Source organism: Pseudorasbora parva, chromosome 24, assembly GCF_024679245.1.
Source record: "Pseudorasbora parva isolate DD20220531a chromosome 24, ASM2467924v1, whole genome shotgun sequence".
Taxonomy (NCBI): domain Eukaryota; kingdom Metazoa; phylum Chordata; class Actinopteri; order Cypriniformes; family Gobionidae; genus Pseudorasbora; species Pseudorasbora parva.
Genome location: NC_090195.1, coordinates 26,180,473 through 26,252,561, shown reverse-complemented (window position 1 = coordinate 26,252,561; position 72,089 = coordinate 26,180,473). Strand labels below are relative to the sequence as shown.

The 72,089-nt window shown below is 36.2% G+C and overlaps 1 protein-coding gene across 1 annotated transcript; it reads right to left on the bottom strand.

Annotated features, from left to right (window-relative positions):
• Positions 1-24,759: 24,759 nt before the first annotated feature.
• slc35b3 (solute carrier family 35 member B3) lies at positions 24,760-39,453 on the bottom strand. The gene is made up of 10 exons (XM_067434640.1): positions 38,949-39,453; positions 34,831-35,058; positions 34,627-34,748; positions 30,122-30,276; positions 27,573-27,680; positions 27,331-27,428; positions 27,151-27,243; positions 25,719-25,830; positions 25,540-25,609; positions 24,760-25,419 (listed from the first exon to the last, which is right to left on the bottom strand). Exons 2-10 carry the CDS (start codon positions 35,041-35,043, stop codon positions 25,269-25,271), a joined length of 1,122 nt encoding a protein of 373 aa, XP_067290741.1. The 5' UTR covers positions 35,044-35,058; positions 38,949-39,453; the 3' UTR covers positions 24,760-25,268.
• Positions 39,454-72,089: the final 32,636 nt, after the last annotated feature.

Below are 72,089 nucleotides of genomic sequence, written 5' to 3'. Positions count from 1 at the left end.
GGTTAAATAGGGTGGTTTTGTGTGTTTTTTCTAGGCTTGGTTGTGTTTATAGGGTGCAGTATAACGTCTTAATACTTCTTTTTTTTTTTTTCTTATATTTTACCTTTATTCCACAGCAATGTCTTCACTGTACTATGAAACCCATCCCTCCGAAAAACGCAATGGATTAGATTGGGCAAATGTAGTTTCATGTATTTTTATTGGCTGAAGTGCCAAGCACAGGTTGTCAGGAAACGCCATGTGGGCAGAAGGCACATCTGCGGTGACTAGCAAGGGTTTATGATGTCACTAACCCAGGAAGAAGCTTGTTGTAGTCCGAACCGGCCATTTTTGTAGGCAATAAACTTCCACAACTTTAAAAGACAATATCTCCGTTTGCATTGAACTTTCAGCGATTTAAAGATACTTTGCAGATACTGTTTATGCTCAAGCAGCAACATTAAAGACCGTTTAGGTCCCACTTTATATTAAGTGGCCCTAATACCTGTGCACTTACATGGTAACTACATGTGTACATAGTATGTAACTACAGTGTAAGTACACACTGGTACATAGTATCTACAGGTGTAATATTTGTGTACTTACACATACGTAACAACTCACGGAATGGTATGCGTAAGTACAAATGTGTAACAGTACCCTGGTAACAACACTTTTTTTACTTCAGTAAGTACACATGTAACAGGAACTATGTAACTACATGTGGTAACAACAATATGTATTTAATCAAGTTGTTCCAATTCCAAATGAAATTCAATACTGCAGTTACCAGTTTGGAATACACTGAACCTATATGTAAACCAGGATGATTCCTATATTTATAACATGTATTCATGACTGGCAGGACTAATGTTGAATTACAGTGTACTTACATGGTAACTCCTCAGCAACGGTAAACAATATAAAGTCTACAAAGGTCATTCTTACCTTATTATTTAAAACACTGTATTTACAGCGTACTTACATGGTAACTCCTGAGGAACTGTCCACTTAATATAAAGTGTAAAACGTTCATAATAACTGTGTAATATGCAAAACCCAAACCTCTGTGAAACACTGTATTTACAGTGTACTTACATGGTAACTCCTGAGGAACTGTCCACTTAATATAAAGTGTAAAACGTTCATAATAACTGTGTAATATGCAAAACCCAAACCTCTGTGAAACACTGTATTTACAGTGTACTTACATGGTAACTCCTGAGGATCTGTCCACTTAATATAAAGTGTAAAACAGTCATCCCTTACTGTGTAATATGCAAAACCCAAACCTCTGTGAAACACTGTATTAACAGTGTACTTACATGGTAACTCCTGAGGATCTGTCCACTTAATATAAAGTGTAAAACGTTCATAATTACTGTGTAATATGCAAAACCCAAACCTCTGTAAAACACTGTATTTACAGTGTACTTACATGGTAACTCCTGAGGATCTGTCCACTTAATATAAAGTGTAAAACATTCATAATTACTGTGTAATATGCAAAACCCAAACGTCTGTGAAACACTGTATTAACAGTGTACTTACATGGTAACTCCTGAGGAACTGTCCACTTAATATAAAGTGTAAAACATTCATAATTACTGTGTAATATGCAAAACCCAAACCTCTGTGAAACACTGTATTTACAGTGTACTTACATGGTAACTCCTGAGGAACTGTCCACTTAATATAAAGTGTAAAACATTCATAATTACTGTGTAATATGCAAAACCCAAACCTCTGTGAAACACTGTATTAACAGTGTACTTACATGGTAACTACAACATGTAGTTACATAGTTCCTGTTACATGTGTACTTACTGAAGTAAAAAAAGTGTTGTTACCAGGGTACTGTTACACATTTGTACTTACGCATACCATTCCGTGAGTTGTTACGTATGTGTAAGTACACAAATATTACACCTGTAGATACTATGTACCAGTATGTACTTACACTGTAGTTACATACTATGTACACATGTAGTTACCATGTAAGTGCACAGGTATTAGGGCCACTTAATATAAAGTGGGACCAAAGTTTAAAAAGTGAAATCAAATACAACCACCCCTTTATGAGATCAAAAGGCTTTTTTTCATGAGACACTATGTTCTATTCTATTTTAATGGTCTGTTCAATTTGTCCTCGAATATGGGAAATTCCTAGGCCCCAGTATGAACTATTAACTGAATGCCCCCTTGGGTTTTGCAATTGGGTAACTTGGTGTGAGCACAACTACCCTGGCATCAGAATCCAATATGGCTGCTCAGCACTGTAATAAATCATTAGTAAAATGTTGTTTGTTAGCACTTCTGTTTGTCTGTTTCTTAATAAACTCAGTGCACCACTGTACTATCCAGCTTCTACTTGTCGACTTGATACTTCTGCACTATTCCAAAAGAGGAAATGCAACAAAAAAAAGAGAAAAGAATTACCTGGACGTGTCCATTACTTCTCTGACCAAGGTAAATGGAAAGCAAAGCTTCCAGCCTTTCACACCGATTGTGTGTAGTATGAATGTAATCTGGATGTAGTACTTTTGACATGTCATCATTAGTTACATCGCTTCACTGCCATTCATAAATCCTATCCAGTGGCCTCATGGGATAGTAAAGTGTCCATTGTATGCATACTTCAGAATCTCGCCAGAAGAAGTAGATCATCCGGTTACTCTTTGCCAACTCTTTTATGAGTTCTGTGAATTTGGGCATACTTCTTTTGTCATATACCGTTTTTCGCCTACCATACAGTAGAGAAGTATGCGATTTCGGATTTCAGCCATAAAGTGGTGCAGGTATGACGTCAGAACACGGACAACTAATTTGCCGCTGGTTCCTTTGAGGTTTGTATTATCGGGTTTTACGTTTTTCAATTTATGAGTAAAATAAAGCCTGTGGTAAACATAACTTGATGATACCCTAGGAAATGCCCTTAACACCCAAGCAACCACCTGGCAATATCTTAGCAACCACACAGAACATCATAGTAACTGCATACCAGCCACCTTGCAACATCCTAGCAACCAACTGGAACACCCTAGCATACCTATAGCAACACCATAACAACCACAGGAAACACCCTAGAAAATACATAGCAACCTTCCTTGTAAAAACAAAACAAAAACAAAAACACTTATGGTATGTTTTGAAGCATGGCAGCTGGTTTTTGCTGGTCCTTAGTTGGTCATTTGAATTGCAGACCTTTTGCAAACATTTCCACATCATCATGATCAGATGCTTTCTTAACTGCTGTTTTCTCACCTCTGTATTTTGTGTGTGTGTGTGTGTTTATGTTATTATTGAGAGTAAAGAACGCAGCAGACATTCATCTAAACATCGCTCTCAGAAGTGAGGATGGCATCTGGATGTTTGGTAACAGTAGATATATCGCTGCAAAGGTATTTTTTACTTCTAATTGAAGAATTAAAAGAACGTCGCTGCAAGTAGTGTTGTAGTCAAGACCACCTAAACCGAGACCAAGACAAGACCAAGACTTTGAAGGGCCGAGACCGAGTCAAGACCAAGACTTTGAAGGGCCGAGACCAAGACAAGACCAAGACCAAGACAGGCCGAGACCGAGTCAAGACCGAGACCAATGCATGTCCCCACACTTATGATAAAATGTGGAATATGCATATGATTGGCACTTCTCTCGTATGTGTGGGTGTGTAAGTGTACCATAAGAGAAGTTTTGATAAAATAATCAAAAGGCATTGCAGCTTTGTGGGAATTAATCTTTTTCTTCTATAAGCAAATAACACTTAACTTTTCGTCAATGGGAGGCACTGAAGACGACGTGTCCATATTGTTTACAGTCTATGGTGGACACAAACACCAAACTGACACTAACAGAGTTTTGTGTTTTGTTTTGTGAAAAGCACTCAATCCCATTTTAAAACTCAAAGTTCCCTAAAAATGCTAATCTGGATGAGGTATTAATCTCAGACACAGTCCATTATGTCTTAAGTGAATGTGAATAACAAGAGGTGGAATATGTATCATACAGATATGCATTAGTATGCTGCTTAAGCAAATTATTTTACATATGTACATATTTTTCATTTACAAATTGAAAATGTTATTGTGCAACAACAAGGAAAAGAAACCCTGTACTTGCATTTTTTGATTAACTACAGTTTGATTTAACAAATATCTCACATGTGCAGGGTTTTTCCTGGGTCAAAAATGGTCTTTGGTGGTGGCTGACAGACCTACACACACACCTTTTTTTTTTTTTAAATGCAACTAAACAATCATTTTTTATTATCTTATGTTATATCTCATATTATGTATGATCTCTTATCTTGATGTTTCTTTTGTTCCAACAGGTTGAATTGTTTTGGTATATAATCATATCAATATTAGAAATAGCATTAACAGTAAACAAATAGCCACATTTTCTGCCATATACAATTTAATAAAATGATCCGCTAGCTAACAAACAACTTTGTTCTGTTTTGACCTCTAAATGATTTTAGACTGTTTATTTTACTACACATTCAACATACATAAGCTGAAATACTGTGGATAGTTAAAACTAATAAATCTTACTCTCCACTCTTGCTAAATTGGGTAAGCACACTTGCGTTCTCATTTCTGAGGTGTTCTGAGTAAATGATTAAACTGATTCGTTCAGTTCATTCATTGTTGAACAGATCAGTTCTTATTACCGTCGTTAAAATGATTCGGTTCAAATGAGTCATTTGGTCGTGAATCGGACATTAGCAGACCCGTTGTGTGTGAATCACGGCTGTCAGAACATCGCGGAAGGTTTGTCACACAGAAAACACTTCATAACTGGATAGAAATTGTTTCCTGTTTATTTAATGTATGATTTATGTCAGCTGTTTAGCTGGTCAAACGTTTTTTGAGCGCAATTCACACCAAGCGGTACTTCAAAACAGTTGTCCGAAGTCCGAACGCGCAACGTTCAACATGGATTCGGTTTTCTGAACTTTTGATTTAGCTTAATATGTGAAGTGTCAGAGAGAGCTTATGTGCTTATTTTGAAGACAGAGAAAGTGCGCGCAGGGTGGAGTTCTCTGCTCTTTATATGCCTTCAGCTGTGGTCTTGACCGGTCTTGAGACAAAATCCCGAGTCATCTTCGCCCGAGACCGAGACGAGACCGAGTAAAAATGCGGTCGATACCGAGACGAGACCAAGACCTTTAAAAAGTGGTCTCGAGACCGGTCTCGAGACCAAGACCGATCTCGAGTACTACAACACTAGCTGCAAGTATATCAGGGCATTGAATCACGTTCAGACGCTTGTGCGTTATCAGTGCACGAGTGCAAGCTCAAACAATAAGTTGCTACTGCAGTTTACTTAATGGCCACTGCTAATGACAAAGGTTGACAAATGACAAAATGACAAATCTCGACATATAGCCCCTTTAAGGTTTGTCTTTAAAATCTTTATTATATAATTTTTATATTGTATGCTATTTCATATTTTAAATGTTTATTTTTAAATATCTACATCTCCTTAAATGGGTATTTCAACGATGGAAAGATGAAAGTGTATTTAAACTGGGTCATTTATGTAGTAGAAATGTTTAATGTGGTGCCTTCAAGACTGAGAAAAGCCAGAAAATGTATTTTTGGCTCATGTGGATGAAAGACAAAAACTCCCAGAATGCATTAGCTTCGCTGCCCTACAAGGCCACTCCCAAAGCCACCGCGACTGGATCACTTGCCGACCGTGGCAACGCCCCTACCGTTGTTTTCATTATTTATATAATTTGTTCACAAAGAGAACAGACACTACAATAAAAAAATGGAATGTGTCTGTTCAGTATAATGAGAGTGAGCTGAGCTAATGCAGAAGGAGTCAGATTACATTCCACACAAGATATAGCTGAGCAGAGCTGAGGTAAGCGGGTCGCGGCATACACTCACTTTGCTCCGCAACGCTCCATTTACATAAATGCCTGCAGCTGCCCGAGCCGAGCGCTGTGAGTGTGATCCCACTCCCCCATGGACGGGTTGAAAACATGTGGAAATAGTTCCTTCTACTGGCTGTACTGTCCTCAGATGAATCTGATAAATCTAAAACTCTTGATCAGAAGGATAATAAATGACAACTGTAATGCAACCATTTCTTCTTTACCCACAGATCATTGCTTTGTTGGACCACATATAAACAGATGTGAACACAAATGGGAGCTAACTGTGAAAAATGCAACATATTTTCATGTCACACTCACCACTCAAAAAACGGCAAAAAAATGTCCCTAAATTACGTTGGGCACTGCATTAGACGTGCCCTGTGGGTAGCATTACAATGAGAGCTCGTGGGATAATGTTCACTGGATATGAAACAAAGCCACACATCATGGCATGCCATTTTGACCAAACATTCCTTAATCGCTTTTAAATTTCCCAGCAGCCCCTTCTATGACTGACATATTGCCCAGCTCTATTGGCTGTCATGCTCTGTGGCCTGTGCTTTAAGTATAATTTTACCATTAAAAATAGACTCTCTCTCTGTTTTCTATGCATGCCAGAGCAATACTGTCTGAAATATCGAATGCTCATGGTCTGACTGAATGAAAGTCTTATTCAGTGTCCAAATATGTTTTTCAAAGTATCTCAGAGGACTTCAGAACTACAGGTCAGTAGTGTTTATATGAAAATAGCGCTAAATGTAAATAAAGGCCCAGGTATACTTAATTTTATGCATTCCACTCAATCTCGCAAACAGTCGTGTTTGCACAGCTTTCAAAGTATACTCGCCCGCGGATGAACACTGATGGATGAGTTTGACACATGAGCTGTACAAGTGCTTTTCTATAAACTACCAGATGTCAGAGGGCAGCACTAAGTGTATTTTACAAAATATTCGCTCAGAAGGATAGAAGAAAAGTAGCTGATCGGGCATTGCATACAAAGTTTAGAACAATACCTATAAAATCAATGGAGAAGAGTATGCTGTGTTTTTTACTGTTTGTATCTCTCTTTCCACATTCTTGGAAAGAACTGCTGCACAGTACATCACAATTTTGCATATTGCCTCCTGGTTGACTCTTCTGTCTCAACATTCACTTTGTGCATACTCTGTGGCCCTCCTGATGACAAAAATTACATCATGTGGACAGTGCGTTGGCCAGAGTACTTTGGTCTTAATGAATGCAACTACCATAATTATTAGTATTTAAACAAAATAAATGGGTTTATCAACACCATTCAATTAACATCTATGGAGTTTTGGTACAAATTCATCTGATGCATAAGCATTCTAAAACTGGTAGATGCCAACATGGCTTTGGGATGTCCTCTTATATGACACAGACCACATTAAATCACATTAAACTCAGTGGCCAAGGCCACTGCTATAGGCAACTTATGCCTGATTAAAATTGATCTGACTCATATAAAATCATATTGCAGTGACAAAAACACAAAGTTAGGTGGCCTAAAATATCCCCAGAGTGTTTGTGAAGTTTTAGCTCAAATACTCAACAGATCATTTTTTTACAGCGTGCTTTTTGGGAGTGAGCAAAAAAACATGCCATTTTTTGTTTTTCTTCAAATGCAAATAAGCTGGTGTTCCTAGCCTTTTTCAAGAAGAGTGCGCTGCTTTAAGAGCTTGTGCTCCAGTGTCAGGACAATCTCATCTCATGGAATGTAAATGTCAGAACACAAACTCAAAGTAGCATTGTTCATTCGTACCAGAGTCGGACAATAATGCTTGCAGAGCCAGATAATATATACTGTATGGAGATAGAACAGGTATAGTTTGGTTTAATTACAGTTAAAACTTATTTGTCATCTTGCTTTTATCCACTATTAGTTCAAGCCTGTTGTAGAGGACCCTGTCCATGATGGCCAAAACTTTGCTAATGAAGTTTATTGTACTTCACACAAAAGTTGAAGCATCCAGATAATTAATGTAAGATCTGAATAACAATACAAGAAGTGCACAAGTGCACATTAAAGTCTTATCCATAATCTCTCAACATACACAGAGGATTACACAAAAACACCCATTGTTTCATTCTTGCATCCAACAACACTTCCATCGCTTAGGAGACATTCTTGTCTACACCTGCTCCGGGGTCGAAACAATGGCGGACCTTGTACAGCTCACTCAGGGTGAGCCTATGCTAAAACGGCAGTGTCTGCCAATAGTCGTGGAAGGGGCATGTACAAAGTGACACCACTTTGCCCAGAATCTGCAATAATTTGTTCTGAGACAGTGCTTATGATTTATGGGAATTAAAAAAAAAAGCACTGGGTGGATTTTTTATCATTATAGGGTGGTTCACATACTGTACATAAACACACATTTATGTTCAAACACCATTTATGAGTAATTATTGCATGATAGGTCCCCTATAAAACAAGAGCTTTGCTGCAAATGCAGTTTTTTTCCCTGTTGCAAATGTATTTTTCGATTGGTTGAAGCTTGCTAGCTTGAAGCTTGCAGTATGCCAACATGGTCAGGTTGGGGTACACTCTCTTATATGACCCAGACCGCATTTACCTGAGTTATGTTCAGTTCTGTGTTTTTCTGGTGTCCAATGCCAAGGCTTTAGACGACACTGATTAAAACTTTCTCATACTCATATGAAGTCATTTTGCAGTGATGAAAACCCAAAATTAAGAGGCTTAAAATGTGGTAAACACACAATTAGAGAAAACTTGCCATCTTAAAACAAGTGCTTCACTGCAAATGCATTTTACAAATGTTTAATTAGGCCATATTAATTAAAAGAATCACTCTTTATCTCACGCTCCATCTTTTTCCCCCTCTTTTTCCAGTGGATCTGCAGCGTGACCTCTAGTTAATTGAAACCCTGGAGAATCCTCTTGCATAAAATCAGAATCTCTCTTCTTAAAAGGATTCTGGTAAAAATAGTCCAGGCGCAGTGGCTGGGAAGCGAAGGCCTGCAGCTATGCAGCCGAGTCTCGCGGTGGCCCTTTGCCCTCCTTCCATCGCCGTCCTGGAACAAGTGCTACCGCTAACTAGCTGGGGATGCATTAATTAATTGCAGGAAAACACAGACATAATGTCTATAGGGCAGATTATTTCCCAAAAGAGAAAGAGAGAGGGAGGAAAAGAAAGAGAAAAGAAAAGGGAAGAAAAATTGAGTGTGTGCACCCTACGACCCCAAGGAGCCTCATTGTGAGGTTTCCTCTAGACAATAAAGTTATGATCACAGATAACACTAATGTGTATCACATAAGCCATATGTATACCTTAACATGACACCCATATTTGAGAACAAGCGGTAGCAAAAAAATATTTAATAAGAAGATAAAAATCTGCAAATGGAAAATTGAGAATATTGGAAGTGTTTATATATATATATATATATATATATATATATATATATATATATAGGGAGTCACTATTGTTGTTAGTTAGTTAGTTAGTTAGTTAGTTAGTTAGTTAGTTAGTTAGTTAGTTAGTTAGTTAGTCATTTATGAGCTTGTCAGCCCCAGTTCCCAATCAAAAAGCGACCAGGAAAATAAAAAATATTTTATGAAGGCAAAAACTGATTGAGTGTAAGTACTATAAAAGATGACATAATTTTCATTTTTGGAAGTACTTGAGTCTTCTCCTTATCATATTCAAAATTCTGAGAGCTCAATATGAACTCATCAAAATCTCATAAAACTAAATTATCTGAGCTATGCTATCCATGTTCATTATATAAGTCTTTACATGCTGCACTGTGTGTAAACTTCTGCCTGTTTTAGAATAAATATCTGAAAAACAAAGTTCATACTAAATGGGAGAATTCCAGAAGGTCTCATGAGCTATGAAAGAGCAATATCCGATTATCTGAATATCTGAAAACATTTATACTTATATGATATGTATACATTTTCTATCCTAAGCTGAATATTTATTCTCATCATTCATAAGCAATGTTTCAGTTGCTTATCAGTTCACCTTATATACATGGATTATTTGTTGAGAAGAGGAAAAAAAATAAAAATAAAAAAAAATTGGAAACTCATTGGATAGCCTATGATGAAACATGTATTGTCCAAAAAAATAATTATATTCTGGTCCCCATCATCTGAGAAAACATATTAATATTTAGGATTGGTGTCAAAAAGTCTTTCTGTTCATTAAATAACTAAAAATGGAATTCTGGTTTCTGTTGTTCGACAAAATTATAAGCCTGATGATGTAATGGTGATGATGTAGGGGAAATAAAGGCAGTCCGATGGTACGAGCACCTCCTCTCTCAGATAAAGGTATTGAGAAAGAAGGGGGGGGGGGGGGGGGGGTCACAATCTTTGTAACCAATTACTGTATACACATATTTCACATTCAGTCGCAGGCGCTGCGTGCAAACCAGCCTGCGGGCAACCATTATTGATGCTATGCCCTAAGGACAGACCATATGGGCCCCTATCTCAGAGCCTTTTATTAATTCACCATAATATACCTCTCCCATGCTAGCATTTACATTGTGGAGAAATGGCTCTATAATTAAAAAAAAGACTGTGCGTGCACATTGCTTGTTTGCAGTCGGAATGATACATAAAGCAGCCGTGTTGTCCCTCGAATCCCTGCTCCCAGAGTCCCCTCTCCATCTCTACGCAAATTAATAGCCAACCGCCACTGATGCGTTAAATTGCTTTCCGTTCGCCGCTGAAGACAACCAGATTATTTGTTATTTCTTATTAAAGCGATTCCTTGGCTCTATTATACCAAGGTGGTTTCCTTTGTTATATTGCAGAACTTATAAGGAAAGATTCTTATAACACGTTTATATTCGTGGATAATAAATCAGCGATATATATATGACATTTGTTGTTTATTTGACTGATCTAGAATTCTAGATACATGCCGTTGCTGCAAAGGAAAACAGTTCAAATTATCTTGTGTGATGTCACTGACCAAACACCATTGATTCTTGCATGTCTTGAGAACAAATGCAAAAAGAAGAATGTGGATATGCGTTTAATGATTTGAGAATTTAAAGCTATTGTGATTTTGTGACGGAGGGAAAAAAATTCTTAAATTAAACACCAAGTGCAATGCAATCTTCATAATGTTTGAAAAATAACATGCAAGTCATATAGACTACTTTTATTATACAAGTTTATTTGTATTTTCTGTAAATTTTGAAGCTTGACAGCTTCAGTAATCATTCATTTTCTTATATTCGAGTTTAACAAGAAAGGTTTAAAACAATATTATGGTAAATAAATAACTTAATGTTTTGTTTTTGGGTAAACTAACTAATTCTATTAACTAACTAATCTATTAATATAAAAAGTGTTAAACTAGAGATGGGCGAACTCGGTTTTGGAGGGCCACTGTCCTGCAGAGATTGGCTCCAAACCTGATCAATGTCACCTGGCTGTAGCCTTCTAAGTCATCATAAAGACAGCTAATTCATGTGTGTTTGATTTGGGTTGGAGCTAAACTCTTCAGAACAGTGGCCTTCCAGAACTGAGTTTGCTCATCCTTGGTTTAAACTGTCCAGTAAAGGCTCTGTCATTTGTATGGTTTTTATCAGTATACTGTAGTGTCTTTCGGCTTCACAGCGCCTCCGCTTTGTTTACATGCACTGTCAGGGCAAATCTGTGCCAACAGTAAACTCTGTGCACACCAGCGCTGCTGTTTCCAGTTGTTTACCACCATTTCTTCTGCTTCTCTAACAACATGCATCTTTACGTTCCTCAGTGCCTGCCTTACTGTTTCTGTTTTTAACGCGCTGGAGCACCTTCCCCTGCGTGCTGTCTGATGAACTCGGCCTCAATGCTGCCACGGCAAGCGTTGACCCTGCTGCGGCACATATGCGTGTCAGGCCGTGTCAGGCGAGAGGTGAGTGTTGACGTTATGGGCTCTGATAGCAACATGTTCAGCGTTGATGGCGGCTTTTTCCGTGCTCAGGTATCAGGCTTGCTTAAACGCACTTCTGCAGTGATCTGCCCAGGAGAAGACTTTACTCCACACACCATCAGGAACACCACAATGCAAGATGGCAGCTGAGCTTGTGAGGATCAACAAAGCTTGCGATTCGGTTTTTCCACTTGTGCTTCCTCTGGTTCTCTTTTACACATTAGTAATACAACTTTTGTTGTATTCCTAGTGTAATCTGAGGTTTCATTCCTTAAAATAATTTTTAGAAGAAAGAAAATTCTGTCATCATTTACTGACCCTCATGTCATTTCAAAACCACATGCAATTCCTATTTTCTGTGAAATACAAAATAAGCATTTTTTAAAGGTTTATGAAATAAACAACAAACAACCCCAATGTAAATATATAATACAAATATATACACACCGATAATGCATAACATTATGACCTAATATTGTGTTGGTCCCCCTTTTGCCAGAATAGCACTGACCGGTTGAGGCATGGACCCCTGAAGCTGTGCTGTAGTATCTGCCACCAAGTTGTTAGCTGCAGATCCTTTAAGTCCTTTAAGTTGCGAGGTGGGGCCTCCATGGATTGAACTTGTTTGTTCAGCACATCACACAGATGCTCGAATGGATTGAGATCTGGGGAATTTGGAGGCCAAGTCAACGCCTCAACCTAATTGTTGTGCTCCTCAAACCATTTCTAAACCATTTTTGCTTTGTGGCAGAGTGCATTATCCTGCTGAAAGAGGCCACAGCCACCAGAGAGTACCATGTCCATGAAAGGGTGTACATGATCTGCAACAATGTTTAGGTAGATTGTATGTGTTAGAGTAACATCCACATGGATGAGAGGTGCCAATGTTTCCCAGCAGAACATTTCCCAAACCATCACACTGCCTCCACTGGCTTGCCTTCTTCCCATGGTGCATCCTGGTGCCATGTGTTCCCCAGGTAAGTGACACATGCGCCCGGCCATCCATGTGATGTAAAATAAAATGTGATTGATCAGACCAGGTCAACTATTTTCATTGATCCGTGGACCAGTTCTGATGCTCATGTGCGCACAACACTTGATTGCCACTTTCGGCAGTGGACAGCGGTCAAAATGGGCACCCTGACTGGTTTGCAGCTATGCAGCCCCATACGCAACAAACTGCGATGCACTGGGTACTCTGACACCTTTCTATCAGGATGAGCATTAACTTATTTTGAGCAATTTGAGCTACAGTAGCTTGTCTGTTTGATTAGACCACATGGGCCAGCCTACGCTTCCCATGTGAGCTTTGGCCACCCATGACCCTGGTGCCGGTACCACTTTTGCCAGATACTGACCACTGAAGACCAGGAACACCCCACATGAGCTGCAGTTTTAGAGATGCTCTGACCCAGTCATCTAGCCATCACAATGTGGCCCTTGTCATATCACTGATCTGCCCACATTTTCGCTATATGATAAATTAAAATGAGTTGATGACATCACCGTTTTCTGCAGAGCGGCTATACAGCCAAATCCAATTTTGTTGCATTGTTTTCCTGTTTAACACTGTGAAGCTGCTTTGAAACAATTGTCATTTTAAAAGCGATATATAAATAAAGTTGACTTGACTTGTCAAACTTGGCAAAAAAATAAATAAATTCTGCTTCTTACACATCAACTTTGAAAAGTTGCTTTTAAAGGGGCTCTATAAAATAAAGTTTATTATCTTTAATGTAGCATGTGTGTTTTATATAATGTAGTTCCATCCACCATGATAATGAAGAGCCATGCTTGGGTTCATCTGTGGTTACCATTTTCCAGTCACAAATACCACACTTAAAACTATATATATTATACAAGAATGACCCCTCCAGTAAATTGACTTTATGATCAGAAATAAGTACTTTGATTTTTTTTTCAGTTGCGGTTGCTGTTTTGCTTTTGTTCCCTTTATTTATCAATTGGTGACTGTACCTCAATAATTTAGAGAATGATAAAAATGCAACTATTTTCAAGGAGAAAATCTTGAATTTTCAGAATTGTCATATAATGAGCTGTTAATAAGCTTTTTAAAGATATTCATTGATTTATATTTGTATCCCAAATAAATGTTTTACTGTCAAATTTGTGGCTCTACATGGGGCTTTATTAGAAATGACACTTTCATATATATTAATACTTACATGATTATTATACCCTTTATATCTGTTTCTATGAATTATAGTAGTTTAGGATCAGTTTTATCTACATAGTTGAGACAGTTTTAATAATGGAGTTTGGACTCTTTAAAACATGTAACTAAATATGAAACCTGTACAGTACGAAACTTTAGAAATGTAGCTGTGACACTGCCCTTTTTCTGACATTGTAAAGCTTTACCACACATCTGTGATTCCAGTGAGAGAATATTAGATGCATCACGTTTCATTAGAGAGAATTGAAGTGTTATGAAGGATTTTCCAGCCAGGTTGAGTGTCAGCCGCCCCACGTACGACAGAGGGCTGTTTAAAATTCTGGATTTGTCAGTCAGTCTGTCATAATTTATTGGAACTCATCTGTAACAAGGGCCCGGCTCAGATTTACACACTGATTTGAAAAATAAATAAGAGCAATACAGACCTGCACTGCTTTAATGACAGACTGTACTGACATGAAGGAGTGGAGATATGAAACAGAGAGAGGAAATTAGATATTATGCCCCCAAGACAACTGCAGCCACTGGTCCATTCATTATTAGTGTGATATTTATTATTAAGAATTCCTCTCAGTGAGAGAGCACAGAATATTCTCCCGGCTCCAGCACTTTGAGTCCTGTCAGGAGTGAAGTGTGTGCAGATCATTCCTGTAACGCTGCTGCTGACACGGCAAATCTGCAAGATACATCATGTGAATATTGTCTTGCCCACACACACACACACACACACACACACACACACACACACACACACACACACACACACACACACACACACACACACACGCAAGCATTCATGCGGAAGCAGGCGGTTTACACAGCCCAAACATTCATGAGATGAATATTTACAGTTTTTTTGATGAGAACCAGATTCTATAGATACGTCTCTAATGTACGCTGAATTTAAAGAAATAATTTGTTATCTAAAACCATTGGGAGAGACATTGGCAGGTGTTGGCAGGTGTATGCCATAGATATGGCGTTGAAAAATAATCTTTATTTTCATAAACATAAAACTTTTACGAAAGCTTCTCATTTTATAGAGAACATTTTTAGTCCAACTCAGTGGTATCATATGAAGCTTGACAGCTGCAGTAATCATTCATTTTCTTATATAGAAAAAAGAACAGCGATAATAGATTTGATATAATGGTTATATATATATATATATATATATATATATATATATATATATATATATATATATATATATATATATATATATATATATATATATATATATATATACATATACATATACACACAAAATAATGAGCAAATGCCATAGATATTTGAATAAATAATAAATATATATTTTACATTTAGTGTATTTTAATATACACAAATATACACCTCAAAATATTTTAACATGTAATTGATTAAATTTCATTTATCTGTTGGCAGTCTTCAGTGTCATATGATCCTTCAGAAATCATTCTAATATGCTGATTTTTAGTGCTTATTTTGCTTATAGTTTTTTTTCTGTCACAATATTGTCAAAAACGATCTCTGTTCATACGGATGTGCAAAAACAACTAAAACGTTGGATTATTCATGCCAGGCCAGTAGATGGCAATCCCTTTGTAAAGATAAAGAAACACTACACGTCTAAAGAATGAACATGTATTATGAATGCGCATGATGTCACTGTTTTCACAAATTCACGTTTTTGTAGTTTACATGGAGACGATAACAGTATTGTTTTTTTAAAAACATGCACTTTTTGAAATTCATTTTCAGAAGTTTGCATTTTTAGGCCCCAAAAGCGGTGTTGTCTTGTAAATGAACAGCCAAAACGCACATTTTTTCAGTTTCTAATTGAAATCGGTGTCGCAATGGGCCACATTTTCTTTTTATTATCAACATTGAAAACAGTTGTCCAACTTAAAGGGTTAGTTCACCCAAAAATGAAAATTATGTCAATAATTACTAACCCTAATGTTGTTTGACACCCGTACCGATTCAAGATTCATATCGCCAATGTCACGTGATTTCAGCAGTTTGACACGCGATCTGAATCATGAATACGCTGGTTCATTACGGTTTGAAACTTTGTTTTGAAATCGGCCCATCACTATACAAGTTGTTTGTTTTGCGCACAAAAACTTCTCATCACTTCATAAAATTATTGTAGAAACACTGTAGTGAGATGGGCTTTGTAACGACGTCTTTAGTGCCTTTTATGGGTCTCGAGAGAGAGGAAATGACATTGGTGTCAATGAAGGCCTTTCTGAGCCATCGGATTTCAACAAAAATATCTTCATTTGTGTTCTGAAGATGAACAAAGGTCTTACGGGTGTCGAACGACATTAGGGTAACTAAATTAATAACAGAACTTTAATTTTTGGGTGAACTAACCCTTTAATAAATAAAAGAAAAACATTTAGGAACATTTGTATACAATGTGACAATTATATTAATAGTAGCAATAATACCACTAAGTAGTTACATATTTCTGCACCAATCACACTGATTTGAAATTACGGGTCTATCCAGCATCAATAAAAACCGACTCATCTCTATCTGTCAGGTTTGATGTACTTTAACCCACCACCCTCCCTTCTTCTACCCACTGGTATCCCATTTACTTTCACTTCTGAAGCAGGCCTGTGACCTACTTTTGTCCATTTCCACCCCACCACCCCCTTCATTTCCCCCTTTATCCTTTTTTACAAGCTCATAGCCTCTCTCTCTCTCTCTCACCCGGCTGGCCCAGTCCGGCCCCGGCCCAAGGACGATACAGCCGTGGCCCTTTGGTAATGGATGGGCTGCCAGTGGGACCTGCTGGGCTATTGGAGTGGCTGGGGCCGTTATATGGAGTTATACGGCAGCCTATTTACTGAGGTGATGAGCTGCAGACGTCCCCCATTATTTATGAAGGGAGGCCAGCAGAGGGGGGGCAGAGGTCACTGAACCCAGGTAGACCCGAAACATTAATAAGAGCTGGGCGGACGTCTCAGTTTATGCGAGAGCAAAAGAGCAACAGAAGATAGAAAGTAGAGAGAATACACTTGTATACAGGCAAGACTATATATACACACACCCAATGCAGGCTGGGTGACATTAATATGCTAATTTTGTTGGTATTTGCAGGTCCTGTTCTGACAGGGACAGCAGGGGAGAAAAACTATATGCTAAATACAAATAATAGAGTGCAATATAACTCTGTAAGTGTTTTGTTGGCAAGTCACACTCCAATTTAACACAACTGTTCATGTTGCATATCATTGAGCCTATGTTGTTCAAATATAAATCCATTAAATGTTTGATTTTCAAGACTTAAAAAAAAGAAAAGTTTTTTATGATAAACAATTTTGCCAAAATTGAGCCTGAAGCAAAAAACAGTTTAAACACATTACACACAATCGTTTTGCATACGATATCCTTAATGGTTTAATTCAAGCCTCAATTCTATGTTAAGCATCAGATCGGACAGTTTTGTATTGTGTGTGTTCTGAGTGTGTATAGGGTCAAAGACTTTGTTTGATGAATGAAACACTCACACTTCAAATGGGTTTTAAGGTTTCATTGTTCAATGTGCTAGTGTTTCTCTTCACAAGATAAATGGTTCTTTTAGCTGCGGTCAGCTGGGGCTTTCAGTGTACTATGATCTAAAATGGACCTTTAGGCACAATTTATCTCGACTGCATTTAAAATGGGTTTGATTTAAAAGAGGTAACATCTCCAGTTCACAACTTAGAGTTGAATATTTCCCTTTGATATAAAGGTTTGCTGTATTTAGCATCTAGTTTATGCTGATAAGAATATTGGGTGAAATATGTATATAAAATAAGTGTATTTGAATCGGTTTTTCATTTTCACCGGTACAGAATTTATTCATTTCGTACAACGCAAAATAAATAAAAAAAAAAAGGTATAATAATTTATAAAATTATTAACTTTTTTGAAATAAATTAAATTGTCAGTGAATTTATCCGTTTGCCATAAAAAATAATAATAAAAAAAAGAAAAAAATTATATATATATATATATATATATATATATATATATATATATATATATATATATATATATGGCAAATGGATAAATATATTTATCTTCCATCACACAGTGGTTCAGTTCTAATGCTCACGTGCCTACTTTTGGTGCTTTTGGCAGAAGACAGTGGTCACAATGGGCACCCTGACTGGTCTGCAGCTATACAGCCCCATCCCTAGCAAGTATGTATTCTGACACATTTCTATCAGAACCAGAAATTACTTATTGAGCAATCTGAGCTACAGTCGTGTGTCTGTTTGACCGGACTACATGGGCCAACCTTCCCCACATGCAACAATGAGCCTTTGACCCTGTCTCCAGTTCACCACTGTTCCTTCCTTGTACCACTTTCGATAGATACTGACAACTGTAGATCAGGAAAACCCTACAAGAGCTGCAGTTTTGTAGTTGCTCTGACCCAATTATCTAGACCTTGTCTGGCCAGTCAAACTTGCTCAAATCCTTACACTTGCCCTTTTTTCCTGCTTCTAACACATCAACTTTGAGGACAAAATGTTCACATGCTGCCTAATATATCCCACCCACTAACAGATGCTGTGATGAAGAGATAATCAGTGTTTCTCAAGACAGCTGTCATAATATTATGCCTGGTCAGTGTCAATATTGCCAAAAGTTTTGGGATGCCTGTCTTAACTTGCACATGCTCAGTGAATTCAAGCATGCTGATAGGTTGACACCTATGTAATAAGTCCATGTGTTACATTTTCTCACTACTAAATATTAAACTGTTAGTGGTATTTAACAAAGAGGAAGCAATTGGGAACAACAGCAACTAAGTTACAAAGTGGTAGGTCATTTAAAATCACAGAGCCAGTGCATGCTGAGGCGCACAGTGCGCAGATGTTGCCAACTTGCAAAGTCAATAGCTACAGACCTCCAAACTTTGTGTGGCCTTCAAATTATCTAAAAAACAGTATGTAGAGAGCTTCATGGAATGGGTTTCCATGGCTGTGCAGCTGCATCCAAGCCTTACATCATCAAGTGCAATGCAAAGTATGGCATCCAGTGATGTAAAGTATATATATATATATATTATATATATATATATATATATATATATATATATATATATATATATATATATATATATATATATATATACACACAGTGAGGAAAATAAGTATTTGAACACCCTGCTATTCTCCCACTTAGAAATCATGTAATTGTCATCGTAGGTGCATGTCCACTGTGAGAGACATAATCGAAAAAAAGAAAGAAAAAATCCAGAAATCACAATGTATGATTTTTTTTACACTATTTCTTTGTATGATACAGCTGCAAATAAGTATTTGAACACCTGAGAAAATCAATGTTAATATTTGGTACAGTAGCCTTTGTTTGCAATTACAGAGGTCAAACATTTCCTCTAGTTTTTCACCAGGTTTGCACACACTGCAGTAAGGATTTTGGCCCACTCCTCCACACAGATCTTCTCTAGATCAGTCATGCTTCAGGATTGTCGTTGAGAAACACGGAGTTTGAGCTCCTTCTAAAGATTCTCTCTTGGGTTTAGGTCTGGAGACTGGCTAGGCCACGCCAGAACCTTGATATGCTTCTTACAGAGCCACTTCTTGGTTATCCTGGCTGGGTGCTTCGGGTCATTGTCATGTTGGAAGACCCAGTTTCGACCCATCTTCAATGCTATAACTGAAGGAAGGGGGTTGTTTCCCAAAACCTCACAATACATGGCCCCAGTCATCCTCTCCTTAATACAGTGCAGTCGCCCTGTCCCATGTGCAGAAAAACAGCCCCAAAGCATGATGCTACCACCCCCATGCTTCACAGTAGGGATGGTGTTCTTTGGATGGTACTCATCATTCTTCTTCCTCCAAACATGTTTAGTGGAATTATGACCAAAAAGTTATATTTTGGTCTCATCTGACCACATGACTTTCTCCCATGACTCCTCTGGATCATCCAAATGGTCATTGACAAACTTAAGAAGGGCCCGGACATGTGCTGGTTTAAGCAGGGGAACCTTCCATGCCATGCATGATTTCAAATCATGACATCTTAGTGTATTACCAACAGTAACCTTGGAAACAGTGTTCCCAGCTCTTTTCAGGTCATTGACCAGCTCCTCCCGTTTAGTTCTTGGCTGATTTCTCACCTTTCTTAGGATCATTAAGACCCCACGAGGTAAGATTTTGCATGGAGCCCCAGTCCAAGGGATCATACAAATAAATAGTTAAAACATAATATATTGTGAGTTCTGGAAGAATCTGGACTTCTCCATGGTGTCCAAGTGGGAGAACTTACAAAATAGCAGGGTGTACAAATACTTATTTTGTGTGTGTGTATGTGTGTGTCTACATCACACACGCTGAAGTGATGTAGGAGTAATTTAACCATAGATTTGGGATTTGTTGTGTTTGTTTGGTTCTACACCTTAAAATGTTTCATATGAACTGGTTTTTAAGTTTCATTGAATTACCAGTCCGCAGGTTGAAGGTTTGTTTTATCTTAACCCAGATGCACTGATTTAAAGAAACCATCAGTTTTATGTTATTGTGAATTACTAACGGTTCTCTATAATTTAGCACTCTAAAATTTCAGTGTGGTGGAGTCAATCTTTTTTAGACTGCTGACAGAAAAACAGAGCTCAAACAGAGACACAGAAAACAATCTGCTGATCCCCAGCACTACATAACCTGGAGAAGCTCCACTGCCAGCTGGACACAAATGGAAGAAACAAGGAAAGATGTTCTCACAGATGTTCATTTCCAGTGCCAGATGACCTCCATCAGAAAAAGTGAGCAAGTACATGAACAAATCTCTTTTCACAGCAAGTCAGTTCACTCGGCAGCCATCTTGGCAACACCTGTAGGCATCAACATTCTAGTCTAGATTCTACTCGGACATAGAAAAAAACAATATATCCAAAACTCTATAACAAAAAACATAAGTCAAAACAACTACAAAATCTGATAAACTTTACAGAACATCTTTACTTAACTCTGACACCACTGGTTCTCACATTTTTCAATTCATGTTTGAATACATGAAAACAATGAATGACATTTACACTTCAGGGCACAAATCTGATTTGGTTACTATATAACATTTTTTTGATGACCCACTTATGTCATCTTTTAAAAACGACTGCATCCGATATTTGCATTTACACTATACGCTAGCGAAGCAGCATAAGACGTTTTGACCCGGAAAAGGAAGTAAAACGGTGTGATGTGCAATGGATGCAGATGAAATGATTATTCAATGTTTTGCTTTTAAATCTTCAAAGGTTAACAAAACATTGCTCTCGTAAGGCAGAAAAAAAAGAGGAGCCCTTGTTGCAGCCTGGGCAAATTCATGTCCACGTGTCCACGTCATTAGCTTCCATCCCTTTTTCAATAATGTAAGACTCGCATTTACTGGGGTATATCAGATTTGACCGCTTACATGGCAAATGCACATATCTGAATCATATTGGATTTATTACCATACATGAGTGAGGCCTGAATTCGATCTGAGGATATAAAAATGCATGCGTTTTTATTCCTGCTTACACGTTCACACGTCATATCCGATCTACATCACATGAGGGAAAAATCTGAATTGGGTCACTTAAAACATGCAGTGTAAATGGGGCTATAGACTGTTTATTTTTTCCATCTGTATTTCACACAAATCTATTTATTATGTATTAAATACTAAGAATTTAAGTCATATGACTACTTTAATATACTGTTATGTTGCATTTTTGGCACTTGACAGCCAAAATGTTTAACACTTACAACCCAAGTAAGTTCTTGTTACTTAAATAGATTGCATCCTTTACTCTGAAAGCAAGACTTAGCAAGTAGGTTCATGAAGTGGACTCTTCATGCAGTAATGAAGAGCCACCTAATATTACATTTATTAATCAAATAACTATAAGCAGCCCTCAAATTTGCAATCAGAAATAATGAGCTGGCTGCTAACCAGCTCTTTACTAATTTTTTATTTGACTGAACTGGAATAAAAAAACAGTAGTAGATCACTCACAGAACTTTCCACTCCCATCAGCGCTTTTTTTGGAACTGTGCTCTCACGCTGATTTGCCCTGTTTAGGAAAACTTATAATGTATTAAAATACATGCATCATTTTCAAGAACTGCACCTAAACAGAAAGCAAAGGCAATACATAAATACAAAAACAACTAAGGAGAAAAAAACAGTTTTTGTGTGCTGTTTTAAAGTTGGCCTGCACAAGCAGCACAGAGTGGTAATGAAACCTCTCACACAGATGAGCTTTAACTGTAAGGAAATGGGCATGGACATCCACTGAAATATTAATAAAATATTAACTTTTTTCAATATTGAGATGAAATATTTCTTGAGCAGAAAATCAGTATATAATGATTTCTGAAGAATTATGCAACACTGAAGACTGGAGTACTGATGCTGAAAAATAAAATAAAATAAAATAAATATAAAATAGTAATAGGGTGCTACTTCTTAAAAAGGTTTCATATTAACCCATATCAAAGCTGCACTGATTTGAAGAAATCATGAGTTTTGTGATCCTGTGAATTAATAACAAAAATTTGGCATTCTAACATTTCAGTGTAGGGGAGTTTTCATTCGAAAAAAAAAAAAAAAAAAAAAAAAAAAAATTATGTATATATATATATATATATATATATATATATATATATATATATATATATATATATATATATATATATATATATATATACAGTCTTGTTCAAAATAATAGCAGTACAATGTGACTAACCAGAATAATCAAGGTTTTTAGTATATTTTTTATTGCTACGTGGCAAACAAGTTACCAGTAGGTTCAGTAGATTCTCAGAAAACAAATGAGACCCAGCATTCATGATATGCACGCTCTTAAGGCTGTGCAATTGGGCAATTAGTTGAATTAGTTGAAAGGGGTGTGTTCAAAAAAATAGCAGTGTGGCATTCAATCACTCAGGTCATCAATTTTGTGAAGAAACAGGTGTGAATCAGGTGGCCCCTATTTAAGGATGAAGCCAACACTTGTTGAACATGCATTTGAAAGCTGAGGAAAATGGGTCGTTCAAGACATTGTTCAGAAGAACAGCGTACTTTGATTAAAAAGTTGATTAGAGAGGGGAAAACCTACAAAGAGGTGCAAAAAATGATAGGCTGTTCAGCTAAAATGATCTCCAATGCCTTAAAATGGAGAGCAAAACCAGAGAGACGTGGAAGAAAACGGAAGACAACCATCAAAATGGATAGAAGAATAACCAGAATGGCAAAGGCTCAGCCAATGATCACCTCCAGGATGATCAAAGACAGTCTGGAGTTACCTGTAAGTACTGTGACAGTTAGAAGACGTCTGTGTGAAGCTAATCTATTTTCAAGAATCCCCCGCAAAGTCCCTCTGTTAAAAAAAAAGGCATGTGCAGAAGAGGTTACAATTTGCCAAAGAACACATCAACTGGCCTAAAGAGAAATGGAGGAACATTTTGTGGACTGATGAGAGTAAAATTGTTCTTTTTGGAATTGTTGAATTGTGGAATGTTGTTAAAGAATCATGGAGTGGAATAACAGCTGAGAGGTGCCACAAGTTGGTTGACTCCATGCCACACAGATGTCAAGCAGTTTTAAAAAACTGTGGTCATACAACTAAATATTAGTTTAGTGATTCACAGGATTGCTAAATCCCAGAAAAAAAAAAAATGTTTGTACAAAATAGTTTTGAGTTTGTACAGTCAAAGGTAGACACTGCTATTTTTTTGAACACACCCCTTTCAACTAATTGCCCAATTGCACAGCCTTAAGAGCGTGCATATCATGAATGCTGGGTCTCATTTGTTTTCTGACAATCTACTGAACCTACTGGTAACTTGTTTGCCACATAGCAAAAAAAAATATACTAAAAACCTTGATTATTCTGGTTAGTCACATTGTACTGCTATTATTTTGAACAAGACTGTATATATATTATGTATATATATTATATATATATATATATATATATATATATATATATATATATATATATATATATATATATATATAGTAACTGATTAAACAGTGTTTGTTTGGTGCTACTTCTTAAAAAGGTTTCATGTAAACTGCTTTTTAAGTTTTTTGTCTGCAAGTTGAAAAAAATAAAAAATAAAAAAAATAAAAACAATTCGGCTTGAAGCTTTACAGCCTTCATTTTCATAATCAACATACTTTGCTTTATTTGTATGAGCTTTGTTATATTTGTATGGTCAGTATTAAAATTGTAGTGATTTTGTGCAGTCAAACAGCAGCTACTCCTTTGTGTATCTGTGCTAATGTTGGCAGCATATAACTGGCAGTGTCTCTAAGGGAGAGGGTGGCAACAACTGCACAATAATCATTTCCCTGAGGCTTTGAAAGTGTCGCACACTTGGCACCCACAAACATCCACAAACCACACATGCTCTCTCTCTCTCTCTCTCTCTCTCTCTCTCTCTCTCTCTCTCTCTCTCTCTCTCTCTCTCTCTCTCTCTCTCTCTCTCTCTCTCTCTCTCTCTCTCTCTCTCTCTCTCTCTCTCTCTCTCACACACACACACACACACGTGACGTTCTGCTCAACTAAATTAGGTCTAAAGCCAAGCCCTGTGCACAGTGTTTGTTTTCTTTCTGGTGCTATCTTATTCCAGGATTACTAATCAAACAGGCCCTGGGCGATCGCAGGGCCAAACATCTGAGAAAGTGCTTGGCAGCTTTTCAACTCTCCATGCTGGAGCCAATGGATAAGAGACGCCATTATTCATGAAAACACTCCAGACTGTCTGAATCAACTTCCCAGTTTGTTTTAATGTAAAAACAGCCACCCTTTCACCAAACAAATAGTTAGCAAAAATGGCAGCTGACAAGTTCATCCTTTTCCGAACATCAGCCCTTCAAACAGACAGAATCATGGACTATTTTCACCTGTGCAAAAGCATTTCACTCAAAAAATTGAGTCTTGACTTGTATGTCAGCTGTTGCCATTATTTGATGGCACATGCAGGTGAAATGTTTTCATTTAAAATGTCACTGCCTTCGTTAGGCCAACATTCACTTGGACATGATTTGTTAAAAAAAAGAAGAAAAAAAAGGAATCTTCTACCGAAATGGTTTCCAGCTTCAGTTTCCACCGTTGTCCAGTGCAAATCTTCGCTTTTTTGGCTCTAGTTTAGTCCCTTTGATTCAAACAGGTACGCACTCTCACGCGTGCGGCCATCCGACTCCAAACCACACCTGAGCATCAACTGATGTAGGAAGTAGAAGAAGCCCATCAATACAACTTTTGAGTTCATTCTCCTACACGTCCTGAGACAACAAGCGCACCTTCCTCCCGATGAGCACTCGTTTTCTGAGCTCTGCTAAAGTGGGAAGCTTCATTTTGTCACTGTTTTTACTGTAAACATTTAGGAAGATGCCAAACACCACCAGAGAACCACCCCAGATGTACCTGCGAAAGAACCAGTGCATGTCATTATCAACAAAATCGAAATGTGTCATTAGTACAAATAGTAAATGTGTCATTGTCATTAGACTCAACATATATTGAATGTGTATCTGGTCCACTTACTGAAAAGTGAAAGGTTTTGAAAAGAACAGAAAGGACAGTACAATAGTCATGGCTTTCCTTCCCGTAGTCACTGAAAAAAAAGATAAACAGAGTTGGGGCATCAATTATTTTGTATCTATTATTCACTAAATCTGAGTGACCACACCAAAAATACATACATATGAGAGCACTTAACTGACCTGTGACGGCAACCAGTGCTCCAAACAGCTTTATCAGAGCCAGGACGAATGAAATGCCAAAATATCCCGTCAGCGAAAAGAAGAATGCATAACCGTATGTCGTCACGGGATGCTGAGTGAGTACAAAATAAAATAAAAATTAAGGATAGAAGACATTTAGATATTAAACTTACAGTATCTGGAAGGCTTAATATCATGTAAAACTTCTTGCTCTTGCTCCACTGAAATTAAAGCCTCAATAGTGCTTATGTAAAGTTAATGGCTAGATTTGGATCACAGTATTGTGGTTTTGGTTTTTATTTGGATCCGTTAACATGGGAGCCGTAAATATGGAAAATATGTTGCTGTTTGGTCTGCACCATTTAGAAAAGCAATCACATGCATGAACTCATTAACATATGACCATCTACATTTATATCTCAACACTGGCTGTACAATATTGGAAAAAACTGACACTACAATATTTTCTTTTTCTGCTAAATATATAGCAATATAAAAATGTAGAATTTTCCACTAGATGATTTGAATAGTTTGAGTTGGAAAGAATAACTGTTCTAGAATGATTGGGGGATTTTACAGTGGAGTGCATCAAAAAGTAAAAATAATATTTTAATAATCTAGATTCAAACGGTCATGAATCAGCTTACTGATTCATGATCCGAATCATGAATCAATACGCTAATTCATGACCAGTTGAATCTTTATTTGAGGTTTGAAAACAAATGCAGAAGATAAGACAATGCTCAATAAAGTCGTAGTATTTGTTATTTTTGGACCAAAATGTATTTGATGCTTCAAGAGATTCTAACTAACTAACTGATGTCACATATGGACTACTTTGATTATGTTTTTATTCCCTTTCTGGACATGGACAGTATAGTGTGCCTTGAATACACATTGACACTTGAATACGCTGTCAGACTAAATATAAAATATCTTAAACTGTGTTCTGAAGATGAACAGAGGTCTTACGGGTGTGGAACGACAGTAGGGTGAGTCATTAATGACATCAATTTCATATTTGGGTGAACTAACCCTTTAACCTTGAAACATGCAGTGCATATATTTAATTGAATTGCAATTTAGGATTATGATTTTGATAGCCAAAATAATTCAGATTTGCGCACCAACAGACAGAGTGCAATAATTCTGAGTAAAATATACATATTGCTAAAATATTTCTGGTTGGACAATTAGTGTGCCATATGTAGAATTTTAAACCAAAAAGTAAGTGTATTTGTATGACAGCTGTAACTGTAAAGTGACTATTGTAAAAGGGTAAATCAAATATAGGCTAATATAATTCTGTTTAATCCCAAGAGTGCAATTGGTGCAACAATCTAATTATAATACATGGACATCTGGGGAAATATAAAATGCTTTTTTTCAATTGAAAATAAATGTGCATTTTTATATTTGTAATAAGACCCACCTGAGAGCAAAAGGAAACAGCAGGTCCAATCCCACCAACAGAGAGCAGACCCAGCAGAATATACACAAAACCAATAGAATAGGAATATAAAACCTGTAACACATGGACAACAATGAATAATATTCCTGGACACAAGAGACAAACCACATAATGATGGTCATAATTCTAAATAGTTTGTACCATCTCGGAGTTGGTTCCGTTATGAATTTTCATTGCTTTTTCCTGCACATTTCCAATAGCAGCATCCGCACAGAGGGCCAGAGATATGAGAAGTACACCTAGAAACAACAAATAAAACAATAAAATAATGTTTGTACAATTAGTTATATAATAATTATTAGGCACAGAGTAACAGCTCACTAGATTATGGAACAAAGCCTGTTTCTCATAATCAACAGACTGAAGCAGAAGAAGTTCTGTACCTGTTACATTGAAGTTTGGGGCAATCTTACTATCTGCCAGTGTGAACCAGATCAGACCAAGACTCATGCACACAGCAGCAGACACATCCGCAAAGTTGTAGCGTTTCCCTAAAAACATACAACATCAACAAGCTCTATCAAATCAAGAACCTCTGACACGGATCAACTCAAAACATGTCATAAAAGCCGCATAAACAGGCATCTGATCTTCAGCTAAGCTGAGGGCCTTCTCTTTTGGGCCTTCTCTTTTGGGTCCTTTGAGCTCTGGCTGTAGGTTTGACACTTTAGCTGCAGGTTGGCTTTACAAAGATCTTTGAACAAGTTTAGTGGCAAGCTGATTAGTCGAATAGAGAGAATGAGTTTTTTATCGTTCTACCGGACTCTTCATGTGAGGAGAATGAGTTTGAGAGAATGCAAGAAAGAAAGAAGCAGGAAAGGCCAAAGAGTGTTCTCAAACAGGTAGTTGCCGTGGGGGTGAAGGTGATGCAGCAGGTTGCCATGCATCACTTTGATTCGGTCCAGCTTTGATGGGTCGGCATCTTGCGCGCATCCACAACCAACGTCCCGCTGATCTTACGCACCAGCCTCAGGGGACGCAAGTCCACAACGCCAAAGAAAAAAAATCAAAATATCCCCATGAAAAGAGAAGGGAGAACTGTTCAGCTGGTTTCATTCTTTCAGGATATCAAAACTTCAGTCAAATTCTTGCATAAGAAAAGTGAAGAACTCCACAACAGTGGCCAATGAAGGAAAAGGCACAAAGAACTTGTTAACAATCCGGAGATTTAAAAAAACAAAAACAAAAAACAAGAAAAAACCTGTGCACTGATTTTGAAGATCAAGGAATATTTCACACGCACATACTACATTATTCCAAATCCATTTGGCTTCTTTCTTCAATGAAACACAAAAGATGATGCAGCTATATAAAGCTTTTACTATAAAGTTCAAAGTGACTACAACATTTAAACTTGAAAAGGACAATAAGTAGGACAATACTTATGTGCAATATTCCAACTATTTTCTAAGATATCATAAGTCATATAATAGCTTTGTGTGATGAAAAGACTGAAATGTAATGATGAAAACAGGCGAGTTGCTTAAAATTTTTGTGGAAACCTTGAAGTGAAATTGTTTCATGATTTGCTGATAAATAGATAAGATCTAAAAAAATATATTTTGATCTTTTGACGCCTGCCTTTACATGCACATGAACTTAAATTGGAGTTGACCAATCCTTTGCAGATATAGCAGCTTCAACTCTTCTGGGAAGGCTTTCCACAAGGTTTAGGAGTGCATTTATGGAAACTTTGACCATTCTTCTAGAAGCACATTTGTCAGGTCAGGCACTGATGGCATGGCTGGCAGTCTCCGCTTTGATTCATCCTAAAGGTATTCTATCTAAAGGGTTGAGGTCAGGAATTTTATGTGGCTTAATACTCCACACGTACACGGGTATTTTTATTACCGGAGTTTTTCCTCCTCCGTTTTAAAAAACAATCGCGTCCACACAAGCACGGTTTTTAAAAAAATTCTGTCCACATGAGACCGCAAAACTATGCTATGATTGGCTGCCTGATTTCCATGTGGGTCCCATTCACTGCACCGATGCACATTGCACTGACTGAGGGATGCCATGGGCTCAAGTGAAACACTTCCTACAAGTTCCTTTGCTTTGGACTCAGTGACAGGTAACCGTATACACAGGTGCAGGGCCGAAGTGGACTGTAATAGCTTTACACACTTGCTTTACTATTTTGTATTATTGCATTATTGCATAACTGAACATCTATATCTATATACGTGTGATAAGCGCTGTTAGTGGAGTCCACCGCATAGAATCGACTCACGTAAATCAAAAGGAGATGTGGAAAATCTGATATCACACAAAGGAAAAAACGGCGCACTTCAATTTAAAAAGCCGAAATCTCCGGTTTCACCATCTACACGACAACGCTGTAACCGGAGTTTCTAAAAATCTTCACCCTGGCCGGAGTTTTCAAAAAAGTCCGGTTTTAGTAACCGGATACAGCGTTTGCGCGTGGACGAACAGCCAAACCGCGTAGAAAAAGCTGCGGTTTTGAAAATACCCGTGTTCGTGTGGACAGGGCCTTAGTTGCTGTTGTTCCCAATCGCTTCCACTTCGTTATAATACCACTAGCAGTTGACCGTAGAATATTTATTAGTGAGGAAAGTTCATGAATGGACTTATTGCACAGGTGGAAACCTATAATGGTACCACGCATGAATTCACTGAGCTCCTGAGAGCGACCCATTCTTTTACAAATGTTTGTAAATGCAGCCTGCATGCCTAGGTCCTTGATTTTATACACCTGTGGCCATGGAAGTGATTGGAACACCTGAATTCAATTATTTATAGGGGTGCCCTAATACTTTTTCCAATATAGTGCATGTAAAAAAAAATATTTTATGTCATTTTTGATCAATTAAAATTTCCCTTGCTGAAAAAATAAACAAAACAAACAGACCTCAAACTTGAAATCCAAGTGTATCTATGAATATGATTATAAATCTAGCATCTGATGTACCTTGTATAAAAACTCCTCCGATCATGACAGGAATGAGCTTGCAGCACTTAAAGATGACTTGTGTGGGATAGTTCAAGTATCCTAAAGAAGTGTTGGATAGGCCCATGGTCCCAACTGTTAAAAATGCGATGATCATGTAAGTTTTGCATGGTATCCTGAAAAAAAGAAAAGTGTTTCATTAAAACCATTATGTTTTCTAAGTTCAATATCTTGAACACTGTGAAACATGTTTTCCTAAAGCCAGGTACACACTGTGTGATTTATATTAGTCTTGTACGATTGTTCTTTGTCAGACTGTACAAACATGATCCCCTCTGTAAGCCATGTCACACCCTAATATCTCAGATGTCATTAATGTCAGACAGTACGATGTCAGACAGTCAAGGCGCGTTAAAAAACGGAACCACACAAGAAAACTCACCCGAAGTTTTATATCATCAATCCATGACGTGTTCGGTGACAGTGAGCTGCATTAAACGCAGGATTGAAATGGTGTCTACTAAGAAATCTCTACCGCTCATTTTGGTCATGGTTTTTCTTGAAAAACGAAGATAATTTGACAGTCGTCGTAGAAGTCACACTGCAGGATTGTGCGCCAAATCTTCTGACACTGCCAGAACTTCGTCTGAGGTAAAATCTGATCGTAGCTTAAGGCTGGTTCACACTGACCCATTAAATGCCTGGAATCAACTGTCATATTTACACTGTATCCTCCAAAAATTAACAAAGTAAAAATATATCTTTGTGTGTAATATTTGGCTTTTTAAAGGCAGGCCATGGCCATACAACAGGTTTTACACAATGATCCAATAAAACACTAAACCTTTTGGAAGTAAGTCTATGTTTGCATTGTTTTGGGGAAATGTGAAGCAGGTTAGGTTGTAAATAGCTACTAGAGAAAAGAATACTATGGAGGCCGGGACGTCACCTATTGGAGAAATTTTTTTTTTTTTTCGTGCCAATGGTTTTGCAATCCGTTCCCTCAGATTATAAACCGTGATCACAAATTCTTAAACTGTTCCCTCGGTTTAATAAATCGTGCCCACGGATTAATAAACCGCACACACAAATTTCCAATTCGCGTGCTCAGATTTTGCAGACCGTACCCTCGGTTTTTAAATCCATTCCCACAAATTCATAATCTGTGCGCATGCTTTCAGATTCGTATGCATTCAAGAAGCAGAAAAGCAAACTCCCAGGTGTTAACGAATCTTATTGTTTTATTGTGTATTATTCATCAAACTATATTAACTGTGATTCTCTGGAATACAATGATTTAATAAGAATATTGTGCATCAAAATCTTGTTTAATTGTAATAATCCTAGCACTTTATTATTATTGCCTAATAAACATGCATGGCATTGTGTATTATGACTGACTTTTCATTTCTTTGCTCCTCTTTTCTTCTTCTAAATGCATGTAGCCTAAATGCAACAATACGCAAATAATAATTATAATAATAACAACAACATAAATTATTACTATTTATTGTATTTATTTTTTAAATGAATTTATTATCAATTATTTTTAATTTATTACTATAAAGGGGTGCACTTAATAGTAGGCCTATGTTTATCATAAAATAATTAATGAATTTTTTTTTGTTTTGTTTTTGTTTTTACAGTTTTAGAAATGTTTGTGTAGCCTACTATTCGTCTACCATTCTTAACATAAGGACAATTTTATTATATTTGGTGATTTTATTATACTATGCTTTTCTGCCCAAAATGGACATAAAAAGATAAAAATAATGACTAAATAACTTTTTTTTTTTTTCTATAGGTGATGTGCGGGGCTCCGTAGAATACTATTAATGAACCCACAGAACAATTAATGAATAAGAAAACGTTTGTTTGGGAATTTAGTTTTAACTAGTTGTAAAAAATGTATGCATTTATAAATAATAATTCAAACTTAATTTGCTAGGCACATAAGAAGCTACAGCTACATGTGACTTACAATGGTTTGTGTGAATACGGTTTTAACAATGTAAAATAAAATATGGTATAATAATTTTAATGTTTTGTAACTGTTAATATGTGTCATAATTTGAATTCAATTATACTGCGATTTGTAATGGCTATAATTACTTATGTTATCCTCAGAACTTAGAGCTGCACAATTCTGGATAAATTGATAATCAGGATTTTATTTTTAATATTTAAATAGAGATCACAATTCACCCAAAATTCTGAATAGTAAACTAAACAAAATAAATGTCCCCTGGTTTCACAGTCCCAGAGTAAAATGCATGTTTTAACTGTTTTAACTGAAGACAACTTGTACTGAAATATCTTAAAATTTGTTGGTACCATCATTTTGTCTCATTCACACTAGTAATGTTTTTTTTCTAAACGTAAATGTCTAATTAAACTATGGCCTAATCTTGGCTTAATCTAAGCCCTGTCTGTGAAACCAGGCCGTAATTTACTTTGAGGTTCCAACCAAATGTTAATTGCTGCAGTCTATAAAAAAAAAAAAAAGTTTTTATTTTTATTTTTTATAGGTTTGAATGCATTATTCGAAGACTTATTTTACTAGATAAAGTGTTTTTGAACCAATCTCTTGAATGAATGATTCAATGACAAATGCATTTTTAACAGTCACTTGTCACAACCTACTGTTGTAACGCTGTCATTGATACAATCTTTATTTGAAGCGTCAAGTTTCTTATAAATGTATTATACAAATATATTATTTATTTTCATTGATACCATAGACAGTGTTTATCTTAACATATGGGGTTTATTATAAACACATTGGGTTGTATGTGTTTAATGGCATCTTTCCATTAACACATACAACCCCAATTCCACAAATCACGCAATACAATTCAAGAATATGAGATTTGTCAATTCTCTTCAACCTTTATTTAACTAACAAAAGTAAAAAAAAAAAAAAAGTTTTCACTGGCCAAATGATTTTTATTTTGTAAACATGTCTGTAACTTTTTTTTTTTTTGTTCAAGATTTACAAATATTATACAATGACAATGTATAACATGAATCCATTTTCCAAAACATATTTTTGGACTATTTCAGGCCAGACTGGTAGGTACCGGAGCGGAGGAGCACAGCTCGTGTGACTCGCCATAGACATAAACAGAGAGAAGTAGCTCCAGCTGCAAAGTTCTTCCGCAAGACACGTGTAGTTCTGTTTATTAACCGCTAGAGCACAAAAAGTTATGGACTGCAGCTTTAATGACTGCAACACACTTCAAAAAAGTTGGGACAGAGGTTAAATAAAAGTGAAAAGATTACAGAATATCCAAGTTAAATGGGTTTGAAACAGTCCACAATTAGCAGGTGAATTGGTAATAGGTGAGAGTATCATGTTTGGGTTTAAAAGGAGCATTCATCAAAGACGGGTCTTGGCTCACCACTTTGTGCCAAATTTCATGAGAGAATTGTCAAATAATTCAAAAATCATATTTCTCAATGCAAGATTATGAAACGTTTAGGTATTTCACCATCTACCATCCATACTATCCTGAAAAAAATGTCTTTTTAATTTTATTCTGAAAAAAAAAAAAGATACATCTCTGGCTGTGTAAAGCAAGGCAGAAAACTGCGTGAATGTGCGTGTCTTTTGAGCCCACAGACAGCATTTCATGAGAAACCATCATATTACTGTGCTAAAATAGCCTGGGCTCAGGGTTACTTTAGAAAGGAGTATGCAAGTAGAAAGCTACACTTAATTTCAATGCAGAGATGCGGCCAAGCTCATCACAGATGGCCTAAAAGACAGTGGAAATGTATGCTGTGGTCAGATGAGTCCACGTTTCAGCACGTTTTTGGGAAAAACTGACATTTATATTTGTCATCAGTTTATCACTAAGTGACAAGAAGGGGCTGGCTGAGAACTCAAAGATACATATACAGCCATCAAGATCTTTCCTGTGAAGCGAGACAATGCCAGGCCTCATTCTACATGTTCTACAACAGAGTGGTTTTGTAGACGCTCGTCACCATAGAAAGGATGTGCTTGACTGGCCTGTCTGGAGTGCAGATCTGTCTCTTGTTGAAAATGTCTTGTATCAGACCAGATTGGGCAATAATTCAACATGCGGAACTGCAACAATTAGTATCCTGACTTCCAAAAGTGTAATTAAAAGGAAAGGTGATGTGACAGTTGTAAGCATGCCTCTGTCCCAACTTTTGTTGAAGCCATCCATATAAAATGTGTTTATATTTACAAAATACAATTAAATTGGTCAGTGAAAATTATTTCCATTCTACCTTTGTCAGTAAACTAAAGTTTGAAGAGAATTAACAAACCACACATTCTTAATTGTATTGCATTTTACAAAATGTCTCAAATTCAACTTTCTTGAAATGGGGTTGTATGTAAAAATATCAAATATTTAAACTGCATTATGTTGTTAATTTGGACACTGAATGTGAAAGTGTATTTATCATTATATATTTTAATGTCAGGTGTAATTAATCACAATTAATTTGTAATCGAATAACAGGCCTAATTTCAACATGTACACAAAAATTACCTCCGCCTCTTATCCTGAGTGAGTTGCAACTCCACCAAGCCAAATATGGAGTAAAATCCAAACTGCACTAAAGTCAGATACCACCCAAATGGCTTAAATCCCTCCACTGAGAAAATCAGCTCCTGAAAGAACAGAAACTTACAAGAATCAGCAATGTCACAAATATACAAAAGCACAAACCAAAGATCACTGATGGACTGTCACCTGCAGGTAGCCGTAGATGAGGTAAAAGAGAAAGACGCCGGCCACACAGATGAAGAACTGTGTTGGTGTGTTAAAGTTGTTCAAGTTGATGCCCAGCACTCTGAGCTCCTCCACGGATTTAATATGAGGTGACATCACCTCTGTGGACGAGGGCACAGATATGGAGATGTGCTTCCTTGAGTTGTAATTCACAAGGCCAAATTTGCCACTCATGACGTCTGCAGGCTCCTGAAAATCAAAAGAAAATTATCCACAATCTGAAATTTCATACATTACCTTTACTGTCTACTAAAGATCAATATCCGGTCGTTAAGTCTGATGTTTGATCTCACAGTTGTCGGGACCAAATGCTCCTTCATATCCCAAAAGCAAACAACAAACAATATACACTCATAATGTACTGTAGTACTGCTAGAAAATGTTAACCCCATCATTTTTCTCCATAGCAAAATCTCAGTTGGTCAGACAGTGATACATTTTTTTAATGAATTGTTAAAATACTGGTGTCCAGGACAGCGGGAGCTGGGGAAATATAGTGTACACCATAATTTTTTTTTTTAAAGTTTAGCTTAAAGTTGGCATGAAAACAAAGTTGTGATAGTCTTTCCTTCCTACTGTGAAAGATAGAAACATAGCTGCTGACCAGTCAGGGTGCTCATGCTGACCCCTGTCCACCTCCAAAAGTGCCAACAGTGGGCACATGAGCATCAGAACTGGACAATGGAGCAATGGAAGAAGGTGGCCTGGTCTGATGAATCAGGTTTTCTTTTAGATCACGTGGATGGCCGGGTGCAGTGGCCGGCGGAGGCAGTGTGATGCTTTGGGCAATGTTCTGCTGGGAAAACTTGGGTCCTGCCATCTTTGACACGTACCACCTACTGAAGCATTGTTGCAGACCATGTATAATATTTAATGGAAACAGTATTCCCTGATGGCTGTGGCCTCATTCAGCAGGATAATGCGCCCTCACACAAAGCAAAAGTGGTTCAGGAATGGTTTGAGGAGGAAACGTATTTGAGGTGCTGACTTGGCCTCCAAAATTCCCCAGATCTCAATTCAATCGAGCACCCCTGGGATGTGCTAAACAAACAAGTCCAATCCATCACCTCCAAATTACAGGACTTAAAGGATCTGCTGCTAACATCTTGGTTCCCGATACCCCAGCATACTTTTAGGGTTGTAATAAAGTCCTTGCCTCGACTGATGAGGGCTGTTTTAGCAGCAAAAGGGGGACCAACACAATATTAGGTCATAATGTTACGTCTGATCGGTATATATCCAAGTGAGGTTCTCAAACCAGAAAAAAAAAAAGAAAGCGTGACTTGATTGTCATTTACTATTGCTGCGATCTCAAGTCAGTGACAGGATGCCCCACATCATTAGAGAAGAAATGTCTCTGCAAAGTGGTATGGAAAGTGGATATAGAGTAGTTATGTATTTAAAGACCATTTCTGTATAGAAATCCATGATATAAAAGCAGACGCTGTTCTGCCGTTTCATGTATTCAGTGTAATTTTGGACTCGGGGGTCATTGGGAGTGTGACAATAATCATCTTCAGTTATCTCATAAAGACTGATGAAAGGATGGATAGAACAGATTATTGAATATATATATATATATATATATATATATATATATATATATATATATATATATATATATATATATATATATATATATATATATATATATAATAAGTTATCACAGTTTCAATGCAGTAACAGTAAGTTCATTCACTATAGTACATTTTGGTGGAAACTATTATTTAAGGCACAATATGCAAGTTTCACTGCTAGAGGTCACTTATTCAAAACAAGGCATAGCTGTGAATGAGCATGTAATCATGGGAGTTGCCGTCTTCAACTCCAGAGCTGATGGAAATTAATCTGATGAGACACAGGCTAATGTATTAAAAGTTTTATTAACGTCATTGTGGTATGAAGCAGGGTGAGGTCGAGAGCCGTAGGAGTGAATGCTGATGAGATGCATGGAAGAGCTCCAGAGATTTTTTTATGCTTATATACCGCATTTGGTCGCTGCTGCTACTTTCATTTTGTTGTGCTTGTTATTTTTACGATTAAAGTTACACTTAACGTTTCTGCCTCCTCCTTCCCTGAACTTTGTTACAGTTTAAAATCACATTAATGTAATTCAGTCTTATGAAATAGCCACAAGTGCTAATACAGGTTAGCCTAGAAATCTAGACGCACCCTAGCGTGAAATTTAATCTGCCCGCAAGTGTCGTCTAGGAACTCTCTATACCCTTCTGAGCTGTATTCCCCTAACTCTTGCCAGACCAATCACATCGTGAATAGAGTCGGTGGGCAGGGCCATAATGACGACGGCCGAGTTGCATTTGCGTGCTTCTAGTAAACACAGAAACTGGCGAATGGCGGCGGTCTTTCAAATCAGCTGACCGCAATTCTGGAAGACTTGGAGTTAAGCTTTTCTCTGAGAAAAGAACAAAGAACGGCACTGAAGTCATTCTTAAAAAGGGAAGATGTGTTCGGAGTTTTGCTGACCGGATACGGCGAATGTTTAATCTATCAACAAGCTCTGTTTCACCTTCGTTGCTCTGGTTGGTGTAGCGCTATCCTATCGCGTGCAGAGGGAGTTTGAAAGACAACCGTTTATCCCGCCCCTCGGATTGAGCCCTGTCAATGGTGAGTTTCCAGACCAAACATCTTGATGTGGGTCTGGCTTGTCAGGCTAAATACAGGGCACTTTATTTGACAAATTTAAATTGTGAGGTAAATCAAGAAAAAAAAAGAGATTCAAACAATAAAACTAACCATGTTGAGCTACATTCTTTCAATAAAGGTATCCAAACAGTTGCTCACCTTTTTAATGAAATGTATAATTATTATATCATCTTACTTAATTAATACCAAATAACACAAGCATATCAAATTCGATTATGCATTTTCCCTGCATCAGCTCAGTCTGAATACTCCACTATTTCCTGCACATTTTAAACTAATGTATACAAACTCAATTGTGATGCTGGGCAGTATATCGAGTTTGTACAATATATAGATATATTTTTTTTATAAACTATATGAAATGAGGCAATGCCATTTATATCGATATACAGAGGTTTGATACCAACAAATCTGAAAAATAGTCAATAGGATAATCCACTTTGTCCTAAATATGACTTTTATTAAGGGCTTTAAAATAACTGTTAAGATATAGATAACACGTACAGTTTAAATCAGCTTGCCCTGTCAGATGCTCTGGCAGATACTTGTGCTGGCTGACATAAATACTTGAGTGTTTAAAACTTTTGTTTTTATTTCCATTTTTAATTAGGGAATTTAAAAACAAAATCATTATTTTGGTTTTCAGAGTGTAATTTTACAAATATTAGAATGTAATGTGATATTAACCCACTTTTTGCAAATAATATACTGCATAGCCTACATCAGAGAAAAACAGAAAAACATATAAAATACTGAGATATAGTACAGTATATTGTCATTTAACCAGAAAAGGCTGCGATATGAATGTCTTTTTTTTGTGTGTGTATGGCTATATCACCCAGCCCTACATTATTGGCAGGAAACACGATGAGACATGCCATTAGACTTGTTAAAACTGCAGATTTCTCTGTATTTAAAGATAAACATTGTTGGCAATATTTGTGTTAATGCCATACACAAGTTAACAAAATATATAACATTGTTCTACTGATTTTGGATATTGCATATTGTGCTTCTAACTAACAACTATAAAATTAAAGTTTTTTTTTTTGTTTGTGCACAGAAACAAAAGCAAAACTTTTATTTCTTTTGTTGCTCACTTATACTATACACATACAACACATAAATACATACATCCACTTAGTTTAAGGGAAATATATCTTACCATACTGGTACTATGATACATTCATTATTAAATCACTTAACATACACCAAAGGTTCTTAATGACTTGTATATACATACTGCATTTGCATATATCAATACAATAAAATCTATTATTATTATTATTATTATTATATATCATGGCATTCAAAGGTACTTAAAGAATACAGTATTGCAAGTTTAAAACGTCATACTGATAATTGATAATAACTGTGCATTCACTGCATACTGAATTAAGATGACAAAATCTTACCAGAATGATCCAGAGATGATCAAAGTAATTGATCAGTTTAATCACAATCACATTGATCAGATGAGTGATGAGTATCTGACAGCTGAAACTGTATCACACTGATCTCACATCTCGCCCAGCTCACAGCCCGATAAACGACGCGTCTCAACACTGACACGCATGACAAGCTCAATCTGCGACTTTAATCGTCAGAATGAGTGTGAGATCAGTGATTTAAGACAAAATTGCTCGCTCATATGGGATTTGGGAGAGAGAAAGAGTGTTAGCGGCTAGGCTAACAACTGCTGCTTTGCTCCACTTCCGGGTTTGTAGTCAGTTTTAAGCGCTCGTCTTAAGACAATACGGACATCTTCTCTTTCGTCCAATCAAACGGAATAAAAAGCAAACCCATTAACCATAAAGACATACGTCAACGTCCAAATTATACGATGATACTGTAGGTTTTTTGTGTTGTTCTGTCTCCCGGCACAGCCAACAGCTTCCTGTTACCTTTGACCCCATAACACACGTCACTGAACACACTCGTGTCCTATGCTCACTTTGAGGTATATATTAAATCTTTATCTACCTCCTGTAACAAAAATGCTACTAAAACTTTGAATGTATGCTCACTTTTGGGCATTTTTGTATCCATTTTTCCCCCCAATGTTATTATTTTATGTTTTGTAGGGAGGACTGTATTTAATTGATACCTCCTCATTGATTTAGTTAGTCTTCTTTTATTTATTTACTTATTTATCTTTATTTCTCCAAACTCAAATGTGATGTAATGTTTATCAGTCCCTGAATTTCTGGCTTTGCCTTCTGGCTTATGGATCTTTACTTGTGTATTCTGTAAGTAAATGTAAAAAAAAAACGGAGGTAGGCCTATAGAATTCAATATAGTGAATGAATAAAAAAAAAAATAATAATTATTATTCATAGTTTTAATTTGATTATTTATTATATAATTGGAAATTACTATTTTCTTTTCCCCCCCCCCTTTTTTTTTTTTTTTTTTTTTGACTATTAGAAGCACAGTATTAATATTATGTTTTGACAAATCTTTATGAACTGTTATCTCATTTTATATAATTTCTCACGTTTCCCATGAGTTCAGAATGGAGGAACGTGAGGCCGGACTTCTCACAAAACATTTAAATGAAAAAAACCATGGTGGATGAATGAAAAATCTGTAGATGCTAAATCTAACATTAAACCACAAACAGCATACACGGAGTTATGTGTTATCAACACTATGCCTTTCTACACAAAGGTAGGCTATGTAGCTTATTTCCCATCAGTGAAGGCTACTTTTAATGCATATTACAAGTATGCAAATCAGGTCATAAGATAAGAAAATCCATCAATAGATCATTTTCATCTCCTGCTTTTCCCGAATGATTCTAGTAGATCTCACATGAACCTGAACAAATAATAAATTCATACCTGCTTTATTTCTTGTGTTGGTTTCATTGGTAATACATAGAGCTACAACATGCGTTCAGCTACATTTTATCTGCATGTAGATGATCATAACCTGTTTGTCCAGATTGACAGGAGAGTGCTTTTGCCACATTTACATCCTTGTTGTGCATGTATTTGAATGAATGTCATGCAAAAATAAAACAAAGCGATTTTGATCAAACCTTCAGATATCACCAAAAAGCTCAAGAAGCATACTCGTCCTTCCTTATCCGCAACACATGTGGCCGAGCCACAGCCATGGATGGTCCATCTCTGGCGTGGGGTTATGATCCTATCTACCCCTCCCCATGGCTTGGCTGGCCTGCCTCTGTTCCGCCCATTCATTTCCTCTGCTTCCCCTATAGATGACAAAGTCCTTTCCATCCACCGTGAGAGGTTAATTCACTCACGGACTGCATTATTTCTTTCCAGCCCCTTCCACAATATAAAAATTCAGAGTGGACAGGCCCATCTCTCATCCGTCTGAGATTTGATTGGAATGCTATTGCCTCCTGTCCCGAGGAGCCCCTGCACTGGCTTGGCTGCACTTTATGACACTAAATAGCCAGGCTACAATTTTTCCATCTATTCAAAAAATTCTCTTAATAACTCATTCTTACGGACGAGAGCCCTCACTCTCCGCTCACTGCCGAGGACAGGCTCGTCCCATTTACGTCCACAGGTCACCGGAACGGAGACCTGGAAATGTCCTGAATTCAACGGGTTAATTAATCTCCGAATTTACTGCCCTTTCTCTGCCGCCCACTCGCCGAATCATAGTCCCGTGGAGAGGCCCGTGCAATATTTACTGCCCGATAATAGTATTCAGCAATGCACAGAACCGTCTACATGCATGCGGTTCTTTTTGCCACCCATCTAACTTTACAAGTGATCTCATTTATCAACAATGACGGATTTGTGTAATGACTTTTACTTTTTGCAGCCCTTCACACCAGATCCTTCTAAATAATAAAATGGCTATTTATTGATTATTCAGAAAGGTACATATTCCCATAATGGTCTCAGACCAGATCAAATAACCAATAATAAATAAAACATTGCATGCGGAAGGAAATGCAGTGGCCTTTCAAAGACTAAAAATCTGGATCCAATGAGGTCTGTAGCTCAGCAAATCAGTAGGATCTTCTGGGAAACCTGAATGGTTGAGTGATCTTGTGCATGGATCTGATTAGAATTCAGATGACTTAACGACTGTTGGGATCATGGATGCGTCTGCATAAAATGTGAGGAGTAGGGCATGTATTAGGATACTAATACCAGCGTTTGAGAAACTTCTGCCCAAAAATGGAAGTCAAGTCAAAATGATTTTTTTAGCACTTTTTCACAATACATAGTTTCAAAGCAACTTCATAGAAAATTGTGTTGTTAATTTTTGTAATCAGTGATAGGGGTAACGCATTACAAGTAACACAATCTGATTACTTTTTAAGCAACATAAAACTTTAATAATTTGGCCACCACTGTATTTTTTTATGCATTTAATCTCACTTTATTAACCAATATATTGGCTGTTGACCTTTGGTGGTCCAATTAATCCATAAGCAAAAAAGACATTAGTTAGTCTTCACATCTCTCTCTCTCTCTCTCTCTCTCTCTCTCTCTCTCTCTCTCTCTCTCTCTCTCTCTCTCTCTCTCTCTCTCTCTCTCTCTCTCTCTCTCTCTCTCTCTCTCTCTCTCTCTCTCTCTCTCTCTGAATAAGAGTCTCCTGCAATCCAAAATGGCAGCAGAGCTGAAGGGTTTGTTTGACCTACGCCCTCTACTGTACAGGTGTGAATTTGTGCATTTCCTTCAGCCTCAGGTTTGTTCTTTTCACTTTTGTTGTGAAATGGTCTTATTTGCCAAAAATATAACTTTTTTTGTTATAAAAAAAAAAAAAAAAAAAAAAAAAAACACAAGCCCAGGTGAGGAAAAAGTATGTAAAAGTAACCTAGCACAATTACAAACCCGTTTCCCAAAAAAGTTGGGATACTATACAAATAAAAATAGGAATGCAATAATTTACACATCTCATAAAGTTATATTTTATTCACAATAGAATATAGATAACAAATAATCAAATGTTGAAAGTGAGACATATTGAAATGTCATGCCAAAAATATTGGCTCATTTTGGATTTCATGAGAGCTACACAAAAACAAAGAAATTGGACAGGTAGCAATAAGTGGCCGAAAAAGTTACATGTACATGTAAGGAACAGCTGGAGGACTAATTTGCAACTTGAGTATAACCAAAGCCTCTAAGAGTGGCAGTGTATCTCAGAATTCAAGATGGGCAGAGGATCACCAATTCCCCCACTGCTGCGTATAAGGATCCCGGTACTGAAATGGCCAGCTGTAGTCCAGATCTTTCACTTATAGAAAACATTTGCTGCATCATAAAGAGGAGGATGTGGAAAAGAAGACCTAAGGCAGTTGAGCAATGGAAGCCTGTATTAGACAAGAATGGGACAACATTCCTATTCCTAAACTTGAGCAACGTGTCTCCTCAGTCCCCAGACATTTGCATACTGGTTATAAAAAAAAGAAAGAAGAGGGGATGCCACACAGTGCTAAACATGGCCTTGGCCACTTTGTTGAGATGTGTTGATGCCATGACATTTAAAATAAACGCATTTTGCCCTTAAAATTATACATTTTTCTCAGTTTAAACATTTTATATATTATCTTTGATATGTTGTATTCCAACACGATCTCATGGTAATGCGTATCAAATAGTACGAGTGTGAAATCTCGTGGAATAGATACGCCAAAATGAGTTTTGCCGTGTAAATGCTATGCAGTGTTTCGCGGTGCATATGATATGCACTTTATGGTGTGCATATGATTAGGGTGGTGGGATGGGGGGTTTGTACGTATAATACGCCATAAAGTGCGTATCATATGCACACAAAAAAACCATGTACCCTATGCACGCCAAAACTCCACAAGATTGCACGTAATGCTCGTACTATTTATACGCATTTTCGTGAGATCGGGCTCTGTATTCTGAAAAAAATATTGACATTTTAAACTTCCACATCATTGCATTCTGTTTTTATTCACATATTGTACAGTGTCCCAACTTTTTTGGAATCGGTTTGTAGTTACTTTTTTAGGGAGTGCAATATTGTAATGCATTACTTTTTAAACTAACTTTCCGCAACGCTGTTCATAATATTTTAATATTTAATGCCTTAGAGTCACATTTAGCAGATTAGCGCTGGGTAATAATATAGTTTATTTTATGATGACACAAGGAATCAAGCAGTTTTAGATTGCTTACTTTACGCAAGTATACTTTTTATATCTGACATTATATAAAGACCTGAGTGATAGAATTGATGCCTCATTTTCTCACTCATCTTAACAGCATGTAATAATAATACACTTTATATATGCAGATAGCCTATGTCTCACAGGTTTAAAACAAAACAAGGATGAGGATAGTCTATAGTGGAATTCATAGGAATGGAGCTAGCAGCAGCAAGTTCAGTTGGGAATTCCCAGGGAATGTACTGTATGCAATGATGAAAATCATTGATGTTCTAAAACGTATACTTTGTTTTTTTTTTTTTTTTTTTTTTTTTACAATAGCATGGTAGCATTAGAGGAGACATATTTAATTTGTTTCCTAAAAATGATCATACAAAAGCATCAGAAAGGAAAGAAGAGCAAATTAAGTGTAGAATCTATACAGTTTGTTTCTCCACAATACAGCTGCTAATAAAAGATTTTGAGCGTACGGTCAGAGCAGCAGCTCCTCTCTTCGTCTCTAACTCACTTTCCACATAAGAGTGAAATCACCTCATACATCTCCGGCCATTCTTACTGTGCCACCTTCAAATTGAAAATACCAAAGGAGAAATTACACTGGTGCCCTTTTATGAAAATAATCCTCAAATTTATTTGTTATATAACGCTTCTCTTCTCAACTGAGGAGAAAGGTCCTTTGCAGAGGGAACCCTTTAATGTTGCCCAATCTCATATTAAATTGGAGGTTTCTTAATAAGCCATTTTGGCTGTGTTATCCAGGGCTAAAGGGGCCATCTCTGTTGTCCTCTTCCTGTGCTTGTCTGAATCCTGCTGCATGACTTGGAAACAGATGGTATCAGCCCAATATTACTTCTCAAAGCACTCATATCCCTCTCATGTTGTTTTCTTTGATCTGCTGGGCTTCTGCTCTCACTTTTTTTTTTTTTTTTTTGCAAGCCTGTCTCTCTCTCTCTCTCGTCTCTCTTTCTCTTAACTATTTGAGGTCAGCGCTCACTCAGAGAGGAAAGCTCGAACGTGTTGATATAGCTCTTCTAAGATGGACTGTATTGACTTAATGTATATTTTATGTCTTTTTGATCAAAAGAGGAAATGACAGCATATCCTGCACAACAATGGAATACTTTTTCTGAGATGTCTAGATTTATATTTTTTTCTGGTGCAATACAGACTATTATGATTTTTTTTTCTCAGTTTGAAGATACACCATACTGTACAAAAATATATATATATTTTAAATGTAAAAGTGCATGAATGTGTAGGGGATTTTACTCTTATCTTACTTTAAAAAACAGTACCTTCAGTAAACAGTAAAAAAAGCAGTTCCTTCATTGCTGATAAGTGGCCATCAGTGTTTGAAAATATTGAGGATCGTGACTTAAACCACTAACCTAGTCGCCAAACCACCAGCGAGTTCTCTGAAAGATGCTCTGTGTTGTTGTAGTCTCTTGACACCGAGAGACTTGTGGACGTGGATTCATTCACCAGTACACAACGCAATAACATTCTCTCTCCATAGACACCTGTCATATGTCACATGAACCTCTAGAGCTCTGCTGATAACCCCTGTCTTTTCTTTAAGACTCTAAGATGGAACTTAACAAATACTCAACATCAAATTCTCCCCGCTCAGCCGCAACATAAAACACAAAATGAATTCTAGCTTGCAGCTTCTGGAGCTCTGGACTGTTTCTTGAGAACAACCAGGAGGGGGAAGCAGACTTCTGCTGAATGCCCAATGCTGAAAAAAATAAAGAGCAATTAAAGATGAAATCTGAGATGATGGCAGCCAGGGGAATAATGTTCAGAACACAATTCTTTTAACAGTATTGAATAATATCGCATGAAGACATTAATTTTACCAAATGACTTGCATAGTTGAATGTGATTTAAATTAAAATGAGCCCACAAAGATGTTATATGTTAAATGTATTTTTTTATATATATTTCACATACCTTGGAATTTATCAACATCTAATAATCAGTAACCTTTTTAATTACATTGTCGTTATCAAATTTTTTTTTTTTTTTTTTTTTTTTTACTGTGTTAGCAATATCAAAAGTTTTTTCAGCGCATTGCTATGTAGTTACTATGGTGTTTTCAACCAAATTCAGTTTGACCTTTTTTTGGGCCCTATCCTACACCCGGAGCAATGCAACACCAGTTTCTAGTTTCTAGCTAGTTTCAGCCCAACGCAGTTATTATTTTCACGTCCAGCACGATCTTGTTTAAATAGCAAATGCATCTGTTTTGAGGCAACTGAAAAGGACTGCGTCATTGACCAACAAAAACCTGGCAGTATTTTCTGTGTTATTTAAAGGGTGCGTTATTAACATGCACCTATAGGCGGGTGTATAACTTGTGTACACTCTGCTTATTACACACACAGGGACGTGCAGCAGATCAAACATTTTTAAATGTTTGTCTTTTACACAAAAACAGCATTTTGAGGGCCTGAACATGCAAAATTGTGAAATCTGGTTTAAAGGTGCACAGTTTTGAAAATGATATCGTTATCGTCTTCGTGTAAACTACAAAAATTTGTGAAAGCGGTGTTATGCGCATGCATATTATGTGTTCAGTCTATAGGCGTGTAGTGTTTCTCTACAAAGTGACATTACAACTGACCAGGTGTGAACAATGCAGCAATTTTTGTACTTTTGTGCAATCCTTGATGAACGCTGTACACTGAAAAAAAACATTTTTTTAGTACATTGTTGTCATGTAAACGTAAACGTACACTTAGACTGCTGATTTGAGAAATAGCCTGCCTAAGCAAACAACTCTAAATATGTTAAACTGTGTGTGTGTGTGTGTGTGTGTGTGTGTGTGGGTGTTACTTACTCTTGTAAAAACACAATAGTAAGTATCACAATGTTTTTACACATGCTTATTGTAAAATCAAAATATAATACACTTTTCCACAGCCCAGGGATTATCCACACAATGACACATTGTTAAACTGTTCAAAGTGGCAATGGAAGTTTGTTTAGCTTTGCCCTAGGCCATCTCTGCGTTCCCGGTGACTAGAACGCTCAGCGGTGTGACGTCACGCTGCTTTAATGTGGCTTTGATTGACAGCTCGAGGATTGGCATTTTGGGCTGGAGGGTGTATGGCGGGGGGCGGGTCCCCTCAGCTGGCACAGTGGGACCTCTGAGTTTTAAGACGACTGATTTCATGAAAGACACTCTGGATGTCTCCCCCCTCATAAACATCGCAGAATGAATCGTGTGGTCAGGAAGGAGAGAAAAAAAGAAAAGAAAATGAAATTAAAGAGCTCACTGACAGCACAAAACATGCATATGATGTTTTATGACTTGCCAGAAGAGTTCAGCACCTGTGGTTTACTGGAGTCAGAGCTGCGCTTCAATCATCAGCTTTAGCAGGTTTGTCTTGGCACGGACAGGTAGAGACATGGAGAAATAAAGACAGGAAAACAGAGAAAGAAGGAGGAAAGACACACCAGGGAGGTTCAGGAATACATAGGCTCTATTCCAAAAAACCAAGTGGGCTTCCATGCTGTATACCATCTAACTTTAAAGGAATTTATGTAGGTGATTTTGAGGAACATTCTATTAAGGTTTGACTTGTGCAAACTGTAATATGTTATATATTTGTGATAAACTGAGAAACATTCAGTGCAGAATTTTTCCCTATTTACACCGCTATAATAAATTACACAAAGAATTACAAAGAAAAAACAAGTAACACATTGTATCAAACGCAATTTTTTCTCAATCTACCACAGGTTGTCAATTTAGTATCAAGTGCACTTTAGCTTATAATAAAACTTTTGTACACTAAAAAAATGAATTGAGAACAATGCTGAAACATATAGAATTCACAGACTGATGCAAAATAATGTAAATGTTTTAATAAGCATTAACATCACACTCAAATTTTGGGTAAAATAGTACATTTTTGGGTATTACATGAAACTTAAGTGGCTATTTAGAGTATAATCAATATTTCGCTTCATCCACTAAATGGATAGTGTGCCTATGATGCCTTGAAATTTCAGCATAGGTTTTGGAACAGAGCCATTTTTATATCACCTGTGTTTGTGTAATCACACACTGTTCAGAGTTCTGTCTGTGGTTTCTTATGGGCTCATAATTGCAGTTTTCTTTCCTGAGGTCTGATAAACTGTCCCACAAACTGCACAACAAAGTGTCTCAAGTCTTTATAGCCCAAATCTGTGGGGAGTTACTAACTGTAATGATGTTTAATTAAGCAAAACAGATCCATAAATCAGAATCAGATTTCAGACCAGAATTCATTTTGACAGTGTAATTCCACTACATTGTTCTTTATTAGGATTTTGTGTCATATTCTTACTTCCCAGCAGTGGGAACGATTTTAGTAATATTCCTTCTTACTAAATAAAAAGCTCAATCGTGTCATTTTTGTGCTTTTCTTGTTTTGTTTCTCTGCTTTTTGAATTACGCCTGTAATTTATTTGGGACTGGTGTCAGGCGTAAAGCATTTGTTTTTAAGCAATGTGCCCGGTTCAATACAACTTTTCTTCAGCATCTGTGGCATGCAGTCAATCGCCACAGAAAAAAAAAGTATTCTGCCTCATCCCTCAGTCTGTTAGAACAAATAAATATAATATGTACAACACTGCACTTACAGTGGAGAATAGACAGATAAAGCCACTCACTAACTTTGACTATACAAAGTTATCCAATATTTCAACTCAAGCCATTTAATGCTGGTAAATTTGGTAACATTTGCATGCCATATGCCACATACAATACATCAAATTATCAAAGTTTTGCTGGCTAGCATGGGTTATTTGTCCCAAATGTCATAAGTACACAAGCAAATAATAATATAATATAATATAATATAATATAATATAATATAATATAATATAATATAATATAATATAATATAATTAATATAATATAATATAATATAATATAATATAATATAATATAATATAATATAATATAATATAATATAATATAATATTCGATATTCGAATATTATATTATATTCGGGATTCTATTAATCGTGGTTAATCCAAAATAAAATGTGTGTGTTTGTAAGCTTTCTGTCCCACTGTGTAAACAAAATGTGTGTAAACAATAAGTGCTTCGTTAAAGACACTTAATATAAGTGTCTTTAACGAAGCACTTATTGTTTACACACGTTTTTTCATACACTGTAAAATCGAATTAGTTCGATTGATTTAAAAAAGCATGCAAACCGATTGCCTTAAAAAAGTGAAATAGGAATAGTATATTGTGCTAACAAATGCTTAGATAGTATAGTTCACTTTCACAAGAGTTCTAGTAACTAAAAATAGACTTTAGAGAGTACTTGATCTCTTACTTTAGATATACTCGACTTGGTATATACCATTGTTGTTTTGCATGCTAAATGTTGAAGTGTGTGTGCGACTCAAGCAAGATCTTGTCACAAATATAGAGTTAATATATCAACCCAATTAAAAGTTTTACAGGTGTTTATGACGTAAGTAGTCGCACTAAAATTGTACACAATCATTATACGACATAAAGGGAAATATTCAATATTTTTTTATTAAATAATTAATAAGTCTTTGTCAAATTTAATTAAGCTTGGTCAACTTTTAAAATCAACCTATTTATTACTTCTCTTCCTTTGAATTCAAATAACTGATTTGTTGTTGCATCGCTGCATCAAAGAGGGTTATAATATGAGTGGCCAACCAAAGTGGCCAGCCAATGAGTGGCCAACCAACCATTTAATTATAAATTTCGTTCTTTTTTTTTTTTCTTTTTTTTTTACTTTACAAAATGGCACTCAAACCTTTAATTAATCTTAACTTGGGTTTTCTGAAGAAGCAAGGAATATTGTGTGTATAGGACAAATTACTAGATTTTTACAATTAAGTTAAGAAATTACGTAAAGTTAACTAAAAACTGTTAGTTAAAATCACTATTGGATTTTCCATGCAAATGCCTGCATGCAATTACAGCTGTAATTAATTTCTGTAATTCCATCTATAATTATACTGTTGACCCTTCCCTTACAACTTAACCCCCTCCCCTAACCTAACCTTACCCGTATCTCAACTCAAACAGCAATTGTTTCGCAATACAGCATGAACACAATAATGACTATAAGTACGTAGTAGTTAAAGATGCGTAGTAAAAAGTGTAGCCAAGTTTTTTTGTTTGTTTTACATGTAGAGTTTTTTTTTTTAAAGTAAACGGACATTTGCAGAAGGCGTCCTGAGAGATGAGCCCGTCTGGGATGTGTCCACCCCCTTCTCTCACTCTCACTATATTAATGACCATCTGCATCTCTCTGTCTCTCTCTGCCTACAGCGTGGAGTTAGTGTACAATTACATATAGTTTAATATATCTGCCGTGCACCTTTAAACAAGCATCCTCAGTGCACAGGGTGATTTGTCTTTTGCAGCCATTACTCCATTGTACATCTTGATAGCCACGGATTGCTCGCAGCCATGTTTAAGCATTAAATAGTGTATTATTATTTCACATAAATCAAGCTGGGACATGGGGGGGATTCATAAATTTTACATTTCACAGAGACAGTATTTTAAAGCCTTCTCCATCTCGCGGTGGGACATCAGCACAGAGAGCCATCTATAGACATGCACGAAGCACAATGTGTAAAAATATTCAGAATCATTTTATGAAGTGTAAATTTAAGTCCTAACCACTTCTAAGAAATGACCCACTATGTTACTGCAGCAAATCCATATGAAATCATAAATTATTTATTACAATTATCACTTAAAACACTACAAACTATGCGTTATGTTTCTTATTTTATGAGTTCTTGTGACAGATTATTGATTTTAGCACTTTACATTTAGGTCACATTTTTTACATTAGTTAATGGACTAACTAATATTTAATAATGAGTGATACATTTGTTACAGTATTTATTAATCTTTGTTAACATTGGTTAATTAAACACAACCTCCTTGTTTGTTCATGTCAGTTCACAGTGTGTTAGTGTTAATAAATACAACTTTTGATTTAAATAATGTATTAGTAAATGTTGAAATTAACATTAAGATTAATATATGCTGTATTGTTCATGTTTTAATATTAATAATACATTCCTCAAGACCCTTTTAGCAGAATTTTCCCTGATACTTCACAAAAGAGAAAGTTTAATTATAATAAAAAGAAGCAAATAAATAAATAAGCAAATCCTTTTGATCACCATTAATAATTTTATAATATATTAAATAATAATATATATATATATACAATATATTTCTTGATTGCTTGATTAATTAATTGATTAATGGAACAACCAGGCAAACATTATTCCTTCATTCTTCCCCTGCATTTTTTAAATTTAATTACATCAACATTTTATACCTCAAAACATCATCTATGTGATTGTCATGTGTTGACAGTTGTGACTCATGATGAAGGAGTAGAATTCAAAAGACAGTCTTTAATCATACATCAAAATTAGGACAACGCAGGAGATCATATAGACATAAGTATAAGCATAACATTGAAGACACGGAACCCTGAAACTGAGGACTATACACAAACAAACAAAGGGGGCTTAATGAAACACAGGTGAAACTAATCAGTAACTAAACAGGAACACACTTTGAAACTAGATCAATTAACAATGGGGAGCGCAGGCAAACCAGAACTATAAAAAAACAGTATTGTTTACAGTGACATTCAGAGAAATGTATAGCAACTAATAATGTAAAAACTGCACATAATGTAAAAACTACACATATTACATTATTATTGTAATAAAATGTTCTTAATGTAATAATTGTATCAAAATGTAATAACAATTTTACATTATGATAAAATTATTACATTATCAGCTCACCAAAAACATATTTTCATTATTGTAATACCTTTTAAAACATAAAATTGAGTATTCCCTAAAAGTCTAAAGCTAGACTTCAATTTAGAGTTTTTTAAATGTACTCTAAAGGAATACCAATGCTTTATGTTTAATAAACATATAATAATAATAATAATAATAATAATAATAATAATAATAATAATAATAATAATAATAATAATAATAATAATAATAATAATAATTATTATTATTATAATAATAATAATAATAATAATAATAATAATAATAATAATAATAATACATTGAATACATATTTAAATCTGTGTCACTTTGCAGGTAGTTTAAGACTGGATTTCAATAAAAATGACTGTAAGGGAATACTAATATTTTTTATGTTTCAAAAGATATTACAATAATGAAAATATGCTGTTTGGAAATGTATGTTTTTGGTGAGTTTATAATATAATAAATTAATTATGAACATTTTATTACAATAATAATGTAATTCTTAATATATTATGTGCTGTTTTTTAAATTATGAGTTGCTAAAGATTAATTTTAATATCGATGAATGATTGAATGAATGTAACTTAACATTGATAAATTCTGACTTATTTGTTTGAACTGTATTTTATTATAATATTGTTTTTTTTTAGCACTAAATAATAATCTAGCCACAGGAGGTCACACGCCAGTGCTAGTTTTGTGCCGGTCCCAAACCCGGATAAATAGAGAGGGTTGTGTCAGGAAGGGCATCCAGCATAAAATATTTGCCAAATTCATAATGCGAATCACAAATATATCTTCCATACCGGATCGGTTGTGTCCCAGGTTAACAACAACCGCCATCGGTGGCCTAGAGGGCACTGGTGGAAATCGGGCTACTGTTGGTCAAAGAAGGAGAGGAGCTAAGTTTGTTAGAGGAGGAAGACGTGTCTGTAGGCAGAGAGAGAAGAGGAAAGGCAGGAGTTTAGGACTTAAAGTAGGGACTTTGAATATTGGTACGTTGACATGTGAAGGCAGAGAGCTGGTAGATATGATGCATAGGAGGAAAGTTGACATTCTGTGTGTCCAGGAGACCAAGTGGAATGGGAGCAAGGCTAGAAGCATTGGAGCAGGGTTTTCAACTGCAGGGTTTTATAATGGTGTGGACAGGAAGAAAAATGGAGTTGGAGTGATCCTGAAGGAGGAGTTTAAAGAATATTCTGGAGGTAAAGAGAGTGTCAGATAGGTCGATGAGTCTGAAGCTGGAAATTGAAGGTGTGATGTTGAATGTTGTTAGTACCTATGCTCCACAAGTAGGTTGTAAGCAAGCTGAGAAAGACTGGAGCGAGTTGCATAATTATATACAACTAACCCTAACCCTACAGTGCATTTTACTTTATATTACTCATTACTTAAATATACAATTGCAGTGCAACAAAGACACCTTTAAATAAAGTGTAACCCTTAAAGTTATGTTATGGTAAGGTTGTTACATTGAACTTACTCAAATACGTAATGAGTAATTACTTGTAGTCATTATAAGTAAAACTACACGTAGTTAATATCTGGGGTTATGTTTGGGGTTTGGGTTATAGTTTATTTTAATATGCCCATGTTACAGGGTAAATATACAAATTATACAAAAAGTACCTAATAATATAATTCACAACATGCACAACTTACCTATTTACTAAATGAAATACATTTGCTATTGTTAATATATTTCTGCAGAAAAAAATGTTGTCAGTATAGAGTAATGTATTCCAATGTTCAGTGAAAGCTCACAGTGTCAGGTCATGGAAATAAAGGATTGTGAGAGAACAGAATGTGTGCATAATGAAAGCCTGACACAAGAACCCTTTGGTGTCAAAGTTGACGAAGGGTAGCGGGCAATAAAAGTGTGTGTCTGTGTGTGTGTTAGTCGGAAGGCCTGTCTGTCTTGTCTTTCTTCTCTGTAGGGCACATGCTTCCTTTCTGACAGGTGCTGGTAGCTCCATTTGTTCTCATGTTCCTGTCTATGTTCATGCCTCCTGACAGTGGTGGTATCCTCTGGCGTGCCGTGCAGATCTTGATCACAGTCTCTCAGTAACTTTCACTGGGTTAAATACCTTCGAGGGTAAAAGTAAGTTAAATAGAATCAACATCAGCAGACACATCTACTCTTACCTGTCCACATTTTCTTCACCACCAATGTGAACTCAAGGAATCACACTCTTTTATTACTGAACACTGTGGATTCTGGTGAAGTTGAATTTTCTCTTTAGGAAGATGTGCATACGCTGAACTTTGAGGAATATCACTGTCAGTAACAGGACTGCAGAAAGCTACGACAAATCAGTCATCAGTTTCTAATCTTCAACAGTCATTAGTGGTGTTTGTTTAAATCTCTATTCCTGAACCTCAGTGCGTATTAAGGGGATAGTTTAGCCAAAAATGAAAATTACCCGATGATTAACTCACAATTAAGCAATCCTACACTGTCAGAAAAAAGGTACATTGCTGTCACTGGGGTGTTACCCTAAGGTACAAAACCGAAAAGTTACTAATATGTACATTTAAGATAATACTTTGTACCTTTAAGGTATAAATTGCACTCTTAAAGTACTAATATGTACCATTCAGGGGTGAGTAAGGTACAAAGATTTACTTTTTCACTTTTGTTCCTTAGGGTACCGCCCCAGTAACAGCCCTGTACCTTTTTTTCTGAGTGTAGGTGTACATGGCATTCTTCTTTTAAACAAATACAGAGTTACATTAAAAAATGTCCTGGCTAATCCAAGCTTTATAATGGCAATGAATAGGAGCCCAACATTTTAAGCCCAAAAAAGTGCATCCATCATTTATAAAAGTAATCCCCACAGCTTTGAGGGGTTAATACAGGCCTACTGAAGCTAATCAATGGGAACTCTCCTTTTAAGACACATTTTGGTTGGATCACAAGTGGATGATGCTAAATTATAGGTGTAAATGGGGTCTGAAATATTTTGAGATTGTCCACTTTCGACCACTTCCAGAGGTAGTCAAAAACCCATTTGACTGGATTGCTCTCGTAGTGTAGACGTTTACATTCACAAAAGGCTGCCTACTCTCCACCTACTTACTTTATGTGTAAACATCATGCAAAGCATGCAAGTATTTATATGTAAATTCTGATCCTTCAAATATTAATATTTTTGTGTAATCTACGTATCACCCTCAATTAACCGTCTCTTGCGTGATACCTCAAACTTTCGAATATTCTGATCTAATAGGATTTCTGACCTGTAAGGTTTCCAGAATAATAATCTTACACTGTTTTTTTATAGATCAGAGGAGAACTCAATTCAGATAAAACTGAATTTTTAATTATTGGACAGAAAATCTCCAAAAGTAGTATCCTAGAATACTGTCTAAAACTGCTCTGTCAAGCCCTCGTCGTCAGTGAGGAACCTGGGTTGGCTCTTTGATACCAATCTTTCATTTGATAGTTACGTTTCTAGCATCTATAAAACTGCATTCTACCATCTTGAAAATATATCTAAATTACGGCACATGCTTTCAATACAAAATGCTGAACAGTTAGTACATGCATTCATGAGCTCAAGGCTAGATTATTGTAACGCTCTACTGGGTGGTTGCCCTGCTCGCTTAATAAACAAACTCCAGCTGGTCCAAAACGCAGCAGATCGAGTTCTTACTAGAACCAGGAAGTATGATCATATTAGTCCAGTTCTGTCAACAGTGCACTTGCTCCCTATTAAACATCGCATACATTTTAAAATATTGCTTATTACTTACAAAGCACTAAATGGTTTAGCTCCCCAGTACTTAAGCGAGCTCTTTTAACACATTATACTCCATCCCGTCTATTGCGGTCTCAAAACTCTGGCCAGTTGATAATACCTAGAATATCTAAATCAACTGCAGGTGGTCAATCCTTTTCCTATTTAGCTCCTAAACTCTGGAATAGTCTCCCTAGCAAAAACGCAATTGTTTACTATGGCATACACATAGAACATTTTTAACTTTCATTATTTAAATAATTTACTGATTGTTAGGCTGCATTAACTAGGTCCGCCAGAACCCGGAACACTTCCCATAACACCTGATATACTCGTTACATCATAAAAAGAGTGACATCTACACTAATGTTAGTCTGTTTATCCTGAGGTTTACTACAGTGGGCCGGATCCAGGCTGTGTCAGATGCTGGACCTGCGCCCAGGCATGACCAACACATCCTTGAGTGTCTGCTGAGACCGTGTCAATTGGTGTCTCCTCTGAATTTTCCTCACCGGCACATCATCCTTAATAAACCTCCGCCGCAATAACTTCAATCTTCAAGTATTCATACTCTTGTGTGATCGACGCACCATCCTAAATAAACCCGTTTCTTGCGTGATCCCCCCCAGAAAATTTTAATTTTCCGATCTAATATGATTTCTGACCTGTAAGGTTGCCAGAATAATAATCATACACTGTTTGTTAATAGGCCATAGGAGAACTAGCACCCTGACTGAGTCTGGTTTCTCCCAAGGTTTATTTTTCTCCATAATGCCCTGATGGAGTTTTGGTTCATAGCCACTGTCGCTTTTGGCTTGGCTTGCTTAGTTGGGGAAACTAAAATTATGATCAAAGTTATTCAACTAAATATACAAATAAAATTAATTAATTAGGTCTTTTTTAGTTCTATAAACTATAATACTGATCTGCCAACATTGTCACTATGATAAATTAAAATAAGCTGATAACATCACTGTTTTCTCCAGAACGACTGTACAACCAAATCAAATTTTGTTGCAATATTGTCCTGTTTAACACTGTGAAGCTGCTTTGACACAATCGTCATTGTAAAAGGATATTTAAATAAAGTTGATTGATTGATTGTACTGGCACCCAAACTGAGCCTGGTTTCTACCAAGGTTTATTTTAGTCCATCATGCCCTGATGGAGTTATGATTTCTTGCCACTGTTGCCTTTGGCTTGGCTTGCTCAGTTGGGGACAACAATTTAAACTAAAGTTATCGACTAAATATCCAAATAAAAGAATTACTAAATAAACTGTATCAACTTTATTACTGATCTGCCAACATTGTCGCTATATGATAAATTGAAACTGATTACATCACCATTTTCTCCAGAACTACTGTACAGCCGAATCAAATTTTGTTGCAGTATTTTCTTGTTTAACACTGTAAAGCTGCTTTGAAACAATCGTCATTGTAAATGCGCTATATAAATAAAGTTGACTTGACTTGACCTAACTTAACTTGACTAAATGGTGCAAGCTTATTTTGCCCATTAGACTAAAAGATCTGTGGGGTGGGGGGGTTGGAATGGTGTTGGAACATAAATGTATCCACCCATAGACCCTCCCCTCTGAAGAAATCAGGAGAAAAGTGGACAAAAGAGACCACTTTTAAGATTAAAATACCAGGAATACATGGGTAAGTGGGTCCTTGTGATCCATTCTACCAAAACATATTTTCATACCAAGTATAAGCAGGGCCTAAGTTTTTCTTTATCTGGAAATAAGGCGATATAAGTAGTTTTACAAGAAAATACAGCCTTTCTAATATACAGTTAATTCAATGTGTAACTTGCTGTTTCTTTGTAATTATTATTATTATTTTTTTTGTCTAGCTATCACCATACTAAGCTCAATTTAAAATTGAACATTGGTCTGGGAGTCTGCTCTATATTTTCTACTGCACAAGGGGCGTAATCAACTGGCATTATTCAAATAACTCTGTACACAATTGGATAGTCTTTCAACCAATCAGACCACAAGAGGCGTGATCAACGGGCACGACCCATTGCTTCTCTCTGTCATCATTTAAACCTGCCTATAGCCAGGTGGATAAGCCAGTCTGTAATTGGTTCCCACAAAAGTGTAACAGAAGCAGTAGAAATGAATGTACTGGTTTCTAGAGTTACTGGGCAAAATCAAATCGCAGGCAGATCAGGCTGGGTTTACCCAGTCTTGTTAAATTTACAATAACAATGCAATTTGTAAAAAACTAACATATGTTTTGTTTTAAAAGAAAAGGTATACATGGAGCTTAACCCCTTGGTTCTAGTCTAAATCTAACCCTCATAAGTGGGGCATGAGCTAGCATCAAAGAAAACCAACAAAATTATATTGTGCACAGTGTACACAAATTTAGCAAACGCAAAGCCAGACAGACAGAGAGAGTTAGGCTAATGTATGCGTCTGTCAATGGATACTGAATCTGGCTTCCTAATACCTTACAACAGGGATGATCAAAAAGCGTGGACAAAAATTGTTTTCTTGCATGCGAGTACTGCTGTATGCTCAAACATAACCCAGTAATTTACGCTGTTATCACCGGGTGTTAATAGTGCATGAGCGCAGGTGAGACCTGAACAGTACACATTGTGTTTAATGTAAACTCATTTAAGCCTTGCCAATTTAAACATTCCAGAGCAACACACGAAAGAGAACTTGTGCATGCTGAGAGGAGATTTGTGTGTGGTGGGTGCGCAGTGTGCACTCATCTAAAGCTCGCTTACGACACATCGCAGATAACGCACAAACATTGAGTTTTCTTTCAAGTCTTGAATAGACAAATTCACACAAAAAAATATGTCAACATGCCCATATTGGTAAGTAATCCTAGCGAACAAAGTAGGTGATGTCTAAAGTAAAACGTAAAGACGTGTATTCATGTGTAACTGTATGTAGCCTACTGAATCTGTCACAGGGTGTTTTGGGTTATGTTCATGCTTTTGAGTGTGCCATGTTCACTTACATTTCTCAGTTGCCATGTTTACGGCCATGTTTCTCAGTTTGCTTTGTTCACAGTCCTGGGGGGTATTCCAGAAAGCAGGTTATGTGACATACCCGGGTATGTTTAAGAGTAAGTTAGCAGATAACCTCAACTTTCAGTTCCAAAAACAGTAGCCATTGCAACTAACTCTCTGAATATAACCTGCTCCAGATCAGGTTATGTTCCAGGGTTAGTTTGCTTAAGAGGTATTCAGATATGTGTTATATAATTAATATAGTTATTAATATAACCAAATTTGTTTCAATTGTATAATATACAATATTATATATTAATTCTAAAGAATTAGAATAAAAAATAAGTTTGAATGTTAATGCAATTCAAATATATTTATTATTTATTTTACTATCATCTCACACATGGATCTGCATTCAATTAATTAGCATCAAGCAAACAATATCATTATTCTCAGTGAATAAGCTTACTTATTAAAAGAAAACATAAAAAATAAATAAAAAATTGCACAACGACCCAACAGGTGGCGATGTGCGTTAGTTATGTAGCTCGCCATTAAACAAAAGAAGAAGAGGAACTAGAATGGCACGCTTTTTCTTAGCATCTGTTTCCATGGTGAATCATCGCAGTGCAGATGCATCTCAAACAAGCCTGGTGTGTTTCTGTGTTTGTTTTTCCCGCTGCCTCGCTAGCATTGCTGAGATAGATGAGACGTATACAGTCACGTAAAACCTGGCTCTGCGGTGGCTCTCTAGCCAGTGGAAAGGCAAACTGGTTCTCGTCAGTCGAACCAACTCCGAACTGGCACTAGCACTAGCTCTAAACTAGCACCTGGTTCATTCTGGTGGAAAAGGGCTATAAAAAAACATTTTTAGGATGGGGCTAAATTAACTGCTTCATTCTCGATTGCCAGGGGGGAAGATTAATTTATCCCTTTGTCAGTATATTGACCATGCTCTGATATTAAGCGGCTCACCATTCACTTTGGATTATGTGGGCACGGAGCCCAACAATACCACAGTACCAGCTGCTCCATTTACATCTCCGGCCCACATCCAGAGCCAAGCCACAGACAAGCGTCCTGAGAGGGCTCCAGCACCAGACCAGTGTCCTGAGAGGGCTCCAGCCCCAGACCAGCATCCTGAAAAGGGCTCCAGCCCCAGACCAGCTTCCTGAGAGGGCTCCAGCCCCAGACCAGCATCCTGAGAGGGCTCCAGCCCCAGGCCAGCGTCCTGAGAGGGCTCCAGCTCCAGACCAGTGTCCTGAGTGGGCTCCAGCCCAAGACCAGCATCCCGAGAGGGCTCCAGCTCCAGCTCCAGTCCAGCATCCTGAAAAGGCCTTCAGACCAGCATCCTGATAGGGCTCCAGCTCCAGACCAGCGTCCTGAGAGGGCTCCAGCCCCAGACCAGCGTCCTGAGAGGGCTCCAGCCCCAGTCCAGCATCCTAAAAAGGGCTTCAGACTAGCATCCTGAGAGGGCTCCAGCTCCAGACCAGCATCCTGAGAGGGCTCCAGCCCCAGACCAGCATCCTGAGAGGGCTCCAGCTCCAGACCAGCGTCCTGAGAGGGCTCCAGCCCCAGACCAGCATCCTGAGAGGGCTCCAGCCCCAGACCAGCATCCTGAGAGGGCTCCAGCTCCAGACCAGCATCCTGAGAGGGCTCCAGCTCCAGACCAGCATCCTGAGAGGGCTCCAGCCCCAGACCAGCGTCCTGAGAGGGCTCCAGCCCCAGACCAGCATCTTGAGAGGGCTCCAGCCCCAGACCACCGTCCTGAGAGGGCTCCAGCCCCAGACCAGCGTCCTGAGAGGGCTCCAGCTCCAGATCAGAGTCCTGAGAGGGCTCCAGCCCCAGACCAGCATCCTGAGAGGGCTCCAGCTCCAGACCAGCGTACTGAGAGGGCTCCAGCCCCAGACCAGCGTCCTGAGAGGGCTCCAGCCCCAGACCAGCATCTTGAGAGGGCTCCAGCCCCAGACCAGCGTCCTGAGAGGGCTCCAGCTCCAGACCAGAGTCCTGAGAGGGCTCCAGCCCCAGACCAGCATCCTGAGAGGGCTCCAGCTCCAGACCAGCGTACTGAGAGGGCTCCAGCCCCAGACCAGTGTCCTGAGATGGATGTCGTATATTAAGAGAGGTTCAAAGACAGCCATTGTCAAAGATAGTCTGCGATCATTTTCTGACAGTGTCAGAAATGTATTATGATCATCTCTTTTGCTACGACCTCTGTCTACTGACTAGCCAATAAAAATGCAAGATTATACAGAGTATGGATCAATGCGACGTGTCACTAACACTTAAAACTACTTACCCCAAGCTCTATTTACAAAATTGGCATGCCAAGTTGGTCTCTTTTTCCAAGCATTGACCACATCCATATTCTACTCTTTCGCTTTTACTTCTTTTTATCAGAGCACATAAAAAACACAATTGCCAAAATGCGATTAATCTTTTTGTTTAACACTTTTGTTTAGCGCATGCTAAATACATTTTATTCTTTTATTGTAACTTGTGCCGTAGCCTACAATTCAATAGGTGTCATCATCATACAGTCTACATGCCATACCCAAGTTTATTAGATCCATCTCGTACATGTTATTATTAATGATCTTATAGGATTGCCGAATCGCACAATTTGTAGCATGCACTAGGGGAGGAGCTAAGCTAATAGGACAGACTCCTTGCCAGTCGTGGGCATTGCTTGTTCCTTTGTGACATCACATTGAAGCACATTCCTGACTGGCTCATTTTGAGACAATGTTTCAGATTTATGTGGAAAATAAACGGAGTGGATGGATTTTTAATACAGTAGAGTGGTTGTTTTTATATGTTTAAAAACAATATAAAAGTGAATTTTACATGATTTGTCGCCTTTAAAGAACAACTCAAATTTGTAAAGCCTAAATTTGCAATAGTTGTTGTAGTATGGGTATTCAGTATGGTTTTTATGGCCTTATTTTCCTTACCACACATACAGTAAATGAGTTTCTCAAAACTACAAACCTTTACATACATACTACTCACATATTATTGTAGCAGAGTTTGTGCTGAATACAGGGTAATCAGTCTTTAGCCATCAAAAGTGTACAAGTAACAGACATTAGCACAAATGTCAGGGCATGTCAAAACACCTCCATGGCCCAGAAAACACATCAGACCTTAAACTGCTGACCACCCTATTTCATATGCAATATTGGTTTTAATTTAGTCTTTCATTGTTAATATAAAATATTTAATATAGTCTGTCATCATGTCATTCTTATGACACGTATCTCTTTGAAGTAAAAGTTGAGCTTGTTAAGAATCATAACTGCAATTCAATATTCTAAAATAGCTCATGAGTAATGGATTTGTGGTGTACCACATCTAAAACACATTATGGAAGACTGGCTATTGAATATCATCTCTTGATACACAAACATCAACAGCAGAGACGCAAACCTTCTCATATTTTCTCACAATCTTTCAGTAATAATTAAGAAAAGGGGAAAAGCACTCATAGGGACTTTTTAGAGTGAGAACATTAATCTTTATATTTGAATGGGTTCGTGTTCACACACACACACACACACACACACACACACACGCACGCACGCACGCACGCACGCACGCACGCACACACACACACACACACACACACACACACACACACGCAATTGTTTTTATACACTATAAACCCAAATAAGTTGGCAAAACACCAAAAAAATCAGTTGCCTTATTGTTTTTTTTTTAAGTTAAGAGATTTTAAGTTTAAGTAAGACAAACTTTTATTTAATATTTGAGTAAGCTTATTCATAAATGTAAATTAAAAATATGTAATCAACAGATTTTTAGTAGTGGAATTTGACTAGTTTTAACTAGCTAATTCAGTAAATGCCACCTTTCTTATTGGTTGCACACTGCTTTGGTAGCATTAGCATAGCATTTTCTGAATGAGGAGAGCAATATAATACATTTAACATACGTATGTACGTTCTATACATAACACTTAATTTTTGCATTTACTATCCATTTTGAGTGTCGTGGCAAAGCATGCTTGGAAATAATAATAAAAAACTGTTTTATACAACAGTTTTGGTTAAATTTAAGTTAGTCTAAATTAAAATAAACAAGCTCATAAAACAATGAAACTTAATTCAATGTAAATTCAGATTACTTACGATGTGTCTATTTTGAGAACTTTCTGCTGTTTTTTTCTTCTGTCTATTTTTTTATTTATTTCTAAGCTTGTATCCTCACGGACCCCAGACTAATTTCCCCACAAGGTCAAATTTTACAAATATTATCCTTGTGGGGACATTTGGTCCCCACAAAATAGGGAATACCAATACCACACACACACACACACACACACACACACACACACACACACACACACACACACACACACACACACACACACACACACACACACACACACACACACACACACACACACACACACACACACACACACACACACACACACACACACACACCATACACAAAACAATCTTAACAGATCAGCATTAATTGGCTTCTCCTTTGCGTTATCTCCTGCTTCCTTTCTGCCCTTTGGTGAAATGCGTCTTGGCAGGCATGATCTCATTTAAGTTTGTTTTCCTCTCTCCAGGACTGCATTCGAGATGGTTCCAATTTCCAACCCATTCTCCAATTTTCAACCCCAATGACAGACAACACATGCTGAAAGAGCTGTTTAGGTAACATAAAGCATCGGTAAGTGATGATTTTCAATGCTCTGTGAGATGAACATTTTTCTAAAATGTCTTTTTGTTAACACAAGTGCTTCTGTAATATGCAGGAAATGGAAACATGATGGTTTGTTTTTGTAAAATCAGCATACAACAGCTGAAATAACCTGTTATCTCGGACAATCTAACTCGCGTTACATGCTTTGCTCAGATTTAGACACTGAGATGTTTTCAGATGTTTATATGTATGTAAAACATCAGTGTTTTTTTGTGTGTTTTTTTTTTACTTTCAGAACAGCATTAAGAACAACCATACTACATGATTTAATCTGTTTTGTTATTGCAGTGTTAAACAGATTGTCATTTCAAGTCGTTTGTTTCACTGTTGTCCTTTATTAAAGTTTAGAAACACTTTACATTAAGGTTTCATTAGTTAACTAACATTAACAAAGATTAATAAATATTGGGTAACACTTTATTTTACAGTGTCATTGTTACATATGTTACATGTACTTACCATAGTAATAACAGTTAATGATGCCTTATTACATGCAACTAACTCTCAACCAAACCCTAATCCTAGAATATGTACATGTTGTTAGTTAATATTACTGTGTACTTAAATATATAATTTAATAACACTGTAACAATGACACCATAAAATAAAGTGTAACCATTAATGTAACAAATGTATTGTTCATTGTTAGTTCATGTTAATTAATATATTACCTAATGTTATAGCAAACACAGCTGTGTTAAAGTGATACCGCAAGTTTTAATAAGCAATTGAGAGTAAACAGTAAAATGGGAAAGACACTTGACATGCTATTTTTTTGCACATTGTCAAAAACAAACCAACAACAAAAGGGAATGTAATACTAATGATAATTGCTTTTGAAATTTTATATTACTAATATTTGTACATTTACTTTATATTTATATTTACATTTAATTACTGCTTAAAATTAGATGTAATGAAATAGGCTTGAATAACAGCATAAACTATTGTTCATTTTGCTTATCAATTATGTTTCATTTTTATTTTACATCTGTAAATTGAAATGTACTTGTGACAATAAAGGATGACATCAGAAATTCTGTACTTTAGTGTTTTTCTTTAATGTAGTTTTATAACCTCATAATTGTATTTGCATTGAAAATGTAATGTCATAATTGTTAGACTGTGCATTGTTAATGTGCATTTATAACACTTATTTATCTCACTATAATTTACAAAGACTTTTTATAAAATCTATATTGAAACAATTTCCTTACTCTGGCTCTTTTGTTTGTGTTGTTTAATATATTTTTATTTTACTGATATTTTCCAAATATGCATTTGATTTACCGTTTGACTGTATAAAGCCTGTTCATGTTGACTTTTTATATCTTTGAGGACCAAAAGTACTTCATAAATAACACAAGAAAGAGCCTTTTAACATTCCCAAACCAGCACGTCATCATAAATCTTGTTCGCATTTTCATTGCAATAAGATTTTAGCAGCCTGGAGGTGAGAACAATGAAATAATCTCAGGGCACAATTGTCTATCTATATATATATATATATATATATATATATATATATATATATATATATATATATATATATATATATATATATATATATATATATATATATATATATCTATATCTAAATATATATATATATATATATATATATATATATATATATATATATATATATAGATAGATATATATATATATAGATAGATAGATAGATAGATAGATAGATAGATAGATAGATAGATAGATAGATAGATAGATAGATAGATAGATAGATAGATAGATAGATAGATAGATAGAGATATATAGATATATAGATTGAATCATATTTAATATACTATGTGCATAATATGTTTTACTATATACCAGTCAGAGTTTATGATATTAAACTGCCTATTCCTGCTCACACTTAACTCAAGACACATGCCCTTACTTATCTATTTCATGTTTTCCTTTATTATAAATGTGCATTCTAGAGTCACATGATCCAGTACATAACTTCTCATGAATATTGCTTCATAACATAAACATAACTTGAACAAACCCATGAGCCCAGCGTGTTACATGAGAGCGCTGTTTGGCTGAATGCATATTGTCCGTCTGTCTGATCTGGTGATGGATGTCTGTCCGTTGGCTTCGCAGCCGGGGGATTTGTGCTCTATAAAACAGCTTCAAAACAGGAAAAGCAATAGTGGGAATAGAGCCGGAGTATAATTAATTTTGGGACTATTATTGCAGGAGGAAGAATTCTAATCAGTTACAGATTCCTTCCTGTTTGGGTAGCGTGACCGTAACCAATTACATGTGAACTCTGAGTTACAGTTTCACTTCCTGTGCTACTCCAAGAGCGAGTGGACGGCGCAGTGATAGAGGGAGAGAGAGAGAGAGAGAGAGAGAGAGAGAGAGAGAGAGAGAGAGAGAGAGAGAGAGAGAGAGAGAGAGAGAGAGAGAGAGAGAGAGAGAGAGAGAGAGAGAGAGAGAGAGGCAAATAAAAAGGAAATGTTTTACAACATGTAAAACAACAACATAGTACAGTGTGTGTGGCTATTTTAATGTGCATTGACCAACGCAAGCTCAAACCATTCACTATTCTTGTCTCTAGCCATTTTTATGTATTTACTCATTTCAATTGGACATTTTGATAAGGCTTAATCAATCTGACATGCTCTACTTCAAAGGTTCTCAAGTGCTTTTGCTTCACAAGTGACATTTAACAATGGAAATCAAGTGATCAACACCAAAATAGTTTATAATGCAAAAATAAATAAATAAATCCCAGCAATTGTTACCATCTCTATTATATAATGCCTTACAATATTCCCAACGCTATGCAAAATGAACATGACATGAGCTGAACAGAAAAGTTGACAATTTTGTACAAATGTCAAAAGCATCAAGCACTTAAAATTCAACAATAGTATAGATCTGACTGCATTGACACTATTGTATTAGAACTGAGTTGTGCTGGATGACATCTATGCTGTTTTATCCAATAACTAATGATTTTTTTTTCAAAGGAAATTAATCAACATTAATTTCCTTACTATTTTCTTACTATTTTACTTACTACTAACTTACTATTTTCTTCTCGAGCTGCTGTACAGCCAAAACAAACATTGTGTTATTTTTTTTCCTGCATTATTAACACTGTGAAGCTGCTTTGAAACAATCTGTATTGTAAAAAGCGCTATATAAATAAAGGTGACTTGACTTGGCTTGACATTAGACCACCTTCAAATATGGAACAAACACTTGGTTAAATATTGAATTAGAATTAGCAATTCTTTTGACCCAAAATATTTGGCTATCCAGACTATGTTCAATTATGGACATAGTGAATGGATGCACATATGATTTTAGTCTTGTTTCATAGGGAAAAATAAATACATAAATAAATAAAGTGCATTTTGTGCAGGGTAAGTAAAATACTCTTAAAACAAGGTTATTTTTATTTTAATTTTACCTGTTTTAAGGAAAATACACTTTATTTAGACTAAATTTCTAACACAAATTTGCTGATATAGTAAATCCATATTGATTTAAGAATAGTTTTTATATTTTGACTGGAAACAAGACAAACTTACAAAGCAAGATGTACAGTATTTTATAATTTATTTGCGTTTAGCACACTTTATTTCAGTAACACTTTATAATAAAGCTCTATTAGTACAGCTAAATGTGACTAAAAATGTCACTACATGACTAAAATTGACTGAAAATGAGCAATACTTTTGTTAAAGTATTTTTAAAAATATTTTTTAACATTAATTAATAAAATTAAATTTTAAAAAACTACAACGGTAACACTTTACGATAAAGTTTCATTTGTTTACATAGTGAATGTATTAAGTAACATGAACTAATTACGAGCAATACATTTGTTTCTGTATTTGTTCATTGTTAAGGTTAGTTAATAAAAATGTTCATTGTTCATGTTAATTCACTGTCCGTTAACTAATGTTAACAAATACAACTTTTGATTTCTATAATGCATTAGTAAATGTTGAATTTAACATTAAAGGGATAGTTCACCCAAAAATTGTTTCTCGCGAGAGCTAGCATATTCTCATTGGAGCGTCATACAACATACGCTGGGACGCCAGTCTCTCGTGAACATGCGTATGACAGTTAGCGGAAGTTAGAGATTACAGTTTGTAAAGTTTGAAATATGGATATTTATCTTTCACAAACGCATCACTTCGCTTCAGAAGGCCTCTATTAACCCCTGGGAGCTGTGTGGAGCACTTTTGTGAGTAAATCAAGGGCTAATTTTCATTCTAGGGTGAACTATCTCTTTAACAAAGATTAATAAATGCTTTAGAAGTGCAGTTCATTATTAGTTAATGTGAAAAGTAACATGTAATGTATTACCAGTACAACTGTTCATTGTTAGTACATTATAATAATACAACAACTTTATTTTAGTAATGTATTAGTAAATGTTAAATACATTGTGTATGTATCCAAAGCAACAGATACATTTGAGTAATAAAAGCAGAAGACTGAATAATCTGCCATATTTATAAAAAAAAGAAAAAAAAGTGCTAGTTCCAAAATACTGAACAACATTGTTAGCACATACATTTCTGTTTTCAAATATTTTAGGGATTTGAGTAAAAAATGAAAAAAAATGAAAACACTTTCCATTTGAGCATAGATATAAATGTATTGTAATCAATACCTGCAGCATCTCTTAGCCTTTCCACTCTTTTGTTATCAGTATTTGCCATTGGAAAACTCATATAGGTTGACCATTGCAAGTTGCACCACCATACTGATGCTTTAATGTGAATTTTTCGAAAAGTACATTTCCAAAAGCACATTTAAGTATGTCACAACAGTTTTCCTCATATAGTCCAATCATGATAGATTTTCTCCATATAACCCGCATGCAGAATTAACACAAGATAAAGCATCAGTCTGCGTGTCACCGTTACAATTGCTCTGATAAGCGTCTGTGTAAAGCTGATGATACTTCAGAGCTGCTAGTTCACTGGGTTCTTATTTCCTCTCATAGCTCAAGTGAAGGCCGATGGGCTCATGGCATGCCAAGACTAACAAACATGTCTATTTATTCTATTTAAGTAATGACTTATATAGTGTATTACATGGAGAGGCTGCTGTATAAAATACTCATAACATGAAAAATGGAGTCATTTCCGATGCATTGTGGGCGAACATGAAAACCCAAGCCACTAAACTAATACAAGCACAATCGTCCCCCCTGTCCTGGTCAGGATCATTTTCCAAACAAACAGTATTCCTGCAAGAATTGATTCATTTAGACGGTACATTGATCACCTACATCGCCTGCAGAAAGGAGATGGCTTTACAAGCAATAAAATGAGGGACAATTATATTATTTTAGTGAAATAAGACAAAGTGCAGGCGCCGAATGCCAATAGCAAGAGGACTGCATCGTAGGCCATTGGTAGCATGTGTGCGTGTGTGTGTGTGCGTGCTCAGTTCTCAAGTGGCATGATAATCCAGTAAAGTTTCTCAGCTCTGTTTCCTGCTGCAATCAGAGAGTGCCGGCTCACCTCTGATTATGTTCATTTATAAAAGCATCCTGCAGAAATTGCAGCCCAGGGCTGATAGTGTATAAAGATGCTGATCAGAACTGCAGCTAAATAGACTGCACTGGGGGGCATGAGGTGTCACACACAGATCTGGAAGACCAATGACTTCATGGAACTTGTTCCAAACACTGCTGCTGCACGGAATGCACAACGACATTAGATAAACCCACTGTTGGACCCTTTCTTTTTTGTGCCTCTGATTTGCAGGAACGCAAATGCTGGATTGGACATGTGCTTTTCCTGCCGTGCTTAGATTATTCAGTCACGAGGGATTTTCTTTTGTATGCATCTACTGTAAATAATATATATTTTTAATGCTTTCAGGAAGTGTCATTATACTAGGCAATCCTCTGAACTAAATAAAACCAAACCGTCAGTCCAACTTTATATTAAGTGTCTTTAGCTATACTAACATTTAAAATAATTTATTTGATGCTTTGCGCTTATTGTGTGCATACATTCAATTACATTTACAGTATTTACAACTTTAGAAATTTAACTCACCTTTAAGCCTAACCAAACCACCAATAACCTTTGCATATTACCATATTCTACCTCAATAGCAGCAAGTGTTTTGGAATACGACATGAAAAGTATGTTTACCTTTTTAAATATTTTTTATGTTTTATGTAAGTACACACAAGTAAACCGATCCGTTTTATGTAAGTACACACAAGTAAAACAAATTATATGATCAATTACAACATTTTTTTTTACATTGATTTAATGCATCAAAATAAGTTATAAAATATTTAAATAATTGTTTAAGGCATTTTAATGTAATTTAAGTTGAAATGGCTTAAACATTCAAGCTGACTGTACATTCAATTTAAAGACTTTTTTTTAAAGTATTTAAAAACACCTAATATAAATTACAGCTAAGTGTGCTAATCAGAACATTTGTGATACTTAATTAATCATAAAATAATAAATGACTGTAAGAATACAAATTTTGCACAATATGAGGTTTATTAAACATATTCAATATACAAATAATTGCTGAACACACTCTCTGCTTCGTTGACTGTCATAGTCTTGAAATGTTGCTAACAATATTTGGACTGACATTTTTATATGGATTGTATATATACATTTTATATATATATATATATATATATATATATATATATATATATATATATATATATATATATATATATATATATATATATATATATATATTTTTTTTTTTTTTTTTTTTTTAAATATATAAAAAATGGTATAAGATAAGCTATAACATTTTATTTAAACAAATTATCATGAGCAAATTATTTTAGCTGATTTAAATTTAATTAAGTTAAATTAAATTTAGTAAAAGGGATAGTTCATTTACTCACCCTCAAGTTGTTTCAAACATGTATGTATTTCTTTATAATGATGAACACAGAAGAAAACTGTTGACAGTATTGACTTCTAGTATGGATCAGAACTGTAAATGTTGAAATTAATGTTGTGTGTTTTTTATGATAGGAAAATACCTTTACTCAATTAGCAATAACTGCTCATGCCAGTACTGAAACTAGCCTCTTCTTACTTGCTTATCCTATGTTGCATATAATAATAATAATAATAATAATAATAATAATAATAATAATAATAATAATAATAATAATAATAATAATTGTCTTTAGCATGATAAAGAGTGTTTGCTAATTATCTAGAAGAAACTTAAATCTCCTACTTACAGTGAGTGTACAGATTCATTTCAGAAATATTCAAGCTGTTTAATCTGATTTTAAAAAAAACAACAACAAAAAAAAAAAAAACAAGTTAATTTAAATTTGAATAGTTTAAGGTGACTCATGTTAAAAATACTAAGTACTAATATAATATAACTATACGGCTAATACAAATACTTGACTGATTCTATTTAGAAGATGTTATCATTTTGTTTGGTTGTTCATTCTTTCTTTTGGAATTTATGGAAAATTGAAACCTCGAAATTGGAAAAGAAAAAAGAAAAGAAAAGAACAGAGCAATGAATCTGCAGTGAGTTCTTCAGTCCAGGCGGGCCTCAGCGGCAGTGAATTTTAGAGGCTTCGAATGAAGCGATTGAAGGCCAGGCTTTGATTGACAGCTCCAGCTCTCTTTCTGAGCCCCCGGGCTGATTGACAACACGGTTCATCTCACATTTAGTGACTGAGCTAATCCAGTAAATTCCTACCAGACGGCTCACAGCCCTGCTGAGACCTCTCTCTGTCCCAGGTGGACTTTTATCTCCCAAAATAAATATGTTTTTCCATCTGTGACTCTAAAACAAACCAAATATAATTAAGTGTAAGTATATAATTAAGTCTGTTTAGAAAGCACTGGCTTCCAATAAATTAATACGTAGGCTAATTACATGAGGGAATCTTTCTTCTGTTGTGGCAAGTGTTCATATTTTCATAGGTGTCTTACTGGATGAAATTGGATCACCTCACTGGAGCGATTCTTGTCTTGCCAAGTTTAATAATTACCCTGTGTCGCAATCTCACCCTCAAAAATGTCTTCTTTCTCACTTTGTACAAAGTGAGTTTGTGATCTTGACCTGGTGACTTTGTTAAGCTGTAATTGGCCTTGAGAATCAAGCTCCTTAAGGATTTGAACTAAAGGTCTCCTGAACTCAAAAAACCCTTGAGTATTTCTTTGGTCGAACACTTGCTTTTTCCTTAATTAATTTCATTACAATCTTAACTTAGACAATCAAGGCTCCTTTTAACACATGTTATGTATTGCGTAAGTGTGCTGTGTGGAATTATCATTAATCATCACTATTAGGTGGGAAAACGCTTCTAATCATGATTAATTTAGGTCTACTCCAGTTAGAATATGTTGTGCTTCTTCCTGTGCAGTACATTTTCACATGTAGGGGAGAACCGGGGCGAAAGTAACGCGGGACAAAAGTAACAAAGCGATTTTCTCAGAGCCCTGACTACATTTGCATTCCCGCGGTTGGGTCCGAAAAGTAGTTTTCGAGTACGGAAAGTAAATTACTGAAGCGCTACTTTTTTTTTTCTAATTACAAGTTGTGTTTCTCGTTTCATGTGTCACAGTAATGATCACTCTACAGATTATTTATAGCTGTTACACATCCTGAAGGTTTGTCTTTTCTGAGTTTTTTAGTATGAAAGTAAATCGTGTTTAAATGTCCGGACTTCCTGACGGGACGAAAGTAACACTTGTCACTTTTGTCCCACTTTTATATATATAATGCATATTATGATAATTTAATTTTTCATATTGTTCATATTGTTGAAGAAAAAAATTATCAAATAGATTGACATTGCACAAAAAAATATTCTAAAACTACAAGTTTGTATTGTCAGGTGATATTTGAAACATTTGATTAAACTTACGATTTAAAAGGAAATGTGTTTTTTTGCAAAGATAAATTAGCTACAAAATGTTTGCAGTTACATATTAACAAGGTCATAGTCAGATATGTTTAATAAAAACGAGAGTAACACAAAACAATTTAGCTTATATTGTTGTGTTACTTTTGACCCACCTGTGTGTTACTTTCGTCCCAAATGATGGGGTCAAAAGTAACAATCTGCATCTTATGTTCAAAGTGAAATTATACTGTAGTCGTTCTGAATTTGTACAAAATACCACCTG

Coding starts and splice junctions, on each gene's coding strand:
- slc35b3 (XM_067434640.1), bottom strand. CDS start 35,043: ATGAGTGGCAAATTTGGCCTTGTGAATTACAACTCAAGGAAGCACATC. Junction 27,244..27,330: donor ACGGAACCAACTCCGAGATG/GTACAAACTATT, acceptor CATGTGTTACAG/GTTTTATATTCCTATTCTAT. Junction 25,831..27,150: donor CTGTTTCCTTTTGCTCTCAG/GTGGGTCTTATT, acceptor GTACTCACTCAG/CATCCCGTGACGACATACGG.